The sequence below is a fragment of the Episyrphus balteatus genome, chromosome 1, assembly GCF_945859705.1.
Source record: "Episyrphus balteatus chromosome 1, idEpiBalt1.1, whole genome shotgun sequence".
Lineage (NCBI taxonomy): Eukaryota > Metazoa > Arthropoda > Insecta > Diptera > Syrphidae > Episyrphus > Episyrphus balteatus.
Window position 1 is genome coordinate 163,663,804 of NC_079134.1, and position 60,430 is coordinate 163,724,233.

The 60,430-nt window shown below is 31.2% G+C and overlaps 5 protein-coding genes and 1 non-coding gene across 6 annotated transcripts; 3 read left to right on the forward strand and 3 right to left on the reverse strand.

Moving 5' to 3' along the window:
• Window positions 1–490: 490 nt before the first annotated feature.
• Window positions 491–13,691, reverse strand: LOC129905086 (protein rigor mortis). The gene is made up of 9 exons (XM_055980460.1): window positions 12,267–13,691; window positions 8,513–8,816; window positions 6,421–6,589; window positions 6,201–6,357; window positions 1,586–2,415; window positions 1,369–1,528; window positions 1,159–1,309; window positions 837–1,094; window positions 491–767 (listed from the first exon to the last, which is right to left on the reverse strand). Exons 1-9 carry the CDS (start codon window positions 13,543–13,545, stop codon window positions 650–652), a joined length of 3,426 nt encoding a protein of 1,141 aa, XP_055836435.1. The 5' UTR covers window positions 13,546–13,691; the 3' UTR covers window positions 491–649.
• A 2,275-nt stretch (window positions 13,692–15,966) lies between these two features.
• LOC129921386 (uncharacterized) lies at window positions 15,967–24,700 on the forward strand. Its single transcript, XM_056003192.1, has 2 exons — window positions 15,967–17,329; window positions 23,740–24,700. Exons 1-2 carry the CDS (start codon window positions 16,168–16,170, stop codon window positions 24,579–24,581), a joined length of 2,004 nt encoding a protein of 667 aa, XP_055859167.1. The 5' UTR covers window positions 15,967–16,167; the 3' UTR covers window positions 24,582–24,700.
• A 23-nt stretch (window positions 24,701–24,723) lies between these two features.
• On the reverse strand, window positions 24,724–32,210 carry LOC129921387 (ataxin-10). The gene is made up of 3 exons (XM_056003193.1): window positions 32,043–32,210; window positions 30,857–31,953; window positions 24,724–24,887 (listed from the first exon to the last, which is right to left on the reverse strand). The coding sequence occupies exons 1-3, from the start codon at window positions 32,051–32,053 to the stop codon at window positions 24,724–24,726; spliced, it is 1,272 nt and encodes a 423-aa protein (XP_055859168.1). The 5' UTR covers window positions 32,054–32,210.
• Window positions 32,211–35,962: 3,752 nt separating this feature from the next.
• On the reverse strand, window positions 35,963–41,416 carry LOC129907092 (cilia- and flagella-associated protein 57-like). Its single transcript, XM_055983159.1, has 6 exons — window positions 41,090–41,416; window positions 40,006–41,015; window positions 38,770–38,939; window positions 38,573–38,707; window positions 36,477–38,504; window positions 35,963–36,418 (listed from the first exon to the last, which is right to left on the reverse strand). The coding sequence occupies exons 1-6, from the start codon at window positions 41,263–41,265 to the stop codon at window positions 36,278–36,280; spliced, it is 3,660 nt and encodes a 1,219-aa protein (XP_055839134.1). The 5' UTR covers window positions 41,266–41,416; the 3' UTR covers window positions 35,963–36,277.
• Window positions 41,417–45,973: 4,557 nt separating this feature from the next.
• Window positions 45,974–46,055, forward strand: Trnas-uga (transfer RNA serine (anticodon UGA)). Its single transcript has one exon. It is a non-coding gene; the product is annotated as a tRNA-Ser (tRNA).
• A 1,541-nt stretch (window positions 46,056–47,596) lies between these two features.
• LOC129907211 (cilia- and flagella-associated protein 57-like) lies at window positions 47,597–57,199 on the forward strand. Its single transcript, XM_055983308.1, has 7 exons — window positions 47,597–47,867; window positions 50,530–50,619; window positions 50,690–51,612; window positions 54,456–54,625; window positions 54,687–54,821; window positions 54,889–56,916; window positions 56,977–57,199. The coding sequence occupies exons 1-7, from the start codon at window positions 47,692–47,694 to the stop codon at window positions 57,118–57,120; spliced, it is 3,666 nt and encodes a 1,221-aa protein (XP_055839283.1). The 5' UTR covers window positions 47,597–47,691; the 3' UTR covers window positions 57,121–57,199.
• The last annotated feature ends 3,231 nt before the right edge of the window (window positions 57,200–60,430 follow it).

Here is a 60,430-nt window from a genome sequence, read left to right on the forward strand (position 1 = left end):
ATATCGTCGACAAAACGCCAAAACAGCGAATCTGCATTTTGTACATTTTCACTTTGATGCGTCATTTTACTTGTTATCGGTCCCTCTATTCACTGCGTCAATTCAAATCCTCTATCTGTTGCCTAGAAGCGTAAACTATCAATTTCGGTTCCACGAGTTTCCATAAGATTGCATGAGTTTCCAAAACTTGGAAGCCGTTTTTCTTAAAAGTAAAATTGTGCAGATTCATGTTTTTGGCTTTGTGCCTACGACATAAGAAGATGTAAATACGTGCATGCTTTTCATACGAAGTTATCGTTAATAATAATATGTAAGTTTATTTTTCTTACATTTTAACAATGTGCTGCTATTCAACCTCCCTTTCTCATTGAATACAGTCGGGACCAAACAAAAAAAAATTACCTTAAAAAGTTGCTGTTTTCGGAAAAATGCGACTTTGCAGAATTCCAAACCCCATAAAATCAACAAAAAAAGAAACAAACACCAACAGTTACATGTATAATATCAACTTCATTTTATTTATTATTTTTTTAAATAAAACGCATATTTAACGATAATTCAGTTCAGTTCAATTTAAAGTAAAAAGTAATTTTAATTTTAAATTCTGGAATTTGAAACCAATTCAGTTCAAAACAGCTAATACTGGATTTTACATTTTAATAGTTCTTTCATGTATTTTATCGAGTACTTCTTGTATTTCTGGTGTTATATTTCTTGTTTTGCACAAGACATTATAAGCTCTTTGAAGTTGTCCAGAAGCAGCACAACTTAATAAAAATATAAATAAAAAATTTGTATTAAATAAACAAACATTATTATGATTAAAAAAAACTTACATATAAGCTGCAGCATTTAAATTTCCAACCGATTCCAAATAACGAACCCATTTGTCAGTAATTTCAGTTGTTATTTTGTCATCGGGTTGGCAATGGATTTTGGCTATAACTATAGCTTCTTTAAAGAATTGTTTGTCCATTAAAATATTTATGACTTGCTTGGTGTCATGCAATGCAATGAGATAAGTGGCAGCTTGAAGAATGTGACCCTGCTCGATGAGTTGGTTGGTGAATGCTTGACAACATTTCTTCCAAAACCTTTAATTTTAGAAAGTTAGCAATATAATCAATACTCATTAAGAGAACCAAAACAGCAACTTACATATATGACACGGAAGGAGCAAGAGAAACATGCCACTCAGTAAGAGTTTTTGTTTCAATGCGCTTCACAATTTCCTGCTGAAGATTCGTGTTGACTTGGTATGTTAGAATGCTTGAGATTGATGTGGAATTAGAAGACTGCTGATTTCGAACTGAAAAAAAGGTTAATTAAAATTAAGGAAAAATACATGTAAGCAGGAGAAGAACCCACTTTCTTCCTCGAGAACTCTCTTGGCATCAGTTTTAGTTCCAAAGAGTTTTGGTCCAAGCAGACGCTGTTTTCCATGAGACGAGTCTAACATGAATATAAGTTTGTCCAAACTGTCTTTATTTATTTCCTTTGTTGTTAAATACAATATAGTCGGAGGATTCTAAAATAAATTCAAAAATGAAGTCAAGCTAATAAATCTTAAAGCTATTAATTTCACCTTCAAAAATACTGAATCTTTGCACTCCTTGCATTGTGTCGGTCCGGAGATTTCATTTTCCTGCTTTTCCTCTAGCTGAAGTTTAGTCATCAAACCAGCAACATCTTCTCCATCAGTTTTAACATCTTCGGGAGCAGCTTCAATGAGCGGACCTCCAATCTTTTCTTTCCTTTTACGACTTTTTTCTTTCTTCGATTTTCCATCACCAGATGGAATTCTTGTTCCCCATTGCACTCCATCGAGTGTCTTCATTGTTTGTTTCTTCCATTTAACACTCGAATACTTTTGGGTATTTTCCAGAAGCATATTAAACATTTCTATCGATGTTGTTCGACCAGCGCACATAACAATATTTTCATCGGAGGGCAAAAACATACCACAAGTCATTGGACATTGGAATTGTTTGAGAAAGAATTCATCATCGCGTTGGGAATTGAGGTCCCATACACGCATTGCTCCATCGAAACCACTTGCCAGAAGCATATTATCTCGAGAGTTACTCCATTTAACATTAGCATTTGATGCTGATGTGCTGTTGATGACAATGTCACGAGCTAGGGAAGCAGTTCCGTCGAATTCGTTGAAATTGAAAACACGAATTTTCTTAGACATTGAGGCAACAGCAAAACGTGATGAGTTTATTGGACTCCAAGAAATGTCAGTTACGTAGCGAGGGCATATTTCCAGACTCCGAATGAGATCGTAGGATATTTTTGGACTTTCTTTTTCTCTGAATATTTCAACATGTCCATTTTGAGTGCCAACAAAGAGATATTTGCCGCGAACGGAAATAGACGATGCTGCTGTGATGTACTCCAAAACAATTGGGTCTGCAAAACCAAATAAACATTTTGTTTAATATTTAATTACTTTGAATAGGTGACCAATGGTCACCGACCATACTTCAGAAGCGCAGTCGTCACTGACTTTACTTCAGAAACGTATTCAAAGGTTTCAGCATTGGGTCTAAGAACTATTTTGTCTATGTAAATAAAGCTTACTGTAAATAAAGCTCATTGTCACAAAAAATCCTAATGGGGACTTTTCACGAGTCGATTTTTGCCGTGCGGCGAAGCTTTTCGACTCGTGTGAATGTAAGTCGCAGGCGACTAAAGTGCGACCGACATATCGTGCGGCTAAGTCGTAAATCAACTTCGAGATGGTTATGGGCTGAGACCCGATGCGTTTTCGAAAAAAAATTAGTATATAGTTGGAAATTGCATTTATTTAGCTCCATGCAGTTTTCTACACAATATAGTGATTAACTGTGCAGATGAGATATGTCGACAAAATGGTCATGAAGAAATTTGTTAAGTGAGATATGAAAATTTGTAATGACCATTTCGAATACCATTTATAGTGAGTATGAATATAAAAGGACCAAGTGGCTATCTTGAGGAACCCCAGAGATATCTAAGAAAAGAATGGAGATTCCGAATCTGTTACAAACTCTCTAGATACAATACACGTAAAAAGAAATGAATTTCAAAAAGCAAGTTCAAAACCGAGACAAGCTACATACAAAATAAAAGTTTGTGTGAATTTCGCCCAAAGCTTTAATAAAATCATGAGACACAAATTCATAATGCAACACCCTTTGGCTTGAGGCTTGAGTAAAGTAATTTTTGTGTCATAGGGAAAAACTAAATGTATGGTCATAAAATATTTTGTTCTTAGGAATCAATGATGAAATAAAACGTCTACGTCTTCAAATTTCAAGAAGCTCACATAACCTACAAATTGGATGTGGTCTTGCCTAAAGTTGCTATCTGTAAAGCAGTGTATTATTCTAAATGTTCCTATGTTTGTTTTTAAAATAAAATTGTTTATGGCTTAGCGGGATCCCACTCGAGTGGGTATTGACTCATAAAATAATTTTAGTGGTGGACAGCATGAACATTTTGGAAGGCACGTAATATTAAATACGTTACATTCACTTTTTCAAGTAACATGAAAATAATGCAAATAATGCTACTATTGAGTGAAGACGAGGGTGATGGCTGTAATGTAAGAAAGGATAAAAATGCTAGGTTTTTTCAATGATTAACCCTCTGGAGGCACACCACTTTTTTGGGACGTAAAAGGCACACGGGTGTTAATTTGGTTTGTACTTTTTCATGTCGTTATAACTTTTTTCGGTCTCAATATTTTTTTAGGGAATATGTAAATAAAATTGACATAGAATTTTTCGAAGAATTCGAATATTATATTCACAATTCCTTAAAAATATATTATAACTATTTTAACGAGACTATTTTGTGCACACTTTTTTGAAAATTCTTTAATTTTTAAATTTTTGTCTGCCAAATTCGCACCCATGTGCCGACATAGGATTAAGAATACCCATCGAGTAATGACTTTGTTTGCTTTGCTTTTATAGTTATGTGGCAAAAATGAAATGCACACTACGAATTCCAATACAAAAGTATTGGAAGCAATGGTATGTCTGTTATTACCACGACAACACTTCAAATTTGTGTCTTCAGTAATTTTGACTACAACACTGCGTTGAAATGAAAAAATGTTTGATCAATAACTCTTAAAACTTTGTCAAAGGAATTCGTAAAAAGAGAATTTTTTTTTCATTTCAAAATGGATTACAATTTTGTGGTCGATTTTTTAACAAGAGAAGCACTTGAACAATGTTCCCTTCAAGATATATCAATTCCAAGATCATTGATGCAATATATGATAAAATGGCTAGTGATTACACATGGAGAAAATTTATTGAATGCTAATAAAGAAACAACATTAGAAATTTATCAATCAATTTATGATCAAATAATTGGTAAATAAGGGCATAACATCTTTTTACACTCAATAATAATGCATATATTATTTAGATAATGGTCCCGTGATACAAATGCTTAAACTAAGACATTTCTTTGAAAACTCTACATTCGACCAGGCAGACGTCCAAGAAAAGTACGACAAAATTACAAAGGACAAATTGAAACCTCTTTTGGAAAACATTTGCAGTTCCAATGGAAATACAAAAAAAGATCATGATGAACTCGTGCGAAAGATAACAACATACATCGTTGCATCTAACAAAATGTTTAGTCCAAAGAACACAGAAGTGCTTATTTTTTTTTAATACTTTTCTGTAGTAGTTTTGAATGAATGTTATTTCAGATGTTAGCACGGGCAAAAGCTGCTCTAGAAAGCATCTTAACAAAGCAAGACATTCTTGACTTTGTTTCTCGGAAAAAACGTTACCAGATAGATTATCTTGAACATTTGGGAAAAATCATGTGTGGAATTTTGTTGTTTAACAAACATACCGACCAAGGCGGGGAGGCTATACGTGATGGTAAGTCGAGGGTGTATTTATAACTGGAATTTGTAAATGGTTTTGAATCCTTTGAATCCAGTGGTTGACGATGTTTATATGGCATACGATAATACCCTTGAATCGTTACGATTGAACATGAAAAATTGCAGTGATTTGATTAAAGTTGGCTTACAGGCGGTTTCAAATTCAGTAACAATTAATTTAGTCGACAAGAAACTAATTTATAGACTACCAAAAGGAATGGCTATTGATGATCTAAACTTGTTCAACAAATTCAACTACGTCAATTTGCAACATGAATCATATTTGAAAAAACTCAAGGAACACGTAACGAGTTTAAAGAATCTCATTGACCATGATGTTGGACAACTTAGGGAGTTAATTTTCAAGCTTCACGATGCGGTAAAGTTTAGATTAGCTGTTCCATCAGAAGCGGTTTTTGTAAGTTTATTTTTTCCCCCCAATTTGGAAACAAAAATGAGAACCTTTTTTATTGTTCTTTTTTAGCCTTATTTTACAAAATTATTTGAAACTTGGTACCAAATTTTAATGAAATTATATTATTTGGTTGAAATCAATCAAATTAATGATAGAATGATTGAAATTATTAAAACTGATTATCCATTTGAGGAAATTGCATTAAAAATTGGTTCAAAAGAGTTGATTGTGACACACAAAGTATCAATGATAGACATGACTAATGATAATCTTCAGGAACCAGTACAAAAAGTTAAAACAAATACTTTTGCTGTAAGTTACTTGAGTATGTTTTTTTTAATGATTTTCTTTCAGTTCTTTTTTTCTAGACCAATCCACTACAAAAATTCTGTATCCTAACAATGGCTGCATCGAATGGAATTCTTATTAAATCAGATTCAACTTATGGTGTTTTACCGTTTCAAAAGAAATTCATTGCATTTAAACGTAAAGATTACCTAGCATTCGGCGAAAAGAATTACAATTTTGTAATTAAAAGTTTTCTAACAACTTCTTATCGAAATCCTGAAATGTGTCTACTATTTAACATTCCAATTGATTTATCTCCTCTTAATCAACCTCCATTATATGGAAAAAAGACAACATCAAAAAAGAAAACTTTTAATGCTGGGATTCAAACTGAAAACTGTTTACCAGCTGCTAGTCTAGAATCAAAGAATACATATTCATGGAATATATGGGATTATCGTAGAAGAGCAATTCAATTGGCCAATTTGAGAAAAAGTAAAACTCATTCAACACAAACTAATCTTACTTATAGTTCTAGAAATGCTGCTGTACAAACATATGAAAAGACTTCAAGGTATAGTATTGTTGGCTTACCTTTGTTTTGCATATTATCATGATATAAAGCAACTTTTTCATTACAGCACACATAGATGTAATGATTCTTCCAGTCAATTGAGTAAATCGGTTTGCCAGATACTGGATGATAAAGAAATGGTGCCATCTTCGGGTTGTCAGTATTGAAAATTCCCACCTTAAAAATATAAAAGAAGTTTCATTGATTGTTACATTGAAAATTTTAATAATAAAAACTTACTCTTCCTTCATTTGTTCCAAAAGCAAGAAATCCTGGATTTGGTCCCCAAACCAATGAATAAACTTGCGAGTCAATTTTGCTTGTAAAATTCTCAATAGAAATGTTAAATGGAGATATTTGAGAAATGTCAATAACACCAATACGACGATCGGAAAATGCTATTGCGATCCTGAAACGAAAAATATACGTGTCTTAAATTTGTTAGAAAAGTAACTACATTTAAAGTTAAGGTGATTTTTGAAATACATAATAATAATAAATAAATCAATCCTAAAATCTTATAAGGCCCATGATAACCAAGGCCTATAAACTTATACTCTCAAATATTCCTGAGTTTGTTCTTAGTCGGCTTACACAAAATGTTCCTTCTCTGTAAATTCGTAACTGATCAGGGACATAGCGAATTTCTATGAAAATGGTAATTCCTTCGAAGGTTGAATATATAAAAGCGGATTATTGTATCAGTGAATTCATTACTGGGGGAAACTTTCTGCGTCGCAAAATGCAAGAAAATAAGGAAATTAACGATTTTCTCAATTTATAAGGAGCTTGGGGACAAAAGATGTAATTTAGACTGTATCATTTATTTTTTTTGCAGAAGCTGAAAAGTTTTTTATCATCATTATCGTTCCAACATTTTTTTTTTTTTATTTGTATGAGTGCAACCATGACAAAATCGACGAAAATCGCTTCGGATGCATAAAGTAATGTCAATAAAATAGATACAACCACCAGGCCCACTTAAAGACTGCTTCGGATGAGTTTGTACATGAAAGTCAATCGACTATTAGCGGGTTATTCTAGCCTAAAACAAATAAGACTGGAACAAAGTTATCAGTGGCACGCGAGAAATAAGGATATAAACGCATCAGATATGTATCTTTCAATTGCACATTCCTTTTTATTTTTGGCATTGGTATCCGTATCTGATGTTGGAGTCTATTACGAGGGTGGGGGAAAAAGTTCGCGGAATGCAGTGGTTGGAGAACTATGATGGAAATTTTTTACCTCATATTTTTTTAGACATTCATTACAAAAAATTATACCAGGTTTGGTTAAAAACGGGTAATTTTCATTAGTTTTCGAGGTTTCATTGAGTAAGCAAATGAATCAGAGAAACAAAATTAATTCATGGATGAAATTAATTTTCCAGCTTTGATTTAGGTCTTCAACAACTTGAAGAGTTGTCAATTGCTTTCGGGGACTTTCGCCTTGGAAAACATAGCTTCAAGTTTACGGAAGACGTAGCCAATTTACTTCACTAGCATTTATGCATAAGAAGCTTCAAAACATAAGTTCAATTCTCAAGAGCTCGTTTTTGACGACAGCCTTTAAGACTCAAAACTCAGATTTGGTCCTTCTGATTATATTTTATTCCCAAAACGAACAAAAAAGAAATCGGAAGAAAAAAATCATCGGTGAAGTTGTGAATTTCTGCCTATTTTGAAGAACTTGACAAACAATTTGTTTGCAAGGCTATTTTTTAAACTTTTTTACCAATGTTAAAAATCCATCAAGTTCCTTGCCAATCCGCGAACTTTTTGACATAATCTCAAAGTTTCTTTTTTCCTTTAACTTGGTGCGTGCATTTTTTTTTTTTTGTTTTAAATTTAAACTTCCGACGTGATAGTCTACGGGACATACCACCATGGCGCCCAAGGAACAACCATTTATTTAAAACAAAACATGCTTAAAATATTTATCTTTGTTGAATAGATTTAAAGTAAAACAATTCTTTGAGTGGAGAAACGGCGGCAACAGTTGTTATTTTTACATAATCAAAAGTCAGATATTATAATTTGTGAAATTTAGAACAAAAGCATCAGCTTTCTTTTATTAACTAAAATTTAAATTTTTAAAACTAAATAGAAAAACAATTTAACTACATAAGTAAACTACAGAATTTCTTAAAAAATAATAAAATTAAACATAACAACTAACCAATAAACATTTATTAGTTTTAAGTAAGTAAGTTTTAAGCTAAATTTTCAATTTTCAGGTACATTTATGAAGGCAAGTTCACCATTCCTCCACTCAAATGCACTCTCAGTTAAACGATTTCCATTTCAAATTCTACTTTGGGAACACTTACTTGTTCATATCATCAGGTCGTTCACGCATTGTAATTATATTCGTGGAAGCACAACTGTACTTGGCAATAATCTTGTTTGTTTCTAAATTCTCACAAACAATCTCTCTGAAAGATGATATAGTCCACAAGAGAGGAGCTTTGATGGATAGACACATTGACATTACAGCTTGTTGTGGGAACTCTTTTTTGTCTTCTTTATATTTGCCAGGTCTAGTAATGTCTTCGGTGAAGGATGTTATGGTTCCAGATCTAGATGTTATCAACAAATTATTAGAACTTAGCCATAATGCTTCAATGTGGTAATCTGGAAAAGAATTTAATGTTAGAATGTAAGAATCAAGTTTAGAATAGTAGACGAGCCGAAGCCTTCAAAAACATTAAAATAAATAATAATAAAAAATAACAGCAGGATTAAACCCATCGGAAAAAGGAGGTGAATATGTTTAAAAATTAAAGGAAAAATAAATTACGGGCGAGCCGAGTTCGGGAAGTGAGTGGGTTGAGTTTTGAATGGTAAAAAATGGTATATCTCGATTTACGGCGAAACTACAAGTCCTATGGAAAAAAGTCACAAAGCTAAGTTGTAGGCAACAAAAAGATCTACTTTTTTATTTACAATGTTTTCACATAACCTAAAAATTTATGTGAAAAATTCAAATAACCGAGTTTTTGGTTTTTTATTTTTATCTTTTTTTTCTACGAAATTTGTATATTTTAAACCATGCTTTCGGCAGCGATATTTTAAATTGTTACATCCAACTTCACAGCTGCAGCAATTAGTTTTGAGCAATACATCTGGAATTAATTTCATTTCTATAAATTTGGGCATAATGCCACCCACCCACAGAAGAAAAAGAAGAACAATAGGGGTATTCACGTAAACGCGGAAAACCCATAAAAACCGTAGAAACCGTAGAATTTTCTATCGGTAGAAATGAGCTGTCAAAATTTGTATGGGAAAAATATTCCGCAAATCATAGAATTTTATCTCACAAATTTGAAGCAGAAACCGTAGAAAATAAAATCTGATAAACTTTGGGTGTGTTCAATCACCTATCGGATAGGCTATCTGGGATCCCCGTATCTGGAATATCTTTTTGAACGCGATTTATGTCTTATTATTCAGATAACCACAAATAAAATATGTTAATATTGAAAAGAATATATTATTTTATTTGAGCAAATTACATTTTTTTTATTGTTGCATAGTATTTGCAAAATTAGCTTGAATTAATTTTTTTAATTAACAAATTTTATAAGTTCAATTTGACATTTAACAAACAGCTGTTTGTTTCCCTTGTTTACGCAATTATTTTCTGCTGGGGTGTTCATTTAAACCTTTTGCGGAATTTTCTATTTTTCTGCAAAGTAGAAAATTGTCTCGTTACGTGAATACCCTTAATATCTTTACAAGGCATATTATCAGCTTCAAACTTGGTTGGGTAATGAATTGACAGCAACAGATTGGGGCTGGCTGCCGAAAACATGGCTTAAAATATACAAATTTATGCTCAAATGGTTCTGAAAATTTCTCCAATATAGAAGAAAAAAGTTACGAGAAAGTAAATGATTCAGATGAAATTTTGGATGAAAAACCAATACAGACCGGAGATAGCATTAGAGACGGAGAAGGTGATGGTCTTGAAGATTTCGAAGAACCTTACGATGAAGAAATGCCATCAAAGAGACAAAAACGAATGAATAACTGAGTAAATGAATATGACATGAATGTAATGTGAATATAATAAATAAACTTTCTAACTGAAAAAAATTGCAGCAATCACATTTGTTTTAATGTACATTTGTACATAATGATTATAAAATATTTTTTTGCATTTTCTGAGAACATTTTTTATAGTAATGTATATTTTTTTTTTGCACCATCAAAAGTAGAGATTTCAACGAACAAAATGCCAACCGAATTTTTGAAAAAAAAAACTGTTATTTTAACACGTGAATTTTCAATTGAAAATTAGGGCGCTTTTTTGTATTAAGAACGGAATTCATAGTCGTTGCTCAAGTTGAAATTTTTCTCAACCTAAGCATTCCCTCAAATAATGTCATTTAAATCTCCAGATGACGAAAAAATGTTCTCAAATTCTAAATTGATTTGATTTTGTTAGATTAACATTTTAGGATGGCGAATTGGCGACTTCATTTTTAGACAGACAATTATTAAAAATACATACATATATATTTTTAAATGATAGTTTTCTCAAATCAGTCAAATTTCATTGTGAATTTGATCAAAAAAATATTTTGTCAAGTCAAGATTTTACCCTACTCAAGTTGAAAAAAATCTTAACTTGAGTAATGACCATGAATTTCGCCCTAAGTCAAAATAAGGTGAAAAAATAAATATTTTTAATTAGATAAATTAGTATATTTAGGACATACTAAGATAGATTTTCACCAGAAAAAAATAAAAAACCAAAAACTTGGTTATTTCATAAATTTTTATAACATAAATTTTAAAATTGTGAAAAAATTGTTAATACAAAAGTTGTAGATCTTTTTATTACCTACAACTTTGCCATATACAGGGTGTCCAGGAATGAGATAAGGGCATTTTGGGGGATGATTCTTGGTTATATTCTAAGAAAAAAGTTGTTCTACAATAACTCTCTATCTGCAAAGTTGATACCCTTTAGCAATGATTTAAGAAAACGCTTACCAGGGTTCGGACTTTACTTCGATCGAAGTAGATTTACTTCGATTTTGGAAAAAAAATAAAATCTACTTCCCTACTTCTCTTTTTCAGGATTTACTTCTATTTCTTGACTGAAAAATATTTTTCAAATAATAAATTTAGAGAAAGTGATTTAACTTCAATTTTAAATCTGGTCGAGGCATTGAGAAATAAAGCTCAACTGAAATCTCAAATGATGAATGGAGGTCAATTATTCTTCGAATTCAAGATATAAATAAAGTTTATTAAAGTAATTTTGACTGATTTTGGAGAATTCCTGATCAAAAATTTGTTAGATTATGCTGAATTAACCGTTTTACCCCAAAGCACCGTTACAACCACTAGATGAGAAAGGTTTTTTGGAAAAGATTCAATAAAAAAAGTAAAGAAAAATAATTTTGTTGAAAAATAATTTTTTTATAATAAATTTTTGTAAATAAATGTTGAAAGTTTAATTTTGAAATCTACTTCCGAAATTTGGGATCTACTTCACTTTTTTTTCAAATTTGCTTCGAAATTTTGAAACTGAAGTCCGAACCCTGCCGCTTACTTGAGTATGCATTTACTTATGTTAATGTTAATTTCTCCGTTAATACTATTCTTTGTAACTGCATTTAAGAAATGTGAATATCTTTTTTTATTACTCAGATATTAATTTTTATAGGGTATTTATTTTTTTTTTACCCATGATAATTTTTGACTTTGGGCCGATTTTCTTCGATAAATGTATTATAAACAGTGTTTTATAAATTTATTCTTATGAAGAAAACAATAATGAACAAAAAAGTGATTTACAAGTTTGCCAGGAAACTCATAGATTTTTTGATATTTAGGAAAACCTGCAACAGGTAAAATCTCTGAAAAATGTGTTTTTTTTTTGCTTTAGTCAAAAATGGGTAAGAATTAAATATATATAGATATACCATTTTTTAACATTTAAAACTCAACTCAACCAATAAATTCCCGAACTTTCATTATTATCATATTAACCTCCTTTTCCATTGGGTTTCATCCTACCATTTTTTTTTTTTTTTTTTGGTTTCAAAAATTGTCGACCATACTTACTCTTTCCATGTGGAGTACTCCGACCTTTCAGTTGATCACAGGCTCCCCCAGTCTTTGTATTCCAAATCCAGACGACAGAATCTGCCCCAGCTGATGCAAGTAATGGAATCTTCTTGGGACTAGCTGGTGGCGCCATAGCCACCCTGGGAGGAGTCAATTCCATCTCTTCTTGGGTGTGAACTTCAGCTTGATGCTGCATTACGTGTTTTTCCTTATTTGTACTCTCATCAGTGGAACTCTTATCCAACAGTTCCACACTGTTGTTTGAGTCACATGAGCTCGAGACTTCAGCTCGATGCTCAGACTCCTGACAATCTTCCAAAGTGACTTGAGGCTCATTGAAGCTATCTGATTTATTCTTTAGAGCATCTATTTCTTCTTTGAGGCTCTCGCAGGCCTCGACATAGTTAAAGTTAGTATTGTTGCCATCCTCTTGATTCTTGTCAATACCCTCAAACTGTTCAAGACTCTGTTTATTGTTACAAGGAGCTCCAAATTCATTCTCAAGATAATCATAATCATAAATATCGAATATATCATCCGAACCACCAATTGGAGTTTTCGGATCTGGACGAGACTTTTGCTGTGGTGGTTTTTGGGGAGTATCAACAGTTGGGGCGGCGACTACGACTGAGCAAGGAGCATTTATAATATTCCAAGCTAACGAAGTTACACTAGCATCATGACCTTTTAAAGTGTACAAAACTTGTTCTGTCCTAAGATCAGCTAAAATGACCAAGCCCTTCGGAGTTCCAACTGCGAATATATTCTCATTAAATGGAGAACACTTTAAAATAGTGACAGGGTATTTCTTCGGAATAATACGCTGTCGTCGACAAAATGTATTCGATGCGACACAATAAACAACCAAGTCATTTGGACAAATCGAAAGAATATTTCGATTAAACATAAAACCCATGTGGACACCTTCATTGGCCGGGCCAGGAATGTCACCTTCATTGTGTGGTTTAATAAAATGTGCCTTGTGGCCATAAATAGCTCTAGCTTGATCGAAATCCCATATTTGCACAGAATTGTCTTGTGCAAGAATGGCAAAGTATTTGGTTGTCGCCCAACTTGGGTCACAATCTAAACCACGAATAGTTTGACGGGTTTGAAAGATTTTCATTACGGGTGCTTGTTCACCACTTTTAATTGCAGATATATAATTGATAGTTTTGTTGCCGACATAAAGAAAACCTTGATCGGGAGTCGCTACACAACCGGCGACTAGATTCCATTGTGGAACAATGGGAACTTTGACTACTGGTGTTGCCATATTAAAGGCAATATTATTTAATAAGTTTTAATTTGTTAAGATACCAAACCTTTATGAAATAGTTTTGTTTTATTTTTCTTTAAAGTTTTATGTTACGGTTTTTGTGCGATAACTTTTTTGGATTAACTTTTATAACTGAATTTTTTTGCATGTGGAGTGGAGTCTGCAAAAAAATAATAGATCTATCTCGCTCCAAACAGCTGAGAAAATTATAAAATGACATTACTGAGGAAGTGATGCCAAGTTTATTGTTATTCAACAGGTTTTTCGTGATTTAACACCTCAAATTGAATGCAAAATATTTTTAATAATTTTTGCCAACAGCTTTTTGTATAGAAAAACTCCGATGGCAGCTTTTTTTGGTGTTTCACTTTGGAGAAAATTTTATTTATTTCGCTTGCACCTTGCACTGTTTATTATAATTCATTGGGTTCATAAAATTCCAAATTTATTTAAAATCAAGAAAAAACATTAGACCACTAAGCTACGCTAAGAACCCGAGTATCAATACCATGATGGTGTTCACCTGTTGGCATGGTGTTCTCTGAAACACATCCCAACTAACATTTCACCAGCAGGTATTAGCCGTTTTTTACTACCCTACTTGATCCATATAGATCAAGCGGGATGCAGAAAGTTTATTTTTTGGTTTAAGCCTAGTACGCTGCTGAAGCGAAAAGAAATTCTCCATATAAAATTTCGTTTACGAAATCCTGAACGGAAAATTTCGTTTTGCTTTTCGTTTTTCAGTACACAGCTCTAGCGAAAAATTGGAGAGTTTTTACTCATTTGTCACTTACTTATTTGCTGTCCTGTGCATTTATCTTAACTCCAAGAGCAGTGTTGACGGTTTTTTTTTTACTTTTAATTCATTTATTTCTTGCTTTAAAAATTATTTTCTGTTGATTTTTCTTAATTTTAAATTAATTTTGAATTTTTTTATTTTGACTTTTTTTTGAAAAAGTACAAAAGTGAAAATATTTTTTTTCTCGCTAGCTCAAGTTTTTGTTAATACTATGTTTCCACCTACGCTAAATCCGAGATTTAGCTAAATAGATTTAGCAAAAAACTCGAGATTTATTTTAAATATCGGACTGAAAGTGGTTGAAAATCATGGATTTAGGGTAGGTGAACCCAAATCCGTGATTAAGCGAAGTAGATTTAGAATAAATCTCGAGATTTATTCTTAATCTACTTAGCTAAATCTCGGATTTAGCGTAGGTGGAAACTTAGTATAAGAAAGAGTTTACAAATTGATTTTTAAACTAAAAAATAAGCTTTCTTTTCTTTTTATTTTCTAGTCCGAAAAATCTTTCAAAAATGCATTTTAAATTTTCACTTTTGTACTTTTTCACTTTTTGAGCCAATAGGTGTGTTTTTTATTACCACCGGTCTTAACTGGTTAAAAAAAACGCCTCGGGGCTTAGCGAGAAAAATTGGCAGCACTGCATACTAAATGTTCCGAAATCAGCTGACACAAAAAAATATAAATTTGTCATACTTTTCGCTTTTGGGGTTTCTTGTGTGTTTTTGAAAAAAAAGTTTAACTAATTATTAAATAAATATTTAAAATAATAATTGTCATTCCAAACATCAGTTTTGATGTTTTTAAACAAATTCTAAACAATTTACGAACAAGTTAATTTGGTAGCACAGATTTAAATCTGTTGAAAAAGTTAAGCCCAGAGAATTCTCCGGGCTAAACAACTAAGCCCAAGGGGCTAAAGTGTTGTTGCATTTAACATGTAAATTGCTTAGCCCCGACTGCGTTTTTTTTGTCCAGTTAACACCGGTGGTAATAAAAAACACACCTAATGTAGTTAAGGCTTAATGCTTTTTCTGTTGCTCTGAAATGGGAAGAATTATATTTTAATTAAAAAAGATGACAAATTTTTAATAAGTATATATGGTATGTACACTCAAAAGCCTATAGTATGCTTACGAAGGCAATAATCTAATACAAAAATCATTTAAGTCTATTTTATTCTTGCTAGCGAGTATACACATTATTTTTTTTTTTAATAAAAAAATAAGGGCTAGTTATACAAATATTTAATCCGTTGTTCTGCAACTTTTATCATCTGAATTCGGTAAAAAGGTTGAGGTTTAGCACTGGTTTAAGGTCCATTTATATTATGTTAAATTAGCTAAACCAATGCTTGAACCAAAGTTGATCCACAGAGCTAATCCGCCGAAATCGGTGGGTTAAATTCTTGATCCGAGGCTGAACCACGTTTGTACAACTGGCCCTAATCTTTCTGCATCATTTCTTATAATTTTTCAATGAAATTAGAAACAAAAATATTTTTTTTTAATTAAAATTTAAATGAATAAAATAATGAATTTTGGTTGCACTGTTTTATTGTTCCGTGAAAGAAATTTCAAACCAAACAGAACTCCTCGAAAATGAACGGATGTTTGTTTCTTCTCCGTCACTCCGTCTGCCAGTCTCTTTACTTCAGTGCAATAAATTCTATGCAGCTACAGCTTCTCACTAGACAGCAGCAAAATCAAATAAAAGAAAAAAAAATAGAATTTCTTGTTGCCTTCGCTGTGCATTAATTCAATAATTTTACAACACAAAATACTGACAAAGTTTCTCACACAAAAAACTGCCAAAAAATGAATACTCGCGAACGTATTCACAATCTCGAATTAATCTATCAAGTTTGTTGTGCTGAAATGAAAAAACTCCAAACGACAATAACAAAATTTCTCGACGAATCTTCCACAACTCTTCAACTTGTTCGTAGTCAATTGGAATTGGATAAAGATGATGATAAAACAATGAATGTTTATTCACTAATTGCTTACGATGAATACCTCACAAAATTATCAACTACAACCGAAATGACTCGTAAATTTAATTTACATTTGTATTTTCAAGAAAAACAACAACAAAACCTCGATATAGTAGAAAACGTATGTAGCCAAGTCAACGCCCTCAGTTTCACGTGTGACAATGAAGACGAATCATTGTCAGCGAATGCAAATGAAGTGCAATTAATTGCACCTGATTCTGGTAACGATTTAGAACCAGAAGACCGACAACCATTGTTTTTATATGAAAAAGCAAGTATTGATCATTTTGTTATTGATTCTGTAATCGATGCTTGTGTTGTTTATGTCGATCGACAATCGTTGTCATTGAATTTCTCGATTTGTGAAATTAGTAATCCTTTAATTACGGCCTTGTTGCATTTGCAAGTGACCCTAAACGGGAACTGCAATAAATTTGATCGAATTCCAGGGCCAACTGAAGTATTTGGTCTTGTAATAGAGAATCAATTGTTTAGGGCAGTTCGAGAAAATACAAAAGAAGTGCGTGAAAAGTATTTAGCACATCTTCTTGAATTTGGAGAAGTTACAGAGATTAATAGTCTGAGTGAGATGTTCCATTTGCCAGAGGAATATCGAGATATTCCAGCGCAAGCAGTTCAATGTGAACTGGTGTCGGTTAATGGCAATGCTGAATGTGATTTGCGAATGGCATTGTTAAAGTATGAGTGTACTAAGGCCAGATTCACTTTGGTTAGGAAGGATGAATCGATATTGTATATGAATCTGGTTGAGAATGAAGTGGGTCCGGTTGTACCACCTCGAGCTCCACCATCAGAAACGAATCCTTTTAAGAGTAATGGTTATGTTGAAGAAGGTGCCAGTAATCATAATCCTAACAAGACGAATGGGTATTCACCAGAAGGGACTGTAGTTACACCATTGAATGGCTCTTCCTATCACCAAGAAGCTAATTCATCAAAAATACCAACTTTCAAGGATACAGGTAATAATTAAGTAGTTCGTTGAACTTTTTATCAAATAGGTATTATTAACAATTTTTTCTTTTACATGTTTTGCAAATTTACAACATTTTTAAATCTAAATTTGTGAAATTTAGTTAATTAATTATTTTTTAACTATTTTGCAAAAAAAAAAAAAAAAAAAAGTACCGTAGATCAAAGAAAAAAAAAGCCAAATGTCCAACTTCTTCCGACAAAAATGATTTATGGCGCAAAATGTAGGTGAGATTTTTCTAATATACAAATTTTTGTTGACAGTTGACAAGCTGGCGTCCAAAAAACGGCATATTAAAAAAAATCCATCATTACAAAAAAAATAAAATGCACGACTGGGGTCGCACGTACTTGCTCTTGCAGTTCAAAGCACTTTTATGTTAGTCTACTTGTAGATTTTAAAAGCTGGATCTAAATTTAAAAAATAACTGATATTGGGGAAGAGCCGACATTTAGGGCAAAATTTTGTTAAATAAAAAAAAAATTTTTGTTGTTATTTGACTTTTTTGAGAAAAAATAAAAATGCAGTTTTATTGCCACTGCTTTAAATATTACGTATACAAAGTTTAATCAAAATCGTTAGAGCCGTTTTCGAGAAATTCGTAATATCGTATTTTTTTGTATGGGAGGTATACGTTCTAAACGAGATATAAAAAAACAAAAAAAAACCAACTTTCAGAATTCCATAAAAATCATCTTTACCAAATTTGAAGAAAATCCATCCACCCGTTTAGGCTGTGGAAATGTGTACAGATGGACGCACAGACGCACGGACGGAATTGCGGGACCCACTTTTTCGGAATTCTCCATCATCGTAATGTTGGTTTTGATTAAAACCTCAATTTTTTTTTCCACACGAAACCAATACTTGCCCTATAGAGCAAGTAAAAAACAATCAAATCCCATACAAATCAATAAGTACAAATTTTGATTTTTTTAAAGGTCACGGCCTTGAAACTTAATTTTTTTTAAAATCTATGCCATTTCCAAGAATCTATTACATATTAAAGTGTCTCTTCGAAAAAAAAACACCCTTTCACCCAATTTTTTTTTATGAAAACTCTTTGTTCTTGTTTTCTATTTCAAACGCAACGTTTTTACCAAATTTCATTAGGGTGGCTCAACAATTTTTATTTTTCACTCAAAAATCCACTCTTTTTGCCATGATATTTCTTATAGACAAAGTCAACATTTTTAATAAATAACGTAGGTGTACTTTTTATACCATTGATTTTATTGGACTTGTCAAGGATTTTCCTTATTTCCCCTTTCACCTAAAATATTTCGATAGATTCTTGGTTTCTATTATAAATGAAACGTTTGTACTAATTATCATTGGTGTAACACTTTTGTCCCAGTTTTTGTGGTACTAATTCTGAATTTTATCATTTCTTAAAAAAAAACACACTTTCACTCAAGATAATAAAATAATATAGGTCGTTTCAAATCAAAAGTCCCATGGAAAATTGAGCAAAAATAAAAAAAAACTCATTCGCCTACTGGAAGGAAGCATTTATGAGCCAGCTGAACTTTTTCTAAAATTACGATAAAATAATGAAGAACAGTTGTTGATATCCCTATTTTAATTAATTGATCCGTCTGTGAGATTCAATGGGTTGGCCTCAGAAAGCGGATTCAAGTCTCCCGGGCTTGCATCACTTCAAATCCGCGGGCAATACAAAAAAACATACAATTATTTAATTATTTATCATTTGAAGGCAGTTGGGATAACTTGCCGAAGATATTGTTATAGGACTAGGTGAAGATGGACCAGATATATCCAGTTTATATGATATCAATTCATAACTTAAAATTCTATTCACATCTTTTCATTTGTATTATTGGGCAGTAAATATCTTGTTTTTATTTTTCAATTATTTTGGAGTCATCACCATAGAAATCATTAATAAACAAATTCAGATTTTTCGTTTGTTTATTTTTTTCTCTAGCATTTCTTTCATTCAAACAAGCATGATTTGTTGTTATTTTTGAGTTGATTTGTCGCAATGAGCCAATAAAATTGAGTTTTTTGTTTTTTTATTCTCAATTTTATTGGAAGGGAGAAAATAAACTCTGAGTCAGGACTTTTGATTTGAAACGAACTATAACATTGTATATGAATTGATATACAATGATTGAGCAGATGTTATGATACCTTTCTCACACATAACTCAACCCATAAAAAAACACCTTGTTAAAAGATTATTTAATCGGAAGTCCAAAAGTTTCTAGAAATAAAACTTAGCTTGATTTGGATGAACTTGATTGAACAATAGTTTTATTAAGAATGAAAAAGGGCAGGTTCAGAAACGTTAGGGACTAAATATTTAGGTAATTTCTCGGCCTCTGATTGGTCAACTGTCAAAAAAAATCCTTCCAATTTAGGTAATTTTATTGGAAAGCTAACTGGAAAATTAGGCAATAAAATTTTACCTAAAAATCTAGGAAAGTTTTTTTTGTCAACATGACAGCTGATTGTTTTTAATTGTTTTTCGAATTTCGTTAGCAAAATTGAATTTATTTGTGTGAAAAACGAGTTAAAAGTGCATTATCGGTTATAATTAATATTATTTATTTATTAAAGTAAAGCTAAACTCGGTGTTTGCCCCATGCGGTCTTAATTAAATTTCGAAATTTGACAATAACATCATATCCAAATTAATTTAGTCAATTTACTCAAATTTCGGTTCAGAAAATGACGTTGCCTAAATATTTAGTCCCTAATATTTCCTGAACGTGCCCAATATAAGCTGAAAATATTTATGTCGTTTTCGATTGGCAGTCCGGAATCAGAATTCACTCAAAATCACTAATATTTAAATAATTAAACGTCAAAACAAATTTCAATATACGAATACAAAATTTCAGAATTGAGTGGAAGTGATTCAAAATTTTGTATTGGATTTCAGAATGAGTGTATCCTTGAGTGAAACCAATCGAAAACGAAATTAATATTTTCTCTATGATTTTTAAATACAGAAATATGATTACAAAGTCTACAGTGATTTTGAGCAAAGTAATCACATTAAATAAATATTTTCAACACACCTTTTACAAAAAATATTTTAAAGAACTTTATGAATCCTTTGTCCCTGCTTTATTTTAAACCTTCATCCTGAATTTCATCAGTGTATTATGTTTTTCACATGGGTTTAGATAATATTTTACCTGGGTAATTTCATGAAAAAGTGGACACGAATTTTGAACAAATTATGCAGTCTTGTTAACCTTTTCCAATAGAAAATTACTATTTACAAACGGGAACTCTTTTTGCAAGAAGCTAAATTCAGGGAGTGTAAATAATCTAAAAGCATTTTTAAGCATAAGCCAGCTACAGATAAATTTAATATGAACGTGAGGGAAAAACAAGCCCATAGAAAACAAGATGAATCTAATAGTCACGATGACAATATCCCCTCGTGATTGCTAAAATAAATTAACATTTAAGCAAGCTTCGTTATACAGTATTCGATTTTAAATTAACTTGAGTAAAAATGCATCTAATCTTTACTTGTGCAACCGAAAATCGCAGGTAACAATGTAACGTGAGTTACCTTTTTTTTTTTTAAATTTTTCCTCGAAATATTGAACAAAATTGGATTTTGTCACTAATTTTAAAAGCTTGTAATTTTTATGTATTGAATTCAATAAAAACAAATTAAGATTTTTAATTTCACAGAAATTTATACTGTCGGACTCTTAAAACTCGTGTCCGATTATTGCAACGTGAGTTAATAACAGACTTAATTTTTTCTTAGCAAATGCTTAAAATTTAAAAAATATTTTACTTAATTATGAAAGTAACAGTAATGCTACGAGTACATTCATTTTCGAATCAATTTATATTAAAATTTATAAAAACAGAAATCTATTATTAGAAATTTTGATCACTGACTTTTTCTTGTCCACCTTCTATACTCAAGTGAGCTTTCGGAGTATCATCTTTCAATATAAATGTTTTAAGAATATTTTTCCATATCCCTTTTAAATTGACTGTTTTGAGTCTGGTCGGAAATGTAATTATTTTTGGCAGACTTTGACTTTATCCTTATTAGAGTTTGCGTTTATTTTTGTATGTAGCCAAATTCCTATAATCTTCAAAGTGATTTAAATACACTTGCTAATTGGTGCAAGCTAAATTTACTACAGCTCAATATAAAAAAATGTAATGTTTTCACAGCTCATCGTATGTTGACCCCAATGTTGCACAACTACCATATTTTTAATGAGATTCTTGATCGCAAGTCTGAGATTCGCGATCTTGGAGTCATTTTTGATTCAAAGTTGACATTTTCATTACACTTAAATTTTATTATTGCAAAGGCCAACTCTATGCTTGGTTTCGTAAAGCGAAACTGCAATGAGTTTACAAATCCTTATGCTTTAAAATCAGTTTATATGTCTTTTGTTCGTCCAATTCTGGAGTGCTGTTCAATTGTTTGGTGTCCTTCGACTTTGGTTGGTATCAATCGGATCGAAAAAGTTCAAAAAGCATTCACTAGGTTTGTAGTTAAGCAATTAAAATTGAGAATTAATACTCCTTCTTACAATTCAAGATGTTCCTTAATTGGCTTGGATTCTCTAGAAAAAAGACGTTCTGTTCAGTGCTTGTTGTTTGTTCATGATGTTTTTTCTTATCGAATTAAAAGTTTGAATATTTTGCAAATTTTTGAAATATATGTTCCAGAAAGAAGAATGCGTTGTAATGAATCTTTCACTAGATGCATTAATCTTTATAATAACTACTGTAATGCAATAGACTTGGCAATGAATAGAAATGATTATAAAGCAAAAATATTGTATTTATTGAATTAATTAAGCTTTTAATGAAATTTGTTAGTAGTCTGTAATATTTATAAATCCGTAGATGAATAAAGAATAAATAAAAAAATTCTTTTCATTATGACTCAAAGTTGCAGTCCTGTTTGCTCTTGTTTTTTTTTCTATTTACAAGTCTTGTAGTTCTATTGTAAACCATTTACATTCCCTATCACTTTTTATAATTTTTTTCAACTCATTGTTTCAGCAAACCAATTAGGTATGGGGTTTTCGTTTAGTGAATTTATATTTTGATCTAAATTTGTATTTGTATCTGTACCAGGCAGCGGTCGGAGTTGATTTGTACGTAGTTAAATGTATATTATATTTTTTAGTTTATATAAAGATCCGAGAGGTATAAACATCCGTAAGAATTTAAAAGATCCATCTGATCATGGGAATCATTTTCTTCCCACAAATGAATGTTTATTTTTCACATGGATATCTTTAAGTAAGAATTTATATTCAAGATGAAATGCAAGTGGCCATGGTACAGAGGAATAGGTAGTTGATTGCAGAGCCCGGCATCGAGTCCAGGTGTCAGCTCAGTAGTTGTTCTAAATCGCCAGCTTAATTAAACCTTCCTGTGCGATAACACGAGACAATATTCAACGATGTCTAATCCTCTGTACCAAGTAGTTCTATGTTATGTGTTCTTTCTTTGTTTCTATCTGTCTTTCTCTTTGTCATTGTCTGGTGTTGTCTCAGCCAAATGGTCTCAGTCTCCCGTGCTGTTAAGTATCAGTACTTTGTTTTTTTTTATGTACGTTGTACTATGTAAATAATAATATTCAAGATGATTGTATGATTCAGTCTTCATTGTGATTCAAATCAAAACGGTCGTAGCAAAGCGCAAGTATTAAATAAACTGTTTTAAAAAGTAAAATATAATTATTTTATTTTAACTACGTTGATATTATTTTATCCGAAACAAATTATTTCAAATAAAATACTTTCTAAACTGATGGCTGTCAATAATTTGAGTGGTGTTAATAAAAGAGGGGTATTTCTGCCGACAAATTCAGGTCTGGAAAATTGTTCTAATGATTTATTCTACGATATAAATGCGCTGAACTCAAATATTCAAATCTTAGTATAAATAAGTTTTTGTACTAAACAAAACCCCATTAATTTAACTGTTTTGTGAAAGAGTTGGAAGCTATTTTCTATTCTTCTACACACCATTGTATATAAATTTTCATAGTACTATCATGAAGGCGAATCTAGTATTAGTTCAAGTCACCACAATTTTGAGGTGACACTTAGTGTATTTATTTCATACAAATTCTGCTTTTTCAAGTTACCACCAGAGTGCCTAAGATCGTTTCTCTTCATGATAGTACAATGGAAATATACTTAATACAATGCTACACACAAGACACTTCATGATCACCAACACACTCTGACTCTTGTATTGGCAACGGAAAAAATTAAATTTCACAAATTTGATTAAACAAATAATTATTATTATATTATTATAATTAAAAATTATTTAAACGAATTTTAATTTAAAATTTTTAAGAGTAGTTGAATAAACGACTTTAATCATTGATTCACTCCTTCTCTAAAAAAAAAAACATAGGTTATCCCGATGAAAGCGCTGTGGCCGAGACCAATGGACTGACTGAAGCCGAGTTGGAAGAACTCTATGAAGAACCAGTAGTTCAAACAACGAACGCCTTGAAAGCTGTTATGGGTTACGTTCCAAAAGATGAGTCTCGAATTTGTAAATTCTACAATCCGGCAACTAAAAGTTGTTTCAAAGGCAGCAACTGTAAAATGGAGCATACTGAAATCATGAAAGACGGTTGGACCAAAGACACTGAAGCTGTTCTTATTGATGTTTGTGTTCCAATGGCTTATCCCAAGAATGGTACTGTTTTGAGAGTTATTCCAACTCATATCGTAGACGTTTGTACTTTCTATGCCCAAATGGAATTTAGTGAACGCAACGATAATCCACTCTTCTGGGGTTCCCGAGAAATTCCCGATAAGACTAAACTCAAACGACCACCATTCCAATTTGATATGGTGTTGGCTCAATTCACGGATGGGAATTGGTATCGCGCTCAAGTGATGGACGCCTTTGAGGATAACACATTCCGAGTGTTTTATGTGGATTATGGAAATGAAGATATTGTCCCATTGACGTGTTTGGCTGAGTGGAATAAGAATCTATCGAGTTATTCATTCCAAGCTTTCCGTTGTCGTATAGTTGGAATTGCAAATGCAACTAGAAACAAAGTAGACGAAGACAATGCTCTCAAGATCATCGGAGGGATGATTCTAGATCAATTTGTCTCTGTTCGAGTACTCCATTCAACTGATGAGATGTTGGTTGAGTTTATGGACAAGAATTGTGCTAAATTGCCTGATATCTTGATATGGCAACGATTTGCCACTCAAGTTGAGAAAATTTTATAAGACTTTAAACAAGAAAAACTATAAGAAAAAAAACACGAAAAAAAAACTTTCTGTATTATGTATTTTTATGTTGGCTTTATTATTTTTTTTATATAAATTTTTTTGTTCTTTTTTTTTAATTTTTTTTTAATTACTTTTTTATTTATTCTTTTGGCTGTATCCGGAGAGCACCCATTTCAATATTGAGCTCAGTTAAAAGTTGATTTGGAGCTTGGCCAGCTTCAGTGAGTTCAGATATCATATGTTGAATTTCTGGGCAATCATAACATGCATTCCGGATGGCCAGTATACTCCATTCTTTGATGACTGAAAAACAAATACATATTAATTAATTAATAATAATTAAAAAGAATAAATAAGAAAAAAAAAACTCCATATATTAAAATAAATATATATATATATATATACAATACATTTATTAAACAAATTAAGTATTAAATGGAAAATTAAACGAATTTTTGTTATTTTGTTTTTGTTAAAAAAAAAGAAAAATTATAAAATATAAATATTTTTGTGTTTTTATTTGTAAAGTTGGAAAACCACTTTGCATTCCGTTGGAATGGGAATTTTACTTACGATGACAATCGCGAATTGGAAAGATATATTTTGTTGAAAGGACGTAGACATATCAAATTCTGCCCAAAACTTGCTTTCAATGCCGATAAAATTCGACGTAAACTCGCTGAAATGTTGAAACTAAGCATATTTTATAGGTATGGCTTATTTTTTTGACGTGAATTTTTTAAAACCAGACCGAGACAAATTGCTACCAGGACAATGAAGTCAACCGTAGAGAAAAGGTCGTCTGTTATGATAGCTTTATTTATATAATGGTCTGGGTTTAGTTAAATAGTGGTCCATTGTCGACTTTTTAATTTTTTTTTTGTTCCAAATTTAAATTAAGTTCTCATAAAGAAGAGCCCAAACATATTATTTTTTTAATGGACTGACTTTGTTTATTAGAGTGTCCACTTATAAAAAAAAGAAATACAATTATAAATAGCTCAAAATTATACGACACTGCACGTACCTACACCACGTACACTACCCTGCAAAAGTTTGGTATCTACTTGAAAAAAAATTGTGGTTCAACGCACCATCTGAACTTAAGTTCAGATTTTTTTTGACGTTGAACGCAAAAAATCATCTGAATTTCAGGTGACATTAACGAAGAATCTACTTTTTTTCTTTACTTGGATTGACTTAAAAAAAAGAACATTTATTTTTCTAGGATAATACAAATAGTTCAAGTGATTGTAAAAAAGAGTTATTTATTAATATTTTCAGTGAGATCACTTCAGTATTTGTAAAAATTATTTTGTTGGATTCATAATATCCCTTTCTGCTATCCACTTATGTATGTTTAATTTTGCTTTGGTCCCCAACTTCCTTAAGTTTTTTTTATTTCATCATTCCATTTCTGCACATAAACATGTGGAGAAAGAACACAAAAATATATTAATTCCATTATGGTATGTAATATCATATCAACAGATAACAATAAAACCGCAACAAATGTCCAAATACAAAAGAAATATAAACAAATCCATTTATAACTTGTATTAAAATCACAAAGTTCAATTTTGGTGTGTAGCCCATTTCGTACGTTTACCAACTTTACCAACACAAACACACCCATCTGAATTTTTAGAAAAAAATTTCCACCTGAAAATCTAAATGTCAAAAAACGTAACTAAATGCCACCTAACTTTTTATGACTTCTGACCAATCAGAGCCTCTGAAAATTCAGATCTTAAATTCAGGTGGCCTGTGTTGAACGCGGGGATTGTTCAAATTTCGGATGCATGTTATAAGTTTTCTTAGTTTTTTAAGCACCATTCGCATAATAAATTAGACATTACATAATATTTCAATGAAATTAAATGGAATTTTTAAAGTGTTCCCAAACCTTTTGAGGATAGTGTATAACAAAACCATATTTGGGGTTGGTCCGGGTCCATGCTTAACGCTGGCTATGCACACATGAAAGACATGTGAATGAAAGGAGCTCATGGATTTAATGGTCCATTCAAATTGTTTACACTAGCATCATATTTCAAAATATGTATCACGAAACCGATATTGTCTTTTTTTGATGGTTGCGTGGGCGCGCTATCAATTAGAATAAGAATTTTTATTACTTCATGTAAACTGAGATCACTTGGCTACGACTTTTCATTCTATTATTTAATGTATGTAAATATATTTTATAAGAAAAAAAAAAATGAATGAGTGCATAATACTGTACACATACACAGTTGCACATGCCCATTCAGTTTGAAATCTAACAATAAAACAACAGTGAACAGTCAAAAACAATTTGCTGATAGGTAATTAAACATAAAAGGATTTTGTTTGATCTTCAGTCTAATAAAAATAAATTTTCAAGCTAAATCTAGCTTGAACTTCTTAGAATGTTAAAACTTGCTATACAGAAATTTTGAATATTTTTGTTTTTTAAAGTAATGTCAAAGAAGATTGAATTGAAATATCAAATTAGTTCTTTTCTTAACTAACTTGTTTTGAAAAACTATTTTTAGAAAAAAATAAATAGGAATTCGTAAAATTAGTCGACATCTACAAAAATACATTTTTAAATAAAATTCAAAAACTTGATTTTTAAAAAACAAAAAAAAAAACAATTCGAGATATTTTTCTCAATTGAACGCCCTTAACTGCCTTAAACTTCTTATATGTACATTATACTCGCAACCCGAGGTATTAGAAAGTTGAAATAAAAAAAGCCCTTTTAAGGAATTTAAGAACTTACTTATACAATAAAAACTTAAAACTGATACCCTTTTCTAGCAACTTAAATATAAGTATTTTTTCATTGACACCCATATTTCATTTGAACATGAATAGAGTTGAATACACTATGTAAAGCTCAAAATATTCTCAAGCAAAGACCTATTAAGTTTTGTAGGGGTTATAACACATTACAAAATTGCTCTCAATTTAGGGACACAAAAACAAATGAAAACAAAAACAAAACGAACTTGCTCAGAAATTTGGTATGTACATTAGGGCGTTCGTTATTTAGGTTTTTTTCGGAAATCAAGTTCCTAAGTGGAAAAACTGTTTCTAATGTCGTTTTCTTTCACTCCAATGAGAGTACCCTTTTAGTACTTATTTTTGCACTTTTGAAGTTTTTACTCCGGAGTAATTTTAGTACTACGGAGTACCCCGGATTTACTCCACATTTTTAGTCAGATTTACACCGATTTGCACACACACTTATGAATTTGAAGTTTGACATTTTAAAATTTTGTTTGAAAAGTGAAAAATGCGAAAAGTTTTTCTTTCAAACTCTTTTGTTATTAACAAAAACAACCATTATGAATATATTTTCTATTGTATTATATTCCGCCAGATATATTTCTTCCATTTTGTTCGTTAATTCTTCACTTTTTCCAAAACGAAATTGAAAACCGAATAGAAAAATTGTTCAGCCAGTGTTCTTCATCAATAAAAAAATCCTGTCCCATATACAAAAAATCCCATTCTTTTCTGCGTTGATGGGATATTTTTTTTTTACAATAATCAAACTATGGGTGTGTTTCAAATAGGCAGAAAAAAACCGATCAGGAGTATAATGAAAAATATACCAAAATTAAAACTAAGTCCGCTTCTACACGAAGACGCAAAGCGCGTCTTTTAGAGCAAAGAGCAAAGGAGAAATAGAGTTCGAAAAAAAGGGAAGGAAGATTTTTTCGTTTTGTATATTTTGGTGTTGTTTTTTGGAATTAAAATACAGTCTGCTTCTACACGCAGACGTAGACGTCCTACTAACAATTTTGCTTCTATAATGCTTTACAGAAGCAACAATTGCATCTGTAAAGCTTTATAGAACCAAAATTGTTTGTCGGGCACAAGATGCACATAAGAGCACAGGAGAAATCGATCTTTCTCTCTCCCTTGTTCTGATGTGCATCTTGTGTGTCTACGTCTTCCTGTAGAAGTCATCAAACGAAAACAAGAATAAAATAAAACCAAAGAAAATAGCTGTCTTATTTGCGTCTTCAAAAAAATACTACGTGTAGAAGCGCGCGACGCACCGAAACGAAAATCAAAAGGAAATTCGAAGATAATTTCTGCGCCTTGCGTCTTCGTGTAGAAGCAGACTTATCAACGAGCACTTAACATGCTTCATATTTTATTAATATTAATTTTTTTTTCAATGCATAACATTTTTTCCCTAGGCCTGTTATCACTATTTATTATTATTTATTATGTTCTATCACTCCAGAAAAAGGAGTTTAAATTTAGAGTGCTCCTTAATAGAGTGAAAGAAAACGACATAAATAATAAAAAAAAATCCCCTAATTTTTTCAGATTTTTATTTTGACGCTAGATGGCGCCTCAAGAGGGTTAAAGTTTTTTCTCATTTGAAATAGGTATATGTTGACTTACTAGGCCATTTTTTTTTAGAAATAGCCTAAATGTTAAATTCTTTTCTATGTTAAACACCCTTTTCAAAAAGGTATAAATCATTTTTCTAGGACTAGGTGTTTAGTCAGAACATGCATGTCTTTTTTGGGTTTTATTTTATTTTCCATGCTATTCATACGGGTTGGGGTCGAAATTCTGTATGTTGCAAAATTCTGTATTTCAAAATACTGTACCTCAAAATTCTGTAAATCAAAATTCTGTGCGCGCGCACTTTTTTACATTATCAAAACGATATTTTTTTACAGCATTTTTACAGAATTTTGATATACAGTATTTTGCCGTACAGAATTTTACAAAACAGAATTTTGCATGTCAGTATTTTGTTCATACAGTATTTTGACGTACAGAATTTTGTATTTACAGTATAATGACGTACAGAATTATGGTATTACAGTATTTTGACCCCACAGAATTTTGTCGTACAGAATTTTGACAAGCAGAATTATGACCCACTCCCACTCATAAATAAAACATGCTTGGTTTAATAAACTCAAAAAAGACCTACATGTCCTGACTAAACCCCTAGTCCTTTGTATATAAAATCTTTAGTACTATCATGAAGTGCAATTTTTTAGTTTGTTCGTTACCTGAGTGGTCGCGAGGGCGCTTAGATCGAATTAATAATGGGAGTAAGGAGATGAGATATACATTTCTGTTTGAAATTTGACATATTTTTTAGTTCGTTCGCTAGCTTACTTTTTTGGTGGCGCTGTTTTTTTTCATGATAGTACTATAGATTTTATATACAAAGCCCTAGTCCTAGAGAAATGGTTTATACCTTTTTAAAAAGGGTGTTTAACATAGAATATCATCAAAAATTTTTACATTTAGGCTATATCTAAAAACTGGCCTAATAAGTCAACATATACCTATTTCAAATGAGAAAAAACTTTAACCCTCTTGGGGCGCCATCTAGCGACAAAATAAAAATCTGAAAAAATTAGGGAATTTTTTTTTTATTATTTAGAAAAAAATATTATCTAAAAAAATGGCCTAATAGGTCAAAAAACGCTACAAATATAAAGTTTGAAATGTATTGATCTATCCGTTTAGGCTGTAGCTAGTTACATATATTCAGATATCGTGAAAGAATGACAGATAGACGGACTTGCGAGACCCACTTTTCTCGCTTTCTCTGTAATCGTATTATCATAGATCTGTTCCAGACTTTTTGTGCACTAAATTAGGCAGTCTGTCAAATGAATGAGAGTTGGGAGAGAATTCTCTCAGAAGGAAATTAAACTACGAAAGACTGCCAAAAAGTCTGGAACAAGTTGAACACCATTATTCAACACAATTTCATATTTTATAATTAATTCGATAAACATTAACACTTTCTTAATGCAAAAAACACGTAAACGCGATTCTATTTAAAAATCGCCACAATTTGATTTGTTTTCTTCTTTTGTTTATTTGTTTGACATACGTCAACTTTTCATTTGACAGAACTCATATTTCTGCCGGAAGAAATTCTTTGGGCTAGATTTGTCAGGGTGGGGAAATTTTTACTCTCTCGAGAGCGCTCTCTTCTACACAATTTTTGAAGTTGAGAACAGACTCTGACCAAAAATAACCAAATATTACTAAATTCGGCAGTTTAAAACTGAGTGTGGAACGGACCTCATGTTTGATTAAAATCTCAACCTTTTATTTTTGTACGAATGCTTAACTTAATATGTGTAGTACCTGTTTTCTCAATATGAAACGGATATACAATAAAACTGCTGGAGCAATGAATTTGGTTTGGCGTTAACTTGCTTCACCGAACCAAAATCTTGAAATTTTTTAACAACTTAATAATAAAAAATAAAAATCATACTTACGCGGATTCCTAGCATCCATATTAGTACACTCCAACAATGCCGGCAACAGTTTAGTATCAATACAATGTTGTTGATTGTGCCTATTAGTACACAACAAATTCCCAATTGTCCGCACCAACAATGTCTTCAGCTCAAATGATATTTCCAATTCAAATGAAGTATCAATATTCGATCCTGGAGCAACTTCTTCCAACTTTGTCATCGGAGTAAATTGATTAGGTTCCTTCTTTCCCAATGCAACAATACTCTGCAACAATGCTCCAGCACTCAAAAACAATGCATCATCTCTAGCATAAATATTGTAATATAGCTCACTTCCCGTAGCGCATGAAATTACACTCAATAAATTATAAACTTCTTGAGGATGCAAACTATTTTCCATATCTCCCGAGTTTCTCAGAATACAATCAGCTTTCTTTTTAAACTCTTTTGATATGTATTCCATGAGAATAGTACGAATTGGACCATTTGGACTATCATTTCGAATATAAGTTGTTATATACTTTAAAATATCAATCCGGTTTTGTGCACTAATTGTAGCATACAATCTTAATGTCCATTGATTTGTAACCAAGAAATACTCGAAAAACAAATCAACAAAGACCAATTCTTCATTACTTTGCTCTTCAACAATTCTATGCCAAATATCAGCTAGCAAAGTTAGAGCAAACTTTTCACTACATTCGACCAAACCACCCCGACAGATATTATAAATAATCATGAGTTTTTTGTCAGTATTATTATCAATCGGGTGAATTCTTATATCGTCTGTCAGAGTCTCACCCAAATGATCCCAAACAAATTTCTGGGATTTTTCATTTTGGACAGTTAAATTGGCAACAAATTGCCACGACAACTCAATCAAATCTTTAGCTTGTAAATCTTTAGAGACAATCATTTGCATATAAGCAATTGTCTCTTCCTGTTCAATGAGAAAGTTTTGAGCTTGAGTTCCTTGGGAACAGGCATTTCGAATGGATCTAATTTGTAATTTTGTATCTTCTAAAGTGCAATTGTCTAGCACTTCGCCGGCGATTAGTTTTTTTAGATTTTCATTTATGTTTTCTAGATTTGTTTTGACTTTCTCTAAATCTAAGCTGCAGGGGTTTAATAAAATGCAAGAAATAAAGAATTTGTTGTAAAAGTATGCAAATGATTATTTTAAAAGGAAATAAGGTTTACTTACATTTCACTCATTTTGTATTCCAAATTAAAATAAATTTTAGTTTCACAATAAATTCGTATAAAAATTTTGATTAATTATATTTGTAAATAAAATATATTATAAAAAAAGGTTTTTAAAATTTTTTCTTTCGACCCAGCCTTTCTTTCTCTTTTTTTTTATTTTTTTTTTGTTTACTTTCGGCGTTTGGATGACATTTGGTTGAAGGAAAAAAATGGTAAAAGGTTTGTTTGATTTGAAAATTTTTTTTGATGTAGCTTAATTGAATACAGGGTTGTTATAGAGAGTGCAAATTTTATTTATTTAATACAAAAATGTTAGTTCACTGATGACAAATTTTATTGAAAATAAAAAAGCTAGGTACATTATTTTAAATAAAAAATAATTTATAAAACGCTGTTCAAAAATTTTGCTTCTATAAACACTAACAGATGTATGTAGCTCCTATAAAGCTTTTCTTAACGAACAAAGAAGTGTTTCGGACGTGAATTGTGTGTTCAAAATGTGTGGAGACTTCACATATTATTCGCTGGTACACATTTCAGATTTAAGCCTAGTACGCTGCTGATGCAAAACGAAAAATGTTCAAGTCTTCAAAGTCGACAACGAAAATGCTAACGAAAAAATATCAAAGTCAAAATAAAAAATTAAAAATTTATTTAAAATGAAGAAAAATCAACAGAAAATGATTTTTAAAGCAAGAAATAAATGAATTAAACGTGAAAAACCGTCAACATTGCTCTTGGAGTCAAGAAAAATGCACAGGACAGTAAAAAGTAAGTGACAAATGAGTGAAAACTCTCCAATTTTTCGCTAGAGCGGCGTACTGAAAAACCAAAATTAAAACGAAATTTTCCGTTCAGGATTTCGTTAACGAAATTTTGTATAGAAAATTTCTTTTCTTTCTTTAAGCCTAGTACCCAGCTCAAGCGAAACGAAAAATTTCGAGGTCTCCAAAGTCAACAGCGGACGTGTAAACGAAAAAATACCATTGGGTGATATAGAAAAGCAAAAATAATAAAAATACAAATAAAAAAATTCAAGAAAAAACATCAGAAAATAAGTTTTAAAGCAAAAACAAAACAAGTTTAATTTCGTTCAAGATTTCGTTAACGAAATTTTGTATGGAAAATTTCGTTTCGCTTCAGCTGCGTACTAGGCTTTAGCATTTTCATTTGCGACTTTGGAAACTTGAAAATTTTTCGTTTCGCTTCAGCTGCGTACACTATAGGCTTAACCAACATAAAAGTGTTTCGGATGTGAATTGTGTGCTCAAAACGTGTGGAGATTTCTCATATTATTCTCTGTTACACACTTCAGAGATCAAATCACAGCATACGTTCGTTAACTTATCTGTATCCCTATCTTTTTCCACTGAATAAATAGAGACGGCAATAGTCAAAACATTAACGTATGATCGTAATCGAGTACCGTGATTCGACCCCAGGCCCAAGTTTAATGATACGAACACGCTCACAATGAATTTGGAAAGCTGCCTAATACTACGTTTCCACCTACCCTAAATCCGAGATTTAGCTAAGTAGATTTAGCACAAATCTCGAGGTGGAAACATAGCATAATACGCAGTTGAAGCGAGTTGAAATTTTCCATATAAAAAAAGCGCAATGAAATCTTAAACGACAAATTTCGATATGCGAATTTCGTTTATATTATATTTAGCTGTAGTCAAAAATTCCAGATTATATGGAGAGTTTTCACTCGTTTGTCACTTATTTTATATTGTCCAGAACATTTATATTGATTGAAAGAGCTGTGTTGACAGATTTTTTCTGCATACTTCTGGTTCTGCGTACAAAAAAAGTTCTGAAAACATTTTTTTCTCATCAAAATATATCAGAGTGCCCTAAAATCTCTTTTCGGCTGACAAAAATGTGCAAGAAAGTAAAATGTATGTGCAAAATGTCAAGAAACTCTCCAAACAATAAAATACATTTGTAAGGATTTCTTTTGTCGAGCTACGTACTGTGAAACGTGATACACTGCTAGTATAGATACCATGGTATAAATGTATAGCACATGTGTATCAGAGAATATCATATGCTAGTATCAGGCGAACAACATGGTTTAGATACTAGAATTTTTAGCGTTGTATACACGGAGAAAAAATAAGGTGTGAACCACTTTATTACTGGTACATTTAACTTTAATGTAAAGTTATAACAGGGATGACTCTCCAATAAAATGAAATTTACCTTACTTTTTTAGTAAATTTATAGCTTATGATTAACTTTACAGTAAAGCCTTTTTTTGTATGAATTTCTTATAGAAATTACTAGAAAGTTAGGTACATATTTTTCCTTACTATAAGGCTGCAAAATATTGATTTTTAAAGTAAATTGAACTTCTCTGTGGAAGGTATATAATTTAATTACAGATTGGATCAAATAAAGTCAATTTCATTTTTATTGATGAGATTTTTTTAAATAAAATTGTTTGCATCTATCTTAAAAAAATTAATTCAAATAAAAAAAGGTTTGTAATTATTGAAAACCATAACTGGGTAACACGTACTTAATCCTCAAAGCCATTTAGGAGTAAGTACGTATGACCCTGTTATGTTTTTCAATAATTACAAAAATCACCTTTTTTTATTTTAATTAATTTTTGTAAGATAAATGCATACAATTTTATCTTAGCAAATATCATCAATAAAAATGAAATTGACTTTATTTGATCCAATTGTTTGCGAATACTTTATGAATTGATGTAATTATTCCGCACTCCCCGACAAACAATTTTGGTTCTATAAAGCTTTACAGATGTAATTGTTGCTTCTGTAAAGCATTATAGAAGCAAAATTGTTAGTAGGGTCGCCACATATAAGCTTTGACAAAAAAAAAAACATCCAACACAGATGGAGAACAAATGGCGCACTTTTCAATGACAGCTTAAAGAGTTTTTTCTATGTATCGAGGGCACTGTAAAGTTATTATTACCTTAGTGTTAGGTAAAACTTATTCATAGAATAGTTAAATTTGTAGAATCTTAAAGTGAAAAGAGTCGTTCACTTTTTTGGATGAAGGTTTATTTTATTCTACGCAAAGAAAATATTGCTACTCGTAAGGTATATACTACTTTATTTTGTTCACCATAATTGTCTTGTAAAAATTACTTTACGGAGCCAAGAAATGTTCAATACGTAAGGTAAATTTTACTTAAAATCTAGGGCTCTTTACTTTAATTTCCTTACTAGTCATATGGAGTATAAAATACTAGATTAATTTTTCTCCGTGGAGGTAAAAATTTCGTTTGTCGTTTTCGTTTCGCTTCAGCAGCATAGGTACTAAGCTTATACAATTTTGATTCTATAAAGTTAAACTAATGCTACTTTTCAGCGTCGGTAAAGCTTTATAGAAGCAAAATTGGTATTTAGGATGCCTCCTATATTTTTCCGAACAAATAAATTTGAAATTGAAAAAGGTTCCGAACTATGGCCCAATTTATTCAATTTCCATTAAATTTAAAGTCGCCATTAAAAATTGAAAATCTGGCAAATCGCATAGAAATTTTAAAATTTCCCGTTTTTGATGGAGACTTTAAATATAATGAAGTGTGAATAAATTGAACCTAAGTGAAGTAAAGGAAATAATACTCAAATTTAAGTGAACATCTGAATTCTAAAGCTTTTTACGCAGCGATCGAACTAAATTTTAGCCGACATTTCTTATCTCGATTTTTTTGTTCACTTTTTTCTGTGCGCTAAATTGTGACAAATACAAAATGTGCAGCTAGAAACGAAAGCCTGATTTTTTAATTAGGGCTGTGTACACTGCATAACTCTAAATTTTGGAGGAAATTTTGTATAGGAGCTAAAATTTTGCTCTAGATTAAGCCAACAATCCTGGTCCTTTTTAGTTTCGTTTAAGATCAGGGAAATGCAACAATCGATTTAATATTGACAGGACGGTAGATATTGGAAAAAGTCGATACCCATTACAAATTTTTCGATTTCAAATTATACAAAGTTTAAGGCAATTCCTGGTTTACGTATTCCAATGATTGAAGCTAGTGTTCAACGATGAAAAATGCATGCAGTTCCATTAGGGTGGCTAAAAACCACATCGATTCCTTTGATGTAATAAAAGGTTTTAGACAAGGCGACCGACGCGCTGCCATATCCAAAATCATCCAAAGGTTGGTCAAACTTATTTCATTATGCCGATGATTCTGGCATAATCGAAGAACACAGCGTGATACCAATCTTTTAACAATATTGTTTATAAATCTGTTTTATTTAGCATCATTCTCTTCATTCCAATGTCTTTCTTACATTTTTCATTTTCTTTTACCAGTTGTTCAATATCCGACTTCAAATTTATTATTCTCTTTTCAAAATAGTTTTGTATATTTTCAGATTTCTAAAAACAAAAATTTAAAATGAACTTTTAAAATTCTATGAAAGAAAACAAAACTCACCAATAGACCTTCTTCAGATTGCTGAAAACCTTGTTTGGTTTTCTTAAAGATATCTACTAAAATTCTTAAATTCTTCAGTTCAATTTTCATATTTTCATCTTGCTGTCTTAATTTCTCCACTTCTTCTTTTAAAATCCTATTATCAGTTAGAAGCTTCTTTGAACTGCCGCGGCTAGCCTTCTCGTCCATCTTTTGTTTACAACCAAGCATAATCTTTTCAATGTGAGCTCTTTGCTTTTGGAAATCAGCATGCTGTTGGCCACCTAGAGCTGAAAACTTCTTAAGAATATCATCATCGGAGTATTTCAAAAATAAAGCCTTCATTCCTTCTTTCATTTCATCAGTGTGGTTTAGTTTCTGAGATAGTTGATATATTTCTGTGCATATATCAGTGACACACAATCTTGCTGACTTTGCTCTAGTACGTTCTTGTTTCAACTCTACATTCACACTTATACACTTATCTCGAAGCTCTTTCAACTGAAGCTCCAGCTGAATGTTATTCTTTTGTAAACCAGTCAATTCTTGTTCCATTTCTGTAATCTGTTTTCGTTTTTCAACAATTGTCATTTCTCGCGGCTCAATTTGAGCTTTAAGTTCGTTTATTTTGTGATTTAAAACTTGCTTATATTTTTCTAGTTCCTCATTCTTCAAAATCATTTCATCTATTCTTTTTTCTTTTAGATTTATCGCATTTTCACGATCTGTCACATCCCTGTGTAAATCACTTATGTCATCCCTGAGTTCAGAAATAACTGATTTTGACTTAAAATGCTGTTCTTTTAGATTTTCAACGTCGTCAATCAGTCCATCACATTCTTTTCTCACGCTGTCATATTTAGACTGATAGACATTAGCTTGAGTCTGCCATTTGTCCGTTTCGTCACGTTCAAACTTCACTTTATTCTCGTATTCAATCTGACAGTCAATCATTTTACGATCATTCTCCACCTCCACCTGGCGGCAATATTCAGTAAACTCAATCTTCTTGTCATCCATTTCTTTCATTAACTGACGTATGAGCTCTTGACGTTCTTCAAGTTGTTTCTTAAAATCAAGTTCTAATGCCTCAACCGTATCACGCAGACAGCCTTCACTTTTTTTCAGCTTTGTTTCATAACTGTCTCTTATTTGTAGCATATTCTCTCGAAGAATAGCGAATTTTTGATACTCCATTGACATACGCTCTGAATATTGCGCTGATAGGTTTTCCATTGTCAATTTATGCTCAGCATTTAGCTCATCAATTTGTGATGTTATCTGAGTTAGTTCTTCAACATGTCTCACCCCAATGTCTTGATTTTTGGAATTTAACTCTGTCAAAGCTTCACAATAGCCTTTATGTGTGTCGGCCATTTGTTGTTGTTCATTTTCTTCATTTTGACTTTGCTTTTTGTAGAATTCGGCAGCTTGTTTTTTAAGACGTGTTTCAAGCATTTTTATATGTTCAATTTTGTCTTCAAGTTCTTGACGAGGTATCAAAACTTCCTGGCTTTTTAGCAAATCTTGATCAATGGCAGCCACTTTTCCTTCGATATTTTTCAATTGCCAAATGACTAAAGTTCCACTGGCTGAGCTTGAAATCAGCAGAGTCCCATCGTAAGAAAATCTCAGCTTTGTAATAGCTGAGTCAAAGAAAGAGAACTTGGTTAAAGTTCCTCCTGCAGCTGGATCGGAAAGTGGCATATGTACATTATACAAGTGACCTCCTTTTGTGGCAGCAAACATTACCAAATCAGAACGTGTCAAACCAATGTCTTGTAAAGGAGAATTGGAAGGCATTTTAACTTCATGAACGATTTTGGAACTTTTGATTTCTCTGATAATTCCAGTGTTTGTGGCTGCATAAAAGCAATCAGGATCATTTGGAACACACAAGGCATGATATTCTATTCCTGGTTGAATGATTTCCTGCAACCGGGCACCTGTTTCGATATCCCATTGATAGAGGGCGCCATCAGTACCACCCGAGATGACAGTTTTGTCATTTCTAGACCAAGCCAATGTTAGAACCATTCCAGAGTGACCCTTAAAATATGAGTGATGTAATTATAGCCTAAAATCTTTGATGATAAATTTTATAAAATCATTCTTACTTTCAAAGTTTTGAGAGTTTCCAAATTAAATACTGACGTTATTGCAATACAATTTTCATAAGCTGTTGCCATCAAGTGACCGAAATAGGAAAACTTGATATCTTTTGAGTTTGGAAAGTTGTACATCTTAATAAGCTAAAATGAATGCATTTTTTTATGAATTCTTAAGTTAAATAATTTGTGAAAGAAGCAATTACATTTAAGTCATTCATAAAAATCTGCATAATTTTGACTTTGTCAATAAAACCCACAGCCGCATATTGGCCAGAAGCGTAAAGCTCAATAACTGTCACCTCAATTGGAAAACGCTTGACAAGTTCAACTTTTCCGGTATGATAATTCCAAACTCGAATTGTCTTGTCTTTAGCTGAAAATGAGGGAAAAAAAATTATAAAGTGTGGTTAAATCCTGACTAATAGTTTTGCCTCTATAAAGATTTTCACATGGAACTGACGCTTCTGTAAAGCTTTATAGAAGCAACATTTTTCCAAGGGGTAGCTTACAAGTTCTGGTTAATTAAAAGCAAAAATCAATCGTGTAAAACCGTTATTCTAATTTACTTGGATCAATATGGTCCATCAAATATTGTATCGATGATTGTTCGTTATTTTAAAAGAAACAATATTCAATCATTTTCCTTAGAAATATAACAAAATCATCAAATTCCAAACAATTGATTTATGTAACATCCCCTTTAAATCATGTACCACAGGAGTAAATTTTAGGTCCTCTCTTATTCATTTAAGAAAAGGTTTGTTCGATTTCCAAACTTGAACAGGTGTCCTTATATGACACTTTTTGCACTTATTTAAAAGTACTCTGTTTACATTATTGAATCGGAATGGTATTCTCGTAAAAGGAGGAGAATTGCAGTTTCCCAGAATAAAGAGGACCTACAATTTTCTGCCGGGTACAAAAGGCTAACGTGTTGACTGCCACTAGACGCCGATCATAATAACTTAGCAAAAAAAACTATTTTGAAAATAAATTCATAAATTGTAGGACCTTACAATTCCCGCAAAATATGAAGCACACTTAGTTGAGTTTTTATCTCCCTAAACATGGCGTGAGTTGGGAATGCATTATTCTGATCTTGGCATTTAAAAAAGTTTGACAGTTTCAAATTCGATACATAACCCAACTTACAGTTTTGCTTCTATACAACTTTATAGATGTTTCTGTAGCATCTGTAAGGCTTTATAGGAGCAAAATTAAGCTGCCTAACAATTTTGTTTCTATACAACGTTTTAGATGCTACATTAGCATCTGTAAAGCTTTATAGAAGCAAAATTGAATAGAGCTTCATTATTCAAAGAACACTCTTATAAATTTCAAGTTTTTAGATAGCTTGTGAGTTTTGGAAACCATCTATACTTAGTTTAACAGAAAAAAACAAAACTAAAATGAATATCCAATTAAATATTTTTACTTACAAGACGTTACAATAATCGGTCTCCATGAACACATGCAAATATCAAGAATTTCATCGATGTGAATAAGTTCGCCCAGAGTTTGAAATTGCAACATTTTAGTCTCTAATGATTCAGGAACAATTAGAATTCCAACATAAATTTGATTATGTTTCGGTGTGACAATAACCGTGTCTTGTTTTGAGTTTATAGCCAAGTTAGTAATTTGATAAAGCTCCTCAGGATAGTTGGTCATTGGAATATCCAATATCGTCTTCCTCTCATATCTCACTTTCGAAATTTTTTCAAATACAAAAACTTGATTAAAAACAGCAAATGCTAATCCTCTTGCAAATGCAGTCATACAAACAACAGCTTTACTTTTAGCTAAAGGATTTGGAATAACTGTTGGAATCTCATGAATTGTTTGACTTTCACATTCAGACTCGGGAGCAATATCAAGAGCTTCGTCTTCAACAGCACGATAAGACTTAAGTTTAACAGTATTGCTGAAAACAATAAGTTGTCCCTGTTTTGTTCCAAGAATAAATGTTTCCGCTGAGATCCATGCTATTGAAGTTGCATGAAAATTCGGCTTAATATCACCAATAAAATTGAAACTTTTTTCCGATTTCACCATCAACTTCATGACTCCTTCGCCACAAACAGCTACAAGGTCTGAGTTTTGAGGATTGCAGGATATATGATTGGCCATTCCTCGTCGATTTGTATTGCCTGCACGACCTTCAACAACCGTTCCAAGTCTATCAAAAAATATCATATACAACATTTCATCAGGATATTCGGTGAGAAGAACCAATGCCTTGGAATCGCATGTGAATGATATTCGTGTAATTTTTTTGTGTCGAGCATTTTGTGGAAGTTGATAGGTTTGGGTTTTCTTGAACGCCACCAAGTCGTAAATGGCTATGTTGGTTTGTTCTCGATTTTCAGTACTGTTTATTTCCACAATTGCCATTAAAATTTTTGTTGAATTGAGGGCAATTATTGTTGGGGTCGTGTTTGTAGGCAATCTTGGAAAAAAGAAGAAAAAATATCTTTTTTTTCTAAAAGTACTTGTATGAGAAATCATTTATTACATATGTACCTTAAAAACCTCTGCTTGTTATTAACATAGTCATGAAATGCTAAAACACCTTCTACTGGATAAATGACTTCTTGATTCAAATTAAAATGTATGTTTCCAATTACTTCTGAGCGTATTCCATAAACATGTTTCGGTTCAATTGTAACAGGGAGAATAGATTTTGCAGATTCATCCATTTTTAAAAAGTATTTTATATTTCTTTTTGATATTTTTCAATTCGTTTTTCGACTTGATGTAAAACTATTTGGAATTGATTTAACATTCCATCAGTCGAAATTGTATACGAAAGCATTGTCATGGAATTTGTTTATCACCAAAACAACAAGTTGTTTTAGTTTTGTTTACTCTAGTTCTCTGTAAAAATGTATCTTATGTTCTAAACACAAATATGAAGAGAATAGTCTCTTAAATACATTTATTTGATTTAATATTTGGTTTTTAAAGGTATGTGTTTTTTGTTGAGTTATGTCTTAAGCGTTGAAGAACAAGTTTGGCCTTCGTTAGAAAATGATTGAATTTGAGTCAAAAGCACGAACCTTCACAGAACTATAGTGCTTTAAAAGCGCAATTCTTAAAAAATACAGTTAAGGATAATTTGGTTCCAAATAACAAAACAAATAACGTCTATAAATTTCCTTTTTTTTCAAATTTGTACCTCCAACCTTTGGCTAAGTACAATACACGATTCTGAGCTTTATTGATTGAACGGTGAATAAATTTAAACGAACGCCCAGAACCGTTTTAAAAGACAAGCCGTTATCGCATCATTTAATTTTAAAAGTTTATCGCTGAAGGAAAAAAAGTTACTCATACACCAGAGTGACCCATTTTAAACTAATTAATTTAATACTTTGCTGTGCCTTTGGCAATTCTCATGTCCATGTTATCTCCATAATATTTCAAATTTCAATAGAATTCTCTTATTCAAAAATATAAAATATTTTATTGTTTTTACATGATTGGTAAAATTTAGTTTTGTTTCCAATAAAATTGAGATTTTTAATTGAAACGAACATTACGTTGATATGAAGAGGCCTAAAAATGTTGGTTTTGTCATATATTCTTAATACCAATACCACCTTTACCATCATATATGCAGGTAACTATTCCAGATGAGAACATTTTCTTGTTTCATACTATTTTAAGAGCATTATCTAAAAGGTGCAAAATAACTTCACTTACAAATAACTTTGCCTTAATGTGAGAAATAAGTTCATCAAAAATTTGTGTGAAGATATTTCCCTCTAACAATTGGATTTGAAGCCTTATTTAATTTGAAAATAGTCCAAAAAATTAAGTTTTCTACAAACAAATAAATTTTGTAACTAATCTTGAGTTTTACATTTTTTTGGTATCTTAGAAACGGGTACGGTTTGTTTCGCATTTCTTATCTCTGTTTTTGGTTTTTTCGTCTAAGTCAATTCCCTATTTTGTTGTTTCGTATTTATGTTGTTTAGTCTTTCATTTTTTTCGTTTTTCCTTATTTCGACAAACTCATACTTCGTTGTCCTATATAACTTTGTTATGGATTCTTTTTGGAATTATGTTGCTTTTAGTCAAAACCCGAAACTTGAAGTAGAAATAACCTGATGCCAAACTTAACTTATTGAAAATGCGAAACAAACAAAAAACAATATTTGAGTGAAGAGATCGAAAAACGAAGTAAACGAGAAATCAAATAAAGAATAGCGAAGTAATCAAAAATGTTTGTGTGAAAAACGAGATTAACAGAAATCGAATTAAAAAAAAACCAAACAATATTCACCCCTTAAAAACAGCTCTTTGTAGTAGACCCTTAAAAAAGTTTAACCTTGAGCAGAGCTTGAAACTTAATTTGACCTATTTTACTTCATTATGTAAAATAGATTTTTTCATCTATGTATAGTAATGGCGAACTTTTGAAACAACTGTTTTTGAAAAGATTCATAGAAAAGCTTAAACCGAGCTTCAAACTTTAGTTTTTTTTTTTAAATTATATCAAATTGAAAAGTGGAAACTTTTTTTTTCCAAAATACCTAATCTTTTGAAACATAATTTAGGGCCAATTTTTCAATAGTCAGTTAAACAGTCAGTTAGTACTTATTCCTAAGGATAGAGAAAAAATCAATTTTTCAACAGGCAGATACAGCTTATTCCTAAGAATAAAACTATCTGCTTCTTTCAGAGACGAATAAAAATTATTCTAAGGAATAATCTCAACAAAAATATTGTGTCAGTTGTCAAAGCTGTTTTGAAAGAATTTTGAAAAAAATACAGTGGAACACAAGAAAACAAAAACAATCATGAATAAAAATGACGTTTAATTTTAAATATTTTTTAATTTGACAATTTTTTTTGTTATTCTGTAGAATAAATTATTCTTGATTGAAAAATTCAATGTTTTTATCTGATTGTTTATGAGCCTAATAACTTTATTCGTCGTACAGTTAACTGACTGTTTATTAGAAGATTGAAAAATTGGCTCTTAGTAGAGTAACTAAAGCAAATTATTAGGGAACCCGGCCGAACAGCTCTGATTTTGACGATTTTTTTTTTCAAACGTAGGTAATTAAAAATACTTTAAAGTCTATAGATTAAAAATTGCCGGTGTTGCCGTATTGTTTTTTTAAATTAAAATTAATTTTTTTTTTAACAAAACCATTTTTTTTGCTTAAATTTCATAAAACAAATGATAGCAAAAGATTCTCTAGGTAATTTAAGGAAAATATATAAAAGGCAGTAAGGGACAATCTTCCATCGTTTAAGCGATAAATGCAATTTTCTAACATTCTGACCTCAAACACAAAAAAAAATATTTTGAAAACAACGGCAACACCTAAAATATTTTAAAATACATTTTTAAAAAGCCAAAAGCTCATTCTTATCTCTTAAATTTAAATCCACTAAATTTAATCAAGACTTTTTGAAAAAATGGTCCTCAAACTCAGAATTAAAAAAAAAATGTTATTAGAAAAATTTAAAATGACTTTTTTCCAAACTTTTTCTAATAAAATATGAATTTATTTTAAAAAAATTTTTGGCCATAAATATTATCAGTTGAATTTCGAAGCAAAAAAGGTAAAATATATCACACTTTTGAAAAAAAAAAATGAAAAATTACTTAAATTTCAATGGTTTTTTTTTTATTAAAACTGAATTTTTGCATTGAAATAATTAATTTTCTCAAAGACTGTGGTAAATAGGAACTTTAAATTTTTGCTATTTAACTTTCAACAGTAAGGGTTATTAAATGAATAAAAAATAAAATAAAAACATTTTTTTTCAAAACTTTTATTAAAAAAAGTTCTTCGAAAATGAAATACTTTTTAATTTTTTTCATAAACCGTAATACATATTGACATTTCCTTTTATGATTTGAAATCATAATAAATGCGGCCAAAAAAATTTGAAAATAAATGCATTTTATATTACGAAAAAGTTTAAAAAACGACATGTTAAAATTTTTTTAATAATTTTTTTATTTTAAATCTGAGTTCAATTACCATTCTTTAAAAAGCCGTTCATTCAATTAACTTAATTTTAATTTTACATATATGACTAAGCTTCTAGCTTTTGAAAAATGTATATTTGAATATTGTAGGTGTTGCCGTTGTGTTCAAATATTTTTTTTTGTGTTTGAAGTCAATTAATAAGAAAATTGCATCTATCGCTTGAACTATGGAAACTATGGAAGATTGCCCCTCACTCCCATATATTTTTTTTCCTTGAATTTCCTAGACAATCTTTTAGCATCAATTAATTTATGAAATTTAAGAAAAATTTTTGATAAAAATTTGTTTTTGTTCACAAAAATCTTCAATTAAATTTAAAAAATCAAAACGGCAACACCGGCAATTTTTAGTCTATAGACTTTAAAATATTTTTAATTACCGACGTTTGAAAAAAAAGATCATCAAAATCTAAGCTGTTCGGCCGGGTTCCCTAATATTGCCAATTTTTGATCTTTAGTTACTCCACTAATTTATGTTAATTTAATTAGATTTACTGATCTTGCAAAGTAGGTTTCATAGTGGATATTTGGCTTATTTTGTCAATTCTCCTTCTTACCTTATCATGTTCATTTGTATCAGTGTTACAGGGTCCCCCATATTATACAGGGTGTCCCCCCGACTAACAATTTTGCTTCTAAAAAGCTTTACAGATGTAACTGTTGCTTCTGTAAAGCTTTATACCACCAACATTGTTAGCTGGGCCAATAGTCAACGTCGAAACGAAAACGGTAGATAGAGTAGGTGGTGACAGTTATCAGAAAAATAATAAAAAAAATCGCAGCCATTTTTATGGGCAATCGAAAAAAAATCGAAAAAATGGTCACTCTGTAACGGTTTTTCATGTGCCGTGACTACAAATCTTAATTTTTCTTTTGAAAAACCTTGAATAACCCTGCTTCCAAATGCATTCAAAAACTTTAACTCAGCTGCATCAGTTTTAAAGTAAATATTACTTTTTTGCCCAACTAAGTACTAAAAAATTTTACATGACTCTAATTCAATGAGCCGTAGTCTAAAAAAAATGCACTACAATGTTTCGGCAAGTTATCTTAAAAGTTGGTGTGTTCAATTCTCTTTTCAAAATGGTATAACATTGTTGAGAATATTCCATAAATAACCGAGATAAAATTTGTATTTTTTTTTTGTATTCTGAAAGGTTCTGAAAGCGTACAAAACTTAACTTTAAATCTTTAAAAATTATCTCCAATGTTTTTGATTCTTTTTCGAAAGGATTTTGTGCTTTATTAACACTGAAGACAAGAAGTTTTTATTTATAGTTTTTGATTCTTTTTCGAATGATTTTGTTCTTTATTAACACTGAAGACAAGAAGTTTTTATTTTTAGTTTTGTTTCATACCTACCTAAATCATTATGGTATTAAAGAAAAACATGAGCTGCGGTGTCCGAGTGGTTAAGGAGATGGACTTGAAATCCATTGGGTTCTACCCGCACAGGTTCGAATCCTGTCCGCAGCGGAATATTTTTTGGATCAAGTATTTGCTATTATTTTTTATTGCCTTTTTTTCCTTGTATATCTTTACAAAAAAAAAAAAAACAATAATTATTTTATTTTTAGGTCTATAATCCAATATTCATAAGATACAAATAATAATACAAAAAAACTAACAACTAGCACAAACCTTCAAAGTTCAACTGAAAATAGTTAAAATAAAACAAAATTTAAATCGATTTTACCTCATAGCTCTGACCACATTGCCATAATAACAGGAAGTAGAGACATTTTGCAACACTTCAGATCAAAGACAGACGACACAATCTTAAATGAAGACTAAATGGGGGAAAACAATTTGATAAGTAGGAAGGTAGACTTTATGAAGGTGACAGTTTTAAATTGAGATCTTCTATCGCAGATACTCTACTCTTCTACATCATGATGGCAATTTCCTGTTGTTTTTGGTATTGATGGTCGATGCATTCAAGTTGATTTTGTGCAATGTTAGGATTCTTAGAATTTTTTAAAGGATTCGGACGGGCTGATAGGGAGGTTCAGGAGGATGTTTCATGTCGTGAGTTACAAAATATAAACCAACGGTCAAAATTAATGGTTTTTTTTTCTATCAAGTGTTTTGTTTATGATGTTAAGGGAAAAGGTATCTGACGTGCTTTTGTATGCCCTTTCTTATTAAGTCGGTAACTTTTTGGAAAGGAACTTTTAATTTTAAAATAAATTTTAACTATACCAAAAACTTAAAAACTAAATATTTGCATAACTATTTTCAATAGACTTCAACCGTTTAAAGAAACTAGGTTAAATTTTCGTACTATTTCTTTTGTACCCAAGTAACAAAACACTCTTCTGTATGTCCTAATTAAAATAACTGCCAGAAAATAGAATATTGTTGTCCTATATTTCCATTCCATCCCCTTATTTATACATAACTAGTTGCCCAAATCGATTTCTCTTAATTGAATTAGTCAAAACTCAAATGCAAACTGATAACGGCAGACACAAGCCCGCCAAAACATCAAGCAATTTCATATGATTGCTCTTACCGGAAAACGTTGAAAAGTCAAGAACCAAGATACTAAACATTTAGACGTCATCTATTCAAAAAACACGCACCCTCATACTCTCACAAGGGTTGTTTCTTAATTCTATTCTATGACAGCTAACCTACCTTACCTATGTTTATTCACTGGACAGTATTTGATTGGGGGGACATAAACAATCGAATTCCTTTGCCCTAAATAGATAGCTACTAGTTTTCTTGACAGAAACGAAGTATAAGACAATTTTTTTTTTCTGTTATGTTAATTATTCGAGTTTGTGTGCATGGACAACTATTTTTTGATTAATCTAATAGAGCTTTCAAAGAGTAGAAAAATATTTCTGTCTCTCCAAATCTCAGAGATTAATAAAAGTTTTCTCTTTCATTTTAGTTCTCTTTTTGTTGCACTTAAGATTTTATGTTTTGGAATCAGAGAATGTCATGGCAATAGTATTCAAAAGTTTCGTTCTGTTTGATCAATTTTTTGATAGCTTTTTTTGAAAAATAAAAACTTCAAATACTGTCAGAAATAGTAAATGTTTTTTTATGTTGGTATAATTTGTTTGTAAAGTACGGTTTTTTAAAGGACAAGAAAACAATCATGGATGAAACGGTTTCGACAGTTGTTCCCGTCAGTATTACACCGAAAAATGTTTATGGACTACGAAATGAAGTCGATGGAAATATACAATTTAGTTTTAACGATGAAGTCATTTATCCAGTGGAAAGCGTGCTGGTTTTTCATGATTTTAAAACTAATAAACAACGATTTTTAAGGTACGAAGTTTTGATAATTATTTTTGTTCATATAATATGATATGTTTCTGTTTTAAATTCAATATTGTTCAGTCATATTGTATTTAGACTCGTATAAAAATGGAAAGATTTGATTTAGGCTTTGCAATATGTGTATTAATAGTGAATAGTGAAAATCAGCCCTGGGGGTCAATTCCCGATCTGTGAAACTGTATTTATCCCCGATCAAGAGGCACGGTAGTGCCCTGCCAAGTTCTCTAGCAAATTTGGCACTACACCCTTGTTTACAGGATCCAACTCAGTCCAAATTTGACCTCTCTCTAACTCCTATAGGTACCAGAAATTTAAAATTTGGAACATTTGTTGAGCTACTCCATATCAATCACTTTAAAATTTCAGCAGCTTAGCATCAGTAGTTCCTGAGATTTAGAGCTTTAGAACTGACTGACTCACTCACTGACAGATCATCAAAATCATGGAGTTATCATAAAAACTTGAAATTTTGCACAGCGATTGGTTATGTAGTGCATAGAAACAAAAATTGAAATTTTTGATTCAGGGGGCGTGGTAACCGCCCAGATAGAATCTTATACCTTATTAAAAGTAGTGAAATCACAAAAACATTACTGTTAAATAAAAAGCTAAGATTTCCTCTGTTAAAATCATGCTGGCACAAAAAGCCTACTGATATGTAACAGTGTACCAATTTCTATAGTTTGGTTTTAAATTTGTAACAATTAAATTTTGATTGTTTACTTGACAATTTGTCAAATAACTTCAAATATCGGTAATTAAAGAAAAAATGTCACGAGAGCAGTTAAAATTTAATTGATACAAATTTGAAAACAAACTTTAGAACTTAGTACACTTTTATATTTAAGTAAGTACTTTTTGTGCCAGCATAATTTTAACATGGATCTTTTTTTAACAGTAATTTTTTTGTTGTGATAGTATTTATTAATGCTGTAAGTACTAAATATTAACTTTGTACCTTTTAGGATTATTTATAATATTTTGATTTTCTTTAATTTCGAGCTAGATGACTCTGGCATACTTATGGATTTGCCAACGCTTTTGCCAAATTATGGCCTTTTCCCTTATCAACTTTTTTAAGTCTTTTTTTATTTTTTTCAACTTTTTCCTATGACTGCTGGGAAACCTGTTGCATCGACCTATGCTATTTATTAAGCCTTTGTCTGCCATGGCTATCATTTTTGGGTGACACCTTATGTGAAATATCAGAGCACTAAAAATCTGGCAGTCAAAAGAGTTAATCGTTTTTGTTTAAATGTTTAAATGGTCCTCATTTTCAGTCTTGTAAGTAATTTGGTTCTTCATTTATCCTCTTTTAAAATTATTTTCCGTTCATTGACTTCTACTTCTTAACCGACAATATGGCTTTCAATTTATATTTTATCTATTCGTATATGACGTTAGATTTTTATCACCGGGCTCATTGAACAACATTAAACAACTAACTAATTTAAGTTAAGGATTGTCAATCACTTTGAAAAAAAAGGCTTAAGCAGGAGAAGGGACAGCTTTATATTTTATAATTAAAACGGCTTGTATTAATTCAGGGTCGAACTGGGGCAAAGGGGCCCGGGTGGCAAAATAATCCATAGAACTAAAAAAAACTAAATACTACAAACATTTAATTTTTAAGATTTTTGGTGCTTCTTTTGGCGATTCTAATATTAAAAATTACATATTAAAAATAAATAAATAGAGTATGAGAGCAGGGCCCCAAGAGGCATGCGTTGAGCTCAGTTTATTTTTTTTATTTTTGATTTCAGAATTTCTATAAAAAAAAAAACCGATAGTCGACAAAATTTAAAATTGTAAGAAAATTTGAAAGCTCTTCACAAACTAAGTTGAAAAATGTATTAAAACGCGGGATTTTTAACTATCTGTATAAAGATTTTGAAATTTTTGAACTTGTAGCTGCAAATAGACAATGACTTATAAACAACAAAATTAATTAATATTATCCTGCATTAATTTTTTATCAGGATTTTCGACGAATTGTATTGAGTTTATAGTTTTTTTTTTATTTCTACACTGCTCAGACTGCCCGAAAGGTAGGTATAGGTACATACACCACTGGGGCCCCAAAACTTTTCACTTCATATACAATTATAAATATAATATAGTCAAATAGTCCGATTTAGGGCCTGCACTTGTTAAACGGGCCCCTTTTCTTTGGACATAAGACTGTTTGATGTTTGAAATTTTTATTTGTACTTGTTTTGTACATGTTCTTATCAATTTTTATATGGGATAGCTGAGGGCCCGGGTGGCAATCGCCAACTTGGTTATATGGCCAGTCCGACCCTGTATTAATTGGTTCAAGTTTACTTATAGACTTGGAAATCTACTGTTTGGGTTCTTTTAATAATTAAGAAGCTTACTGGAAAAATAATTTCCCAAAGCAAGAGTAGCTATTTTTCTCATTAAGTTTAACCATTTTTCAATCAACTAATTGCAGGCAAGTTAGAGCAGTATTTTTTGTCTTGCTTAATCTTGAAGTGTCGGTGGTTTTTGTATTTCTTTAAGTATTTCTAATAAAAATCGAATTCTAAAAATTCTCTAGTGTTAGGCACTGCTAACGAAGACTCTAAAAAAAACCTTAGACTCGTTTAAAAAGACTGAATTATAACTTAATATATCTGTTTATATCCAGATTTCCCGAAAATACAGTACCATCAGTAATATCAATCAACCCAAGCCGAAGATTACTAGCCGTTGTCGAAATTACAACTTTTAAAGAAAAGTGAGTATTTCTTTTGTTTTACATTCTACGTATTGGCGTTTTTAAACAAATCTATATTTTTAACAAGCAGAACTACCAACATATCAATTTATGACACTGGAACACTTAAAAAACGTCGTAATTTTCAACTACCCAGTGATGCCAAAGATAAAGAAATCTATAAAATTATCTTTGTTCATGATTCAAGAGCAGTTGTTGCTTTGACAAAAACTCCAAATGAAATTCTCTACATGATGTTTTTCGATAAGACCGGAACTATTGTAGAATCTGTTATAGGTCTACCAAATCAACGAGTAACAGCAACATGTATTGCAGGAAATCCCCAAGACACCGGTATGGTAGCTGTTTGTGGTGATGGGATTCTAAAACTTATGTCAAAATCAGAAACAGGTTTTACATCTAGTGCCACTATTAAAGCCCACTTTGCTGTCAAATCGATGGCATGGTTATCAATGGAGACTTTATTATTGGGTTTAAATAAAAATAAACTAGCACTTATCGAAAACGGTGAAGTTAAATCACAATTTAATGCTGCCGAATTGGATCTAATTGATTTGTCAAAAGATCCAGAGACAGAAAACGAAGATGGCGTCGACCATCAGGCTACAACAACTACAGTTGGTGCTGAATCTAATGAACCTGTCATATGTATGATTGCATTGTCAAGATGCTTAGCATATGTTATTGGTGATAAAGTATATTTCTTTGAGAAAGTATCAAAATACCAATATCAAAGGGTTGCAATTATAAGACTTTATAAATATATTTACTCGGAGAAATTTTATCAAATCAAAAATTTGGCAATAAATGCCCAACAAGATACTGTCATAGTGACAGCTGGTCATAGTCAAATTTATGAATGTAATGTAAAAGAAAATAAGTCTGGAGAAGTTACTACTTTGATGAAATTTACACCACTTGGAGAACTTATTCATATCGATGAAATTGTTGATATTTCTGTTTGTTCATGGAGAACAATTATTATGACAGCATGTAAGTAGAAAGTGGTCCATAGAAATAACTTATTTTTTTATGATTGAGGATTTTTATTTAACACTTCTTATTATGTTCCAATTTAGCTTATTTAAAGTACTTTCTGGTACAAATTCCTTGCGTAATTTTTTTGAGAGTCGAAATTTCTTCTAGACTGAGCAAAATGTACTATAGGTCGTTTCAAATCAAAAGTCCTGACTCAGAGTTTATTTTCTCCCTTCCAATAAAATTGAGAACAAATAAACAAAAAACTCAATTTTATTGGCTCATTGCGACAAATCAACTCAAAAATAACAACAAATCATGCTTGTTTGAATGAAAGAAATGCTAGAGAAAAAAATAAACAAACGAAAAATCTGAATTTGTTTATTAATTATTTCTATGGTGACGACTCCAAAATAATTGAAAAATAAAAATAAGATATTTACTGCCCAATTATACAAATAAAAAGATGTGAATAGAATTTTAAGTTATGAATTGATATCATATGAACTGGACATTTCTGGTCCATCTTCACCTAGTCCTATAACAATATCTTCGGCAAAGTTATCCCAACTGCCTTCAAATGATATTTTATTGTATTGTCAGCGGATATGGAGTGATGCTTTCTGAGGCTAACCCAGTGAATCTCACAGAGGGATCAATTAATTAAAATAGGGATATCAAGAACTGTTCTTCATTATATTATCGTAATTTTAGAAAAAGTTCAGCTGCCTCATAAATGCTTCCTTCCAGTAAGCGAATGAGTTTTTTTATTTTTGCTCAATTTTCCATGGGACTTTTGATTTGAAACGACCTATACCTTTTCTGCTATAGTAAATTTTGTTGGAGGTATAACGGAAAGAACGAATAAAATTGAAGGTTCAGGTTCAATACTGCTTATGGTAAAAAAAAAGTTGACATTTTTGAAATTTGGACTTCTATGTGGCATCTGGCAGCCTTATTTTAAAAGAAAAATGATGAATTTTGTCATATAATTTATTGTATTTCGATCTCATAAGAAACTTTTTAAAAAACCAAACAAATCTAAATATTGAAAAAATCATAAAATAATAATAAGGAATATGGAATTACAAACATAAAGCAACCCTATTTAAATGAAAATCACTACAAAAATTAGTGTTTGAACGGTAGAATACGAGCAAGTACTCGGCAACCCTACATAATATTGAAAAATAATTTTTTGTTAGCATTTTAGTAAAGTTGCCGAGTACTTGCTCATACCTTAAAGAGTTCAGGCCAAGGAAGCCGCTCTTTAGTGAAGGTCAAGCAGATTCCACATTAAATTAAGCGGATTTCTACATGGATTTATGACACGATGACTTAAAGATTAAGCGGACTAATCCACTTAAAATTTACGGAAAATCATCTTATTTTTGTGTGGAAACATTGTGTGGAAACATTGAACATGCCTGACTATCAGCCTATCTCACTGTTTGAAATAAGTATGATAACCTGCAACTAAATTTAGCTCGTAAATTCTCACTAGAATTTTAAAATTTGTATTTTTTGTCAGTTTTTAACATGAAAAATCACTTATCTCCACTTACATTAAGCGGCAATCGAATTGTTTTAAGGTGGTGGGGATTTAATGTTAGCATCATCTTATCTTAAGATGTCCTTTTTTCTACGTGTAAAAACATGGCATGGATGCGATTTATAGTTTGCAATTAACCAGTTTTGGTGACGATTTTCCAACTAAAGTTGTGTTTTTCTGTTTTTTTTTTTCAATGCGATTTATAAGCTTTTACAACGATTTACTTGTTATCGCTGTTTTGGATCATTCAGTTTTTGCATGGTATTAACAAGTTTTGGTTTAAATCGACTACTTACAATTCCGGTCTACCAGTTTTAGCCACGATTTAATATTTTCGGTTGCGATTTATTTGTTTTGGCTGCGATTCACAAGTTTCGTCGATTTAACACTTTCAGAAGAAATGGTAAATCGCAGCTTAAACTGAAAAATCTTGCTGAAACTGATTAATAATAGGCAAAATTGGTAGGGCTTTTATTAATCAGTTTCAGTTTAAGGTGCAATTTACCATTTTTGGTTGCGATTTATTTATTTTTTTTTTTTGAGAGCGATTTAGTAATTTAAGCCGCGATTTAACAATTTCGACTGCTAATATCTAGTTTCTTCTACAATTAACTTCTTTCTGCTGCTATTCATTTATTCACAGAGATTCATAGAAGATCTATAAGTTTCAGTTGCGTTCTACATGCTTACGCTATAGCGTAATTCGTAATTGTAATTGTAGACGATATTTGTAAATAGTAGCGCGCTACTATTTACAAATATCGTCTACAATTTTTGACTGCGATTTGCTCTTTCCCATTTTTGATTTCTTTGGAAGAAGATACTTCTTGCTGGTCTTTTGCTGAGCAGTCTGTCTTTTCTACCAGGCTTCCGCCATACTTTTTTTTTTCATATTGATTCGATTGATTTTTCAGAAATGTGTGCTGTTTGGGTTGGTCTCTACACAGAGAAAAAGACAACCTAAAATTAAGCGGATTTCGGCATGATTTTTATCCAGTATGACTTCCGTCTTAAATTAAGCGGAAATCCACTTAATTTAAGATGAAAATCTTTTTATTATCACAAAAACAAGAAGATTTTTATCTTATATTAGGTAATTGGATCTCCGCTAAATTTATATTGGCTATAAACCATGCAGAAATCCGCTAAATTTTAGGTGGTTTTTTCTCCGTATACGAATATTTTTAAGGTTTGTTTGTTTGTTATTATAACAAAAGATGAAGTTATTTCTCATGAAGCTATGTTCTTGTACTTCGAAAAACCATTAAGAATAAGATTGATTTTAATGTTTCTATCGCTATTTCAGCCAAGGATCAAACCATTAGAGTATGGAACTACGAAACCGAAAAAGTGGAATTGGTCAAACGATATCAAGTGGACATTACTGTCACTGAATTGAACGCAACTGGACAATTTGCTGCCATAGGCTTTTCAGATCAACTTAGAATTATGCAAATTTTCATGGATGACTTAAATGTAAGATTTACCGTCGTAAGACTTTCTAGATTCGTTCTTATACCTTTAAGCTTTTTTTTAGATAATAAAAACCTACAATTTTCCACGATGCTCTCAAGTAAAATATTCATACTTTGGTCATCTTATGGCTGCAGCATATGAAAGTTTTATTTCCATTTCGTCAGTTTACAATCTGGATGTAATAAGAACTTTGAAGGTTTGTTAACAAATTTTCCATGTTCTTCCTAAAACTTTTTAAGTCCCTTTGCTTTATTTTTTTAAAGGGTCACAATGGAAATGTACTCAGCCTTGCTTGGTCACGAGATGATAAATACTTAATATCTGGTGGAGCTGAAGGTGCAATTTATCAATGGGATGTCGAAACTGGACAACGTATTCAAGAAATTGTTCAAAAAGGAACCGAATATCGTGCTCTTTGTTGCTCTTCCGATCCATTATCGATCTTTGCTGTTACTGATTCGGGATTTCTCCGAGAATTGAATAATTCGGAAATCATTCGAGAGCTCCATACTCCTAAAAAAGAACCTTTTCTGTCATTAGCTTTGGCTAGATCTGATCTAATAATGTTTGCATCATCAGATTCTGGGCATTTGTACAATGTTCAATTGCCATTTCTTGATGCTGGAGGTGGTACATTCACAAATTATCGATTTTTTGATAGCGCTGTTACGAGAATTGTATTTTCTTATGACGGTACTTTGCTAGTAACAGCTTCAAAAAAGGGAACTTTGGTAATTTGGATTTTACAAAATATCGATGGTAAAGTTGCTCCACTTGATCAAGACCTATTGAAAGGTCAAGAAGTTATAATTCCTCGAGATATGTTAAAAGAAAAAAATGATCAAATTACCAATCTTGAACTTCGTATTCTTCAACAAGCTGCTGAATTTCAATATCAAGAAAGTCAAAATGAAATATTTGATAGTCAACAATTGGCTGATGTACATAAAGGTTATTGTCAAGCTTTAGAAGCTCTAAAGACACGAAATAATGAACTTGAACAAAAACACACCGAAGACTTGAATGAAATAACTTTTCGAATTAACGACTTGAAAGCTGAACACCGCAAACAGATTCAAAACTTATCGGATCAATTTACTGAACGCATGTTAATGGAGTATCAAAAATATCAATGTTTTAGTAAGAGCAGTAATGAAATTCAAGATGACTATGAGGAAAAGTTAAGGAAATCAGCTGGACTTTTGCAAGATACTGTAGAAGCTTTAGAAGTTGACTTCAAGAAGCAACTTGAACAACGGGAAGAACTTATTCGTGATCTAATGCAAGAATTGCAAGATGTTAAATTTGAGTTTAATGAATATTGCCGCCAGGTGGAGGTAGAAAATGAGAAGAATACAATGGATACTGTTATTAAGTATGAGAATACTTTGAAAGCTGAACAAGATGAGGAAATTTTGTGGCGTGGAAAAGCTGGAGTTTTGAAGAAAAAATCTGATACTGTTGCAAAGGAGGCTAAACGTCTTTTAGAAGAAGTCGAATTGTTAAATGATGAACACACCAAATCACAGAGATTGATTGGTAAACTTATGCGTGAAAAAGAAGATCTTCGGAAAGACGTTCAAGATCGTGAGTTTGCAATAAGTGTTAAGGAAAAACGAATCCAAGAAATTCTTCATAAAAACCAAGAACTTGAAAAATATAAACAAGTTTTGAGTCACAAAATTACCGAATTAAAAATGCAAATAGAACCTCGAGAATGTCAAATAAATGAGAAACGAAAGCAGATTACTGAAAAGGAACTGCAATTAGACTCATTGAATAAGGAAAATGTTCAATTAGAAGGACAATTGATGAATTTGGAAGAAAAACATCGACAAACAGTTGCTGATTTGAAAGAACAACGTAATATTTCGAAAAGTTCTCGGGAATTATTTTACGCTTTGTGTTCTGAAATTTATAATGTTGCTGGTAAGATTAATAATCCAGATGAGCTAAGGGAGGGAATAAAAGGACTTTTTGAGAAATATGCTAGTGATGAATCTTTGAAAAAGCACATCATTTTAGAAACTCAAGTTAGAGCTGAGTTTGACAGACAGAGGGCACATCTTGAGGGATCGATTGTTGAATATAAAAGGAAATTACAAGATAAATCACAATCAAAAGGATCGGTTGATTTATTGAAGGAGAATATGAATTTGTTGAATGAAATTGAGGAATTGAGGAAAGAAGCTGGTAAAAATAATAAGGAACTTGGAAATTTGATGAATGCTTTGAAGTTGACTGATCGAAAGAATTCTCAGACACAACATAGACTAACTAAGACATTGGAGGTGATTACTATACTTCAAATTTGCTTTAAACTAAAATTTTAAATTTTTTGTTCTTAACAGGATGTCGAATCTTATAGATTGGAAAACGAAGATGAAATTCAAACCTTAATTTCACAGTTTGATGAATTGAAATTGAAAAATGAGGAACTTAAAAGAGAATTGAAGGAGATTGATAAAAATGTAGAGTTTGAAAAAATGTATTAAGAACATTATTTTTAAGCTTTTTTTTATACATTTTTGGAACTTTTTTTGTAATAATAAAAAAACATAATGGAATATTTTTACCCTATTTCATCATTATTGTGATTTTTTTTCATTTTTATTTTTATTCGATTAAAATTTTTTATTCAACTTGAATCGTTTGATTTATTAAATTCTTAGTACCTACCATGAACATAGAGCACCTCCCAAAGTTCATTAATAATATTTAAATTAGAGTCACAACACAGTACACAAAATAGATAGATTGTATAGTTCCAACCCATGTCGTCAATTAGCTAATGCGAATGTGTCATTAGAGTTGCATATTAGATTGACATCTTCGATGATTGCCATCGATACCTACCTCTACATTGTACAAATTGTTATGGGAACAAATAAGCTTGGAAGGTGGAATTTGGATGAAAAAATAAAAAAATAAATGACTAACTGGTATCTCATTGTTTGCCACTTAGAAAGAATAGTTTTCATTCATATTTTAAGTAATTTTATTAAAGGGGTTTTGCCTCTTCACAAACAGATAGTAAAAGTATTCAGAGGCCGATTTATTCGATATTCGAATTTAAATTTAATAAAATATCATGATTTCTGTATCTAATTACATGTAATTTTTTACCTTTCATTGAATTTTTATATTTATTTTTAGGCACTTTCCTAAAATCCAAAAATAAAATTCCAAAGATTTCGAGGTTCACTTTCTTATGTTATGCTCGATATTATATAAAGTTATGCATTAGTAAAAAATATAATGCAGGCTTAAGTCACACGTACAGTACGTGACGCACCTACTTGCTTTGATAAGTTGCTTAGGGTGATTTTGTTCACTATAAGTTGAAAATAACTTGGGGATTTTTATCTTCAACTTCTGATATTTGTTTTGTTCACGCAAAGTTGACGTTTTAAACTTTCGATTTCAAACTCGAGAGTTGATAAACTTTCGGTTTTCTCAACATCCGGAAAAAGTAGAAGTTTGCCAACAAAACTTGAAATTTTGCTTCAAAATGAATTTTTTTTTAAATTTTCCTGTCAAAATTTAATTTTGCTGTTATTGTGAATGCAAAATTAATGTTCCAAAGTAACGAAGTTTCGAAAAATAAGCCTATTCTTTTAAGAGGAATCGATACAAAATTTTGCCCTCCTAATTTAAAGAGCAAATTCATAAACATTTTTTTTTAAACAAAACAAAAACCAAAACAATTTTTAAAAAATTGAGAGAATTGCATTATATATTTTCTTATGTATTTCAAAAAAAAAACTTTGAATAAAAACATTCTATTCACGAAAATATACAAATATACAATATTTTCTGGTGGTATGGATCTTGCAATAAGGAATTTTTCAGGTTTTTTTTTTTAATGAAATTTCTGTTTAAGATGTTTTCATTTCCATCCAATTACATTTACTTCAGTTCAGTTATCATTACGCATTTTATATTTTTTTATAAATTAACCATGAATTCGAATGCCGAAATTGATTTGATTTGGATTTTAGATTTTTGAAAAATTCGTCATTTTGAACACCAGCAATGCAAAATAATACACAAACTTAAATAAAATTCTAACCGATGTGGTAAAACATTCAAAATATGATTATAAGCTGTCAATATTTTTTTTTTTATTGTCACAAATATCCCAGCGATATTTTAAAAACTAAAAGTTAGCCAACTTATGTTTTTTAACCTCGAGAGTTAAGAAAAAAATAGTGAACAAAATAGATTCTCAACTTTTGTTTTAACTCTCAAGTTTGAGTCAACTCTCAAGTTTGTTAACTTGAGAGTTTGTTTCAAGTTGAGCAATAGTGAACAAAATCGCCCTTAGAATATTAAAATTTCTTATGATAAAATTCATGAAAGAATATTTTTAATTTTATTTTAAAAGCAATTTAATAAAAATAAAAAAATAATATAAAATAAATTATAATATAATATACATAAATAATAAAAAATAACATAAACATCTTTTAAAATTGTTTTGACCTCTAAGAATGGCTACTAATTTTTCGTATAATAACGAATTTTTAGAAAATTTTGAAATTATGATTACACGGTCAAAGAAATGGGTCAACGCGTTGACTCTCTGACGTAAAAATTATGTCACAATCTGTCCCAAGAGTGTCACGTCGTGTGATCGTCAACGAAAACTGCTGTCATTGCATTGACGGGCACTCGCGTTGACACACATTTTTGGGTCAACGCATTGACTATTTTCGATGACCGTGTAATCTCTCTGTCATTGCCATTGGGACGCGTTGACAGGGTTTTAGGACTGGGTGTCATCGCAATGACCCTGTCTCAGCGTTGACGCGGCAGAATTTAATACCGTGTCATCGTTTCAGATTGACATTGTTTTTTGTATAGAAATGTGATGAAAGTTGGATGGGGAAAATATTTTGTAGGGCGATTTTTTGAATGGAGTACCGTTTTGAAGGGAGGGCGGTTCTCATTTCACCTTTTTGTTATTTTTTTTACAAAAAAAAAAACTTTTCGGTATGGCCATTGCATCCATGTTGGATGCAAAAAATTTTTTTTTTTGCAAAAAACCAAAAACCATTTGTATATTCCAAACTACATTTTAAGACTATAACCATTTACATTGGGTGCGGCGTTCCTATGCTATAAGCGGTTTGAAGGTGGCCATATTGATTTTTATTCGATTTTTTTTAAATCAAATGTCGAAATTTTTTTAATTTTTTTTTCTAATTTTTCGACAAAACTTTGGTAATTTTACATTTATATTCGTTCAACAATCTTATCAGCAATCATTTAAGACTTTCATCTTAAAAGTGCATTGCGTATATCTCGAAATTTTTACATTTCAATGCAACCATGTCAAACTAATTTTTGTTTAATTTTTCTATGAGAACTTTTTTCAAATCTCATTTTCTCCGTGTGATCAACATAGTTTTGCGAGTCAACGCGTTGACACTGCTAAGTAAACGTCACGTTGACACACCTGCGCGTCAACGTAATTTAGGACAATATTGACGCAATAGTGTCAATCGTGTGATAGTCAATGTTTTATGCATTGACATTGTGAACGTTGACGGTGAGATGACAGAGAGAATATGGATTTTTTTTTGACGTCAGAGAGTCAACGCGTTGACCGATTTCGTTGACCGTGTAATCATAGCTTAAACAAAAAATGTTATCTGATTAAGAGCCAATTTTTCAATCTTCTAATAAACAGTCAGTTAACTGTTTGACGAATAAAGTTATTAGGCTCATAAACAATCAGATAAAAACATTGAATTTTTCAATCAAGAATAATTTATTCTACAGAATAACAAAAAAAATTTG

Bases quoted from the DNA above. Each gene is read 5' to 3' on its own strand.
- LOC129905086 (XM_055980460.1), bottom strand. From the start codon at position 13,545: ATGGCAACACCAGTAGTCAAAGTTCCCATTGTTCCACAATGGAATCTA. The intron at 8,817-12,266 runs GTAAGTATGGTC...ATTCTTTTCCAG, and splicing joins GAGTACTCCACATGGAAAGA to ATTACCACATTGAAGCATTA. The intron at 1,529-1,585 runs GTGAAATTAATA...AATTTATTTTAG, and splicing joins AAGATTCAGTATTTTTGAAG to AATCCTCCGACTATATTGTA.
- LOC129921386 (XM_056003192.1), top strand. From the start codon at position 16,168: ATGAATACTCGCGAACGTATTCACAATCTCGAATTAATCTATCAAGTT. The intron at 17,330-23,739 runs GTAATAATTAAG...AAAAAAACATAG, and splicing joins ACCAACTTTCAAGGATACAG to GTTATCCCGATGAAAGCGCT.
- LOC129921387 (XM_056003193.1), bottom strand. The intron at 24,888-30,856 runs GTAAGTATGATT...TTTGTTTTTCAG, and splicing joins TATGGATGCTAGGAATCCGC to TCATCAAAGAATGGAGTATA.
- LOC129907092 (XM_055983159.1), bottom strand. From the start codon at position 41,265: ATGGATGAATCTGCAAAATCTATTCTCCCTGTTACAATTGAACCGAAA. The intron at 38,708-38,769 runs GTAATTGCTTCT...CATTCATTTTAG, and splicing joins TTTTTATGAATGACTTAAAT to CTTATTAAGATGTACAACTT. The intron at 38,505-38,572 runs GTAAGAATGATT...TCATATTTTAAG, and splicing joins AAACTCTCAAAACTTTGAAA to GGTCACTCTGGAATGGTTCT.
- LOC129907211 (XM_055983308.1), top strand. From the start codon at position 47,692: ATGGATGAAACGGTTTCGACAGTTGTTCCCGTCAGTATTACACCGAAA. The intron at 51,613-54,455 runs GTAAGTAGAAAG...TCGCTATTTCAG, and splicing joins AACAATTATTATGACAGCAT to CCAAGGATCAAACCATTAGA. The intron at 56,917-56,976 runs GTGATTACTATA...TGTTCTTAACAG, and splicing joins GACTAACTAAGACATTGGAG to GATGTCGAATCTTATAGATT.